The following is a 72,089-nucleotide window of genomic DNA, read 5'->3' on the forward strand; positions in this document are numbered from 1 at the left end:
TGGGAAATGCAGTACATTTACCGACACCATTCTCAGGCTGTTGATGTCAATTTCAGCGAGTTAAAATTAGCCCAACATCTTTAGATACAGGTCAAAGAGCGCAGAGACGTCCAAATTAAAGAGAATTGGGCCAAAATTCTCCAGCTCTTAGGATTCTCTTTTCCCGCAGGCAGCGCACCCCCGCCTGCAGGTTTCCCGGGTGATATGTTCAGTAAGTTGGTTCAACGTTGACTGCAACTGGATGCAGTGAAACTAGAAACAGGCTTCTGACACAGGAGATGGTCCAACACTGTTTTATTGAACTTCCTGATTGCTGTACATAGTCTGCTGTGAGTTGACACTCTATCAATCTAACTGATAACCTCCCACTGGCTTGACCAGACTCTCTACCTCATGGTGATGGTGCTCACTGGCTTGTGCACTCTTACTATCTCAGTAGCTGTGTCTTGTAGAGAGAGGGAGAGTCTTAATGCCCTGTGTGCTTTATAGTGGTGGTGTCCTGTCTGGTGATTGGTTGTTATGTGTCGTGTGTGTTCATTGGTTATCCTGTGTGTCAATCACTGCCTGTCTGCATCTCATTATATACATGAGTGGATATTATGACACTGGGGACGTGGGGTTGTTTCAATGGGAAATCCTATTGACAAGCGGCGGAAAGATAGAATCGTGCCGCCAGCGAATGGTGCGCCGCTGAGAAACCCACAGCTGGGCAATCAGAGAATCACGCCCTGATACATTTGTCAAGTTTTAGATGAGCGTCATTAAAAACTGTTTTGAGGCATTTCAAAATTTGGAAATGTGTGATAATTGTTAAGATCTGATAACAGGACCTTCATTTACTTTCATTTACTTGAACACTATGCGCAATTGTCAGTACAGCATTGGGAACAAGAGGTGGAATTTTCCAAAAAATGGCAGTGTCAGATTCTGGCTGAAAACTGGCATGTTTCTCTGGCTGATCTTTAAAGTGATCAGCACTAAAAATATACTTCGCCCACGTCCATGGAGGATCCCCCCCCCCGCACCCCCCCCCCCCCCCCCCCCAACCACAAGGTTTGGGACAACACCCACCTCCCCTACCACAGAGGTACTCGGAGCACTCTCTGCCCTCTCCCACCCTGCGCGTTCGCCAGCAAGCATCTCTCTCCCACCTCACCACACATAAGGGAAAGCCCCTTCCCCCAATGCAGAAGGGTTTTCCACCTTTCAGTACCCCCCAGCACTGCACTCTGGTTGCTGGGGGCACTGCCAGGGTGCTGGAGCACTGCCTAGTCCCGGCCTTCAACCCTGGCACCTCCTGGCATCTCATGTGTTGTCATCACATCGAAAACCAATAGTACCGGCATGAGGAGCATGTCTAACGCAGCCGGAACAACGGCATTAAGCTGTATAATGATATTAAAATACATTTAAATTAATTGATATCAGGTTCACACCGTTCCTGGGAGTGAACCTGATTACACTGCTGCTGGGAAGATCTCAAACTGAACTCTCGCCACTGCAAACCTCGTTACTGCACTCTCATGAGAGTTTGTGGTCGCGACAAATGGGCCCTGAGAAACGCATCCAACATTTCTCATGCGAGCATCAAGAGATTACAAAAAGTGACACATGCACATTACTACAAGACATTAATGGAACAGTAATGCCTGAAACGTTAACTTGTCTTTGTTGAACAACCTGCTGTGCATTTCCAGTTAATAATAATAATCTTTCTTCGTGTCACAAGTAGACTTACATTACACTGCAATGAAGTTCAATCGACACTTCAAGTTTCCAGCATTTGGGTTCTCATTGGATTCTTTACACAAGAATTGTTTAATCCGTTCATCTTTTTAAGAAGTTGGCAGCAACTATCGACCTACTTCACTGCCTGTATGTTGTTATGCACCTGACCACACTTGTGATCATTTTTATGATCTGATGACTCAATGTAATTTCCTGTTAACTGAGTGACTGATAAACTAAGTCTGACAGATAATAGGAGTAAAACTACTAAAAATATGAAATAAATACAGGAAATGCTGGTAATACTGGAAATCGATGAGTTTGCTTTCGTGAATACTTGTGACAGGCATTAAAAAGTGAGACTATCGTCTGCTGACACCCAAGCCTAGATCTCTCAAAATGGGTAAAGTTTAGATTTGTTTGGCTAAATAAATTTTTAGACTAACTGTTGGCTATTCCAAGATCAGCTAATTCACTTCATTTTCCATAGATCCAGAAGCAGATTTAAGCACTGGTGGTAAAATGGACAATTGCATGTAAAGTGGAATTTTAAAGGGAGATGGTAAGGATGGAATGACAGAAATTCTGACAACATTTGGAAGGTTCTAAAGCATCTCATCCTATGAGCAGTGTTTTCCAAGGGAGTGAGGGAAAGTAAGTAACAAGGGACAAAAAGGAAGGTGACGAAAAATCAAAACCCAGGCATGAGTTTTCAAAAGTGAAGAAATATGGTAAAAGGGCAACAATATTTTGACTTTAATGTTGCTGTTTTTAAAATGAAGACCCCTATACTTACTGCTGCCCAATAAGCCTGCCGCTACCATGTTGACTCCAGCTCTGGTAAGATGGCTCAGTGGCGGGAATGTGATGGGCAGCCAAGCTGGCACGCTAACTTCCTCGTTTCCAAATCCACCTCCGCGAGGTTGTGAAGATTCTGTTATTGGTTCTTTCCGTGTCTGGAGTCACCAAACTAAACATTCAGATTTAAGTTTGCACTGATGGACAACGTGTACATAACCAGCAAGGTAATTCAGATGTCAAGGTGGTAAATATAAAACATTTAATGATAGTTTAATTGCTTTTCCCCTGTGGCATACTATTAGAATGCTGACTAGTTAATATATACTTTTTTTAAAACAGGAAGCAACAAATGTGCTTTCCAATATAAGTATCCCCAAAGGAGTTTCCATAATATTCAATACTAATACATTTCCCATTGCATAAAAAAGTTAGATCAGCCGATACCAGCCAATTATAATCTCTTTTGGTACAATGATGCTTTTATGACTGTATATAATCAAGGTCAATAATTTCCATGGAAAAATGAATTGATTTACAGTTTCCCAAAGCATTGGTACAAACAGCATAAATAAAAATGAAATATGGCTCATTTGTTGTTTTTTTTGTTTGTTTATTGTCACATGTACCGAGGTACAGTGAAAAGTATTTTTCTGCGAGCAGATCAAACAGATCATTTCGTGCATGAAAAGAAAAGAAAATACATAATAGGGTAACACAAGGTACACAATGTAAATACCGAGACACCGACATCGGGTGAAGCATACAGGAGTGTAGTATTAATCAGGTCAGTCCATAAGAGGGTCGTTTAGGAGTCTGGTAACAGCAGGGAAGAAGCGGTTTTTGAACCAGTAGCCCTGCAGAGAATGGTTCAAATGTATAATTAGATCAGCATTCTGTGATTGAAACATATGTAAAATAAGTTGATTAATGTGGTGGGATCTTCCCTGGAGTGGGAAACTTGTTGGTTGGGGAAATTTAATTTAGCGGGCCCAAAAACCATTTCCCCGACAGCGTGATGAAATTTTGCAATTAAATTCTTGGAACTTTAAAGACGACCAGTGTCGGGAAATGCTTTTGCATGTATTTGCATATCATGCATGCTCATTAAAAGGCCAGCTCACCAGAATTAAATACCCTCTCCCAATTGAGTTCTCCATGAGCAAGAAAATTGTGTGTTCAAATTCACGACAAGTGGCGTGCACCTGGAGAGGTTAACTTCTTAATGAAAGCAAAATACTGCGTGTGCCGGAAATCTGAAATAAAAACTGAATATACTGGATAAACTCAGCAGATTTGGCAGCATCTGTGGAGAGAGAAATACAGTAAATGTTTGAAGTCCATATGACCCTTCAACAGAACTGAAAAGGGATAGAAATGTGATGAATTATTCACTTGGCGAGGGTGTGTGGCAGAATGGAGATGAGTGATAGGTTGGAGTTAAGGAGGGATTGCCAAAGGTGTCACAGACATGAGTCAAAGGGGTGTATTAATGGTGCAATTAGGGACTGAAGAGTGTGAATAGTGGCAAAGATAGGATATGTTAACAGGAGAATAGAGGTTAGTGTTCAGTGGGAGCACAACTGAACAACAAGGGAGAGTGGCCATGTGGAGGAATGGTGGGGTTGTGTTGGGATAGCCAGGCAAACTGGATAACAAAACAAAATAGAGGAGTCATGATGGAGTGGAAAGTACATGGTCAACAGTTGTTGATTGCAATGTTGAGTCCAGAAGGCTGTAATGCACGTAATTGGAGGTTGACGTCTTCCTGGACGTTGAAGGGAGTAGCCACTGCTTTGGTTTTCTTGGGGACCACTCATTAATGTCAGTGTCTTGATTGAGATTGGGTTCTAGTATGCCATGCTGCGTGGGGGCTGGTCAAAGGAGGCGATGAGCAGTGATGAGTGGGAGGGTGCCTTAGGGCATGTGAGGAGAGTAAGCATGTCATGCATGCCTTGGTCCTGTTATAGGGGCAGTGAATGGACTTTCTGAACAGCGAGCATCATAACGCGATGGGGCTAAATAGTGGGGTCAGAGTTTGCTCCAAAAGGATTAAATGAGGGTACTGGGAGGAGAGGGTGCTGTGGAACATAGAGGGGGGAGTTTTCAGTTTTCATAGAATTTACAGTGCAGAAGTAGGCCATTCGGCCCATCGAGTCTGCACCGGCTCTTGGAAAGAGCACCCTACCTAAGGTCAACACCTCCACCCTATCCCCATAACCCAGTAACCCCACCCAACATTAAGGGCAATTTTGGACACTAAGGGCAATTTATCATGGCCAATCCACCTAACCTGCACATCTTTGGACTGTGGGAGGAAACCGGAGCACCCGGAGGAAACCCACGCACACACGGGGAGGATGTGCAGACTCCGCACAGACAGTGACCCAAGCCGGAATCGAACCTGGGACCCTGGAGCTGAGAAGCAAATGTGCTATCCACAATGCTACCGTGCTGCCCCTAAAGTTAGATCAGGTGGGGTGGGCATTCTAAAGTCAAGGGTGGGTAGTGGATGGTCTCATGGTGAGGGGGTGCGGAAAGTCAGGGAATAGTTGATCTCAAGAATGGGAGAGGCCAGTTTCCTGAGGTGCAAATGCTAGCCTTGCTAGCGATACCAACTTCCCATGAACGAATAAAGGAAAAAAAGAGGGTCCAGGATAACACTGGGAGATTGAAGGATTACAGGAAGGAGAGGAATGACAAGGCAGTGATTCTGTAGGATCATTTGGGGGGGAGGAGAACTTGATGGGTTCACGGGCCAGGGTAGAAAGTGTTTGATGCACTTGGCAACGTCACATGCACCATGCTGAAGTTACCAAAGTTGTTGCACAGTTCGTAAAACCTTTCAATCATTCAGTACAGGAGGAGACTCTTTTTGGGTGAGTGGATTTAATTCTTAATTTTTTTAATGCTGAGCAAAGGGGTACCATATTAATTATTAGTCCATACCATGGCGACCAGGCTCAGCTGAATTCTCCTTTCGAGGTTCCAATGCCCAGTAAAGCAACATTGGTCCATGATTTTTTTATTTATTCATTCATGGGATGTGGGCATCGCGAGCTGGCCCAGCATTTATTGCCCATCCCTCATTACCTTTAAAAAGGTGGCGGTGAGGTACCTCCTTGAAGCGCTGCTGTCCCTAAGATGTAGGTACACCCACAGTGCTGTTAGGGAGAGAGTTCTAGAATTTTGACCCAGCGACAGTGAAGGAATGGTGAAATATTGCCAAATCAGGATAGTGGGTGGCTTGGACGGGAATTTCCAGGTGGTGGTTTTCCCATGATTCTCTTGTCCTTGTCCTTCTAGATGGCAGTGGTGGGGGTTTGGAAAGTACTGTCAAAGGAGCCTTGGTGAGTTCCTGCAGTGCATCTTGTTACTGGTACATACTGCTGCTACTGTGCATCAGTGATGGTGGGAGTGAGTGTTTGTGATTGGGACACCAATCAAGCTTTACCCTAGATGGTGTCAAGCTTCTTGAATGTTGTTGGAGCTGCACTCTTCCAGGCAAGTGGAGAGTATTCCATCACACTCCTGACTTGTGCCTTGTAGATTGTGGGCAGGCTTTGGAAAGTCAGGAGGTGAGTTAATTGCAGCAGGCAGAGCCTCTAACCTGTTCTTGTAGCCATAGTATTTATATCATAGTATCACTACAATGCAGAAGGAGGGCATTCGGCTCATCAAGTCTCCATTGACCCTTCAGATGGCTAGTCCAGTTCAGGCTACACTATATGACTAGTCCAGATCAATTTCTGGTCAATGGTAACCCCAAGGATGTTGATTATGGGATTTCACTGAATGCAGTGGGGGTAATGGTTAAATTCTCTCATGTTAGAAGTACTCATTGCCTGACACTTCTGTTACTTGCCACTTGTCAGTTCAAGCTTGGATGTCCAGGTCTGGCTGCATATGGATATGGACCACTTCAATATCTGAGGAGTTGCAACCCAGAAGAAAATAACAATTCAGACCAGTATTCTTATTTCCATTTTACTGTTTTTTTTCCTTCTGACTGGTGCTCAACATTGTGCAAACATCAATGAGCATTCCCATTTCTGACCTTAAGATGGAAGGAAGACCATTGAACAAGCAGCTGAAGATGGTTAGGTCTAGGACACTACCCTGAAGAATTCCAGCTGTAATGGCCTGGAGCTGAGATGACTGACCTCCAACAACCACAATGATGTGATAGATTTGCCCCAACCAGTGTTTTCCTTCTGATTTCCACTGACTCAGTTTAGCTAGGGCTCCTTGATGCCACACTCAGTAAGGTGCGGCCTTGAAATCAAGGGCAGTTACTCTCACCTCTAGAGTCCAGCTCTTTTGTCCATGTTTGAACCAAGGCTGTCATGTGGTCAGGAGCTCAGTGGCGCTGGCGGAACCCAAACTGAGTGTCCGTGAGCAGGTTATTGCTGAGTAAGTGATGCTTGACAACACTGTTGATGACCCCTTCCATCACTTTACTGATTAATGAGTGTAGACTGATGGGTCAATAATTGGCCACATTGGATTTGTCCTGTTTCTTGTGTACAGGACATACCTGGGCAATTTTGCACATTGCCGGGCAGATGCCAATGTTGTAGCTTACTGGAACAACTTGGTAATGGGTGGGGTAGGTTCTGGAGCACGAGTCTTGAGTACTATTCTTGGAATATTGTCAGGGTCCATAGCCTTTGCAGTATGCAGTGCCTTCAACTGTTTCTTGATATTCCGCAGCTTCAGGAGCGGCCTCCTCAGATGGTGGTGCTGCCAAGGCTGTTGGTGTAGTGGAGGTTGGCCAGTATCCTCAATTGGGGAGAGGTTCCGGCAGTGGCCTCGTAATTGACTAGATTAACAGCAGAACTGAGAAATGATACCTATGACAAAAGAGTGAACAGGTTGGGACTCTTTTTTCTGCATAAATTCAGCGTCACTAAGTGCCCCTGAAGCACTATTTAAAGGGAACATGGTGCCTTCAGGTTAGTTGCTGATTGGTTTCTCCTGACTATTGTTGAATTAGTTTAAGTTTTTTTGTGGTTTGTACTGCTTTTTAAAGTCTACGTGAAGCGGTGTGGCATGTGAAGAAGGCCTTGGTTTTCACTTCAAGTTTCTGTTCAGACCACTTGTTCATGGTCATGGGTGCTGAAGGTACCATCCCCCCCTTTGGCCAGCAGCATGACAGGGAGAATGAGCAGAGGCACAATAGAGGAAAACAAGTTTTGCCAACATGACCTCCTGTCCCCTTCTCCCGCCTCCCAAGAGGAAAACAAGTTTTCCTCTTGGGAGGCGGGAGAAGGGGACAGGAGGTCATGTCCGCCCCAGAGCCTTCAGGGAATAATTCTCTTACCTCAACCTCAGCGAGGAACAGTCTGCAGATCATCGCTGTTTCACTAAAGGGGTGCTCACAGAAATCTGCCAACTCAGAGCAGGGTGAGGATGGCATTGCCAGTGGCTCTATAGGTGACCATGGCTTTGAACTTCTCATGACAGGCTACTTTCAGACTGGAGAAGGTGACATCTCCAATATCTCACCATTCACTATTGTATAAGGGAAGCCACAGACACTCCTGAGTGCAATAGTGTACAGTGCATTCTCATTTTGAAGAGAGAAGCAGATGGAATGAGCACACGGCTTCACCAGGATAACATAGGCTTCCCATGATGCAGAGTGGCATTGACTGCTTGTATGTCATGCATGCGGGCATAGCAAGTAAACTCAGCGATCTATCCCAATTGCAAACGGTTTCATTTCCTCAATGCCCAGCTGATGTACAACCATACTCAGTTCATCGTGAAGGTCAATGCCTAATATCCTGGCAGCAGTCAAAATGCAGGTATTCTACGGCAACTCCAGGGGCAACACTGTGCCCATATTGCCTATATGACCCTAAAGTTCACCATAACAAGCACCTATGATGGGATCCTTGGTCTCTCTATCAGGAAAATCAGGATTGGTTGACAAAAATGACCAAGGGATATGGGACCCAATCAAGAAGAAGTGCAAAGATTTCGCAGACCGGAAACTCAAGACAAAAGAATAATAATAATAATTTTTATTAGTGTCACAAGTAGGCTTACACTAACACTGCAGTGAAGTTACTGTGAAAATCCCCTAGTCGCCACACTCTGGCGCCTGTTCGGGTACACGGAGGGAGAATTCAGAATGTCAAAATCACCTAGCAGCACGTCTTTCGGGACTTGTGGGAGGAAATTGGAGAACCCGGAGGAAACTCACACAGACACGGGGAGAATGTGCAGGCTCCGCACAGACAGTGGGCTGGATTCTCCAAAAATGGGGCTATGTCCCCACGCCGGCGTAAAAATACAGGCGTTGCACTCCCAAGTTTCCTGGAAAAAAAACAACCCGATTCAATTACCATCAGGGGTCTAGCAGGGTCCCGGAGTGCGTCACGCAGCTTTAGCTGCGGATACGGGCCCCCGCGTTTCCGGTTCCAAGTCCGTGCATGGCAGCGGCTGCGCCGAGTGCCATGGCGGACTCGGACCACGGGCCAACACAAACAAACCCCCCCGATCGGCCGCGCGCCTGTTGATCCGTCCGGCCCGATCGCTGCCCCGGCCACCCATAAGGACACCCCCGGTTCTCGATCCCCCCCGCCCCCCCACCAGGGTGGCCACGGACTGAGTCCGCAGCTCCCACGCGAGAATCCCAACTGGCCATACCATATTTGTTCCACGCCGTCGGGAACTCGGCCGGTTGGGAGCGGAGTATCACTGGGCGGGCCTCTGGCAATGGCGCCACGGCCGCGCGGCGTAATTCGCAAATGCGCGGTTATTCAGGGCCTGGAGAATTGCCAGAGCGGCACCGGGACCGTCGGGAACTTTGATTCTCTGCCCTCGTGCCAAACGCGATTCCAGCGCGGGGCTGCGAAGAATCCAGCCCAGTTACCCAAGCCGCGAATCGAACTCGGGTCCCTGGCGCTGTGAAGCAACAGTGAAGCCAGCAGTGACAGTAAAACCTGTGACATAAACGAAAAATGGCAGTTGGTATTCAAGGCAATCTTTGGTTCAAGCACTCGATGTCCCAACCCACTGAGAGTCCAGCATGGAGGGGAGCTCATCAAGGACAGAGGCACAACCAGTACTCACTGGAGAAAACATTTTGAAGAACTTCTCAAACGAGACCCTGTCTTCAACTTGAACATCCTCAACTCCATTCCTTAATATCCCATCCGTCTCTGTCTCGGTGTTACCCTGACCCAGAGCCAAGTTGAAAAAGCCACTTGACAGCTGAAAAGCAACAAGGCCTTTGGAGCAGATAGAAACCCTGCCAAAATTCTGAAATACAGCAGAGGTACACTCCTGGGATGGCTGCATATATTCAGATCCCTCATCTGGGAAAAGGAGTGCATGTCGGAGCATCTCAGGGATGCTGTGATTATGACAAGATCCAAGTGTAATTATAGTGATTGCAGAGGAGGTTTCCTGCTGACTGCCACAGGGAAGATCATTGCAAGGGTGATCCTCAGTCGCCTCCTCCCAATGGCACAAGATACCTTCCAGAATGGCAGTGTGGTAATTTTCACCAATGGAGCGGAACCACAGAAGATCTTCACTGCACAGCCATTTATCCCCCAATTCTGTAAGCCTGTTAATGCTTTCCTGTAGTCCTTAGCTTTATTAGATATATCTCCAATTTGCCAGTGTGGCCTAGAATTCTGATGATTTTGTACCAGTCTTTCAAGTGCTAAATTGTTCATAACCTTCCAATATGGTAGGAAGGGACACACATTCATTCTGGAAGTGCGTTATCCATCATTTGGAAAGCAATAAAATAGGAGTCCATGGACTACCTCTTAACTAGGGGTTAAGCCTTTTGCATATGCATGCAAGAGTCTTAGTTTAGGTGCCCTGTGCAAACAGGGTTTGCCTGACTCTCAATGACAAGTGAGTTGTTTTCCAGAAAGCCAACCTTACATATGGTATAATGCACAGTCTTCAAAGTGACAACTGCAGACCACAACACAAAGGTAAGATTTATCAAACTTACCTCAATGAAGAGTTGGAAGGTGTAGGCCTGTTCCACCCAGCTCCATTTTAAAACTATAGGCAACCACTCATGCTGGTGTGAAAGGATGTCCAGATGCATAACTCCAACTTCTGTGTTCAAATCATTTATAACATCAACAACAACAACTTGCATTTATATAGCAACTTCTGAAGACTAAAATGTCCCAAGGTGCTTTACAGGTGCGTTACCACATAAAATGTAACTCCGAACACAAAAGGAGATGGACAGATGATCAATCAGGACTTTCTTAAAGGAGAAGTGGAGAGGCAGACACGTGTAGAAAAGGAATTCCGGAATTCAGAGCATTGCGAGCAACTGAAGGTATGGCCAACCTTGGTGGAACGATTAAAATTGGAGATGTACAAGAGGGCAGAATTGGAGGGCTGGCGGATATCTTGGAGGGTTGGCGGAGATTAATGATAAGGAGAGACGGAGCCATGGAAGTATTTGAATATAAGGATGCCAATTTTAAAACTGAGGCATTGCTGGACCAATGCAGATAAGTGAGTAAAGAGGTGATGGGCAAATGAAATTTGGTGTGGCATGGGATGAGCAGAGCATTGGATGTTTATGGAGGGTCAAAGTGGGGAATCCAACTGGAGGAACAATGGGATACTTCCCACTTGCTTTTGATCCGAAAAACCTCTCTGTCCTCTGCCTTGTGGTCATCCTTCAATCCATTCAGTTAATTGATCATCACTCCACACACTTTGATCTTTGTCATGGGTTTCTTATTTGACTTTCTGAAAGTCCACGTAAACCTCAAATTTGCTGGCTTGAGTCAGCAACTAGCACTATGAATAATGGTACAAATGAGGTAACCCAAAAATGTTGAGTGCCGTGAGCACATTACCATTCAGGCCAGATTAATAGCAGTTCTTAACCTCTTGACATGACTTACAGTGGTCACAAATGGTCAGGAAAACTGTCATTAGAGAAAGTGAAGCAAATTGGAATGAATTGGGGTTTCAGGGCTAAAATGGCTGGTATCCCAGGGAACTGCTAATTTTCAGACAAACATGTTCAAGCAACTGTGTATTGCTCAAAGTTGTTTTTATTTTAAAAAAAAATTTAGAGTACTCAATTCATTTTTTCCAATTAAGGGGCAATTAAGCGTGGCCAATCCACCTAGCCTGCACATCTTTGGGTTGTGGGGGTGAAACCCACACAAACACGGGGAGAATGTGCAAACTCCACACGGACAGTGACCCAGAGCTGCGATCGAACCTGGGATCTCGGCGCCATGAGGCAGCAATGTTAACCACTGTGCAACCGTGCTGCCCCCGTATTGCTCAAAATTAAAGTATACTTATGAATGCGACTTGTATAAAATAAAATTGTTTATACAGGAACAAAAATAAGGGGCAAAATTCTCCGGTATCGGCGCGATGTCCGCCGACCGGCGCCAAAAACGGCGCTAATCAGTCCGGCATCGTGCCGCCCCAAAGGTGCGGAATCTTCCGCATCTTGGGGGGCCCAGCCCTAACCTTGAGGGGCTAGGCCCGCGGCGGACTGACTTCCGCCCCACCAGCTGGCGGAAAAGGCCTTTGGTGCCCCGCCAGCTGGCGCGGAAATAACATTTCCGGGCGGCGCATACACGGGAGCGTTAGCGGCTGCTCACAGCATCCCCGCGCATGCGCTATGGAGGGAGTCTCTTCCGCCTCCGCCATGGTGGAGACCGTGGCGAAGGCGGAAGGAAAAGAGTGCCCCCACGGCACAGGCCCCGATTGCGGGCCAGGCCACCGTGGGGGCACCCCCTGGGGCCAGATCGCCCCGCGCCCCCCCCCCCAGGACCCCGGAGCCCGCCCGCGCCGCCTTGTCCCGCCGGTAAGAGAGGTGGTTTAATCCACACTGGCGGGACAGGCATTCTAGCAGCGGGACTTCGGCCCACCCGGGCTGGAGAATCGCGGGGGGGGGGGGGGGCGCCAACTTGCGCGGTGCGATTCCCGCCCCCACCGAATATCCGGTGCCGGAGAATTCGGCAACCGGCGGGGGCGGGATTCACGCCAGCCCCCAGCGATTCTCCGACCCGGTGGGGGGTCGGAGAATCTCGCCCAAGATTACCAGTAAAACATCAAAATTTATTGTGGGCATCATGACTCAAGTTTTGGATTAAATTTAGTGAGTATGTATATACGTATGACATGTACAATACTATCAAGGGTGAGATAAATTAATTTCTTCATTCAAATTTCCTGGTTATGTACAAATTGTATAGAAGCAAAAATATCTTTTGGTAGGAAGCCAACTACTTTGGCAGTGAATCTTCTTTCACATAAGAAATCAGAGCGGGGGATGGGGAAATGGCTTCTTGTGCCTGCTCCGCCATTACTTTGATCATGATTGGCCTTTTACCTCAACTCCACTTCCCTTCCAGCTACCCAGTCCCTTGGTTCCCTAAGAGATCAAAACTCCATCTAACCCAGCCTTAAATATGCACAATAATGGAGCATCCACCACCCTCTGGGGTACAGAATTCCAAAGGTATAGAATCCTTTGAATTAAAACTTTAGGCCCTAAAATTTCAACGTATGACCATTTCATGCAGTCATCTGAATTTACTCTCACTTCAATGTTAATGGATGTGCTAACCCCTCAAACCGCTTTGTGTCATATGCTGGAGAGAAACTTTCAATGAGCGTTGCGCTCTCCCTTGTATGCTACCCGTCCATGGTGTTCTTGCGGCGGGCGGGAACATCCAGCCTTAAGTGTGGGCTAAACCGGTGAGAAACTCTCCAGGGCCTATAAAAGTGACTAAGTGTCATTGAATAGCGGTGGGGAACTTGCCGACAGAGCCGGCAGGAAACTCTCCGAAAAACCCACCACAAATTAACTTAGAAATGTTTTGGGAGAATCGCGCCCCATAATGTTGTCCACATAGCCAATGAGGGGGTAAAAGGCAAAGCTTTCAAAATAAATGCACCATTTCACAATGTTATCTGTTCACGAAAAGACTTGTTGAATTGTGCAACAAATCATCTTTTGATTTGACTTTGCCCATGTGTGTTTAAAATGAAGATGTGTCCCAGGTCTCAGCTGTGTGACTGCTGGGTGCTAAAAAACGTGCTGCATTTGATTTGTGGAGAGCACAAACTCAGATTCCCTGAAAAATATGCAAATGTAAAAAAAAAAGTCTACATGTCTTTAAAATACATTCATTCAGGTGATGCTATAGATTAAGCTTAAGCTAAGCAGAATCCACGGGCGGGACAATAAACTTGCAAAGTGTTTGTCCTTGCCCTTGGTCACACAAGGTCACAGCAGCATCATATAGGTCACAATATGGTCCAACGTCTGATAGTGTCCTCAGGATTCTTCAGGTTGCAGAAAATGAATCAAACACATCCAAACAATTATCAGTGTATCCTAACCTTCCATAATAAAATAACACTTTCAAATTTCAGTGCTAAAGCCGTCTATGAGACTTCACTTTGACCATCACGTGGTAAACAGCTGGTAAGTATACCAGGATGAGGTCTAGGTGTTGCGACAAAGTTCATGGCACAGTGTATCAACGGACATATGCGTTCATGATCCTTCAGTGCTTCTGATAAATGTTTCACTTCTTCACTAAGTTTCCTTATTTCCCTTTTTAGAGCAGTGTTTTCCTGTTCCAGCTTTTCATATTCCTGTGAAGAAAAAAGTCTTGAAATAAGGGGAACTCCAAAAAAAATGAGTAAGCTAAAATAATTAAAATCAGTTTCAACAAGGCTGCCTGAGAGCTCTTAACATCACAATGCCCGAGTCCCAAATGAGAGAACTTTGGCTTCAAAGCCCAATCCGGAATGCGACCAAACCATCTGCCTTCAGTGCGTGACTTTTACAAGAGAAATGCTAAACGTGTGTGTAGTATTCGGTGAAAATTAGGGAAAGAGAAAATTTAGAAGGATAGCAACCTTCAGCTAATTATAAATTTTTATCCATGCAATCACAGGAGAAAGAAGAAATGGGAGAGATAACAATGTGGGGGGGGGTGGGGGAGGGGGGGGTCGTGGTTGCTGGGGAGGTTGAGGGGGGGAGGGGAGGGGACAGCTAATCTAAAAGGGGAACAGATAAAAATAGTGGAATAAGCAGTTTCACAGAAACATTCTCCAATTTCTGAGTGAATACATATTTAGAACCAGGCCGACTGGCTTATTTAGAGTCTGATTTCTGCGGCCTTTAACTTGATCCCCCCCCCCCCCAGACACTTTAATTCTGATGGAAATCCTTTGGAACCATTCAGAAAACGGCAGGAGTTGCATATTGGAGGCGACAGAGCTAGAATTCCCCACGTTAGGAATCCTAGCTTCCTTGGCCCATAATGTACCAGGCATAAGATTTAAAACCAGGATGTTAAGTCATATGATGCATCCCTCCCTTTAGCAGGGTGTCATTATAGATATAGATATAGATATCGATATAGAATTTACAGTGCAGGAGGAGGCCATTCGGCCCATCGAGTCTGCACCGGCTCTTGGAAAGAGCACCCTACCCAAGGTCAGCACCTCCACCCTATCCCCATAACCCAGTAACCCCACCCAACACTAAGGGCTAATTTGGACACTAAGGGCAATTTATCATGGCCAATCCACCTAACCTGCACATCTTTGGACTGTGGGAGGAAACCGGAGCACCCGGAGGAAACCCACGCACACACGGGGAGGATGTGCAGACTCTGCACAGACAGTGACCCAAGCCGGAATCGAACCTGGGACCCTGGAGCTGTAAAGCAATTGTGCTAACCACAATGTTACCGTGCTGCCCATTCTGAGTGGGAAAACAACCTGATCCCTGCATGATGATTATTTCCTTTTTAAAAGTCGAACGTGAGAACAGCATTGGCCCCCTTTAACAGGGAGTTTTAAATTATGTTTTGGGATTGAGTCCGAGAGTGCCTCTCTCCACATATGATGCCAGACCTGACTTTTTCTAGTACGTTCAGTTTTCATTAGGGTAAATGGGGCCTTGGTTTACTGATTCATCTGAAAGATGGCACCTCTGACAGTGCAGCACTCTCTCAGTCGTCAGTACTGGAGTATCAGCCTGGAATTTGCTCAAGTCTCAACACCGAGGAAAATCCCTTGCAGATTAATCTTGTCAACTTCTCTTTAAAGACAAAGGAACATGAACAGACAAGAGCTTAGTGTCAATATTGAAATATAATGAAAGCGTGTTAGAATATGCATGCACAATTTCGAATGATGTTTGTTGGGAAAGTACTGTAGTCTTCTGCATAAAACAGATAAAAGGCTGCTATGCATATTCTGGGCGAACAGCAGGGCAACATTTCAAAGTTGAATACACTGTGTGTTCAGAGGGATCCAAAAATTAAGTGTTTCTGTAGCTTTATACTGGATGTTATTTTCTGTGCATACATCTCTTACTATTTAAGGGTTTTGTCTGCTTCAGTTTTAGGCCAGGATATAATCAATCACCAGGGGCGTCATTCTCCGCCCCCCCCAGAGGGTCGGAGAATGGCCGTTGGCCGCCGTGAATCCCGCCCCCGCCCCCGCCGAAGTCTCCGAAGGGAGAAAAGTCGGCGGGGCGTTAATGGCGCCGCTGCCGCGGAGAATGTCATGGGTCTGCGCAAGGCAGCCGATTTTCGGCCTGCCGATATTCTCCCTTCCGGATGGGCCGAAGTCCCGTCGACGTGATGACCGTTCACGTCGACGTGAATCAAACCTCCTTTTCATCGGCGTGACCCGGTGCTCCAGGCTCACGCCGACCAGCGTGGAGGTGAGTGACGGCCTGGGGGGTTGGCTCTGGGCAGGCAATGGCGTGGCCACAGTCTGATTGCCTGAGGAGAGGTGTGTCTCGGGTTGTGTGTGTGTGTGTGCGGCGGGGGGGGTGGTTAGAGTAGGCTGGGCTCCGGGGGAGTGCCGGGAGGGGGTCCGTGCCGGGGTGGAGGTTGGGGGTTGGGGGGGGGTCCGTGCTGGGGTGGAGGTTGGGGGGGGTCCGTGCTGGGGTGGAGGTTGGGGGGGGGGGTCCGTGCCGTGCCGGGGTGGAGGTTGGGGGTGGGTCCGTGCTGGGGTGGAGGTTGGGGGGGGTCCGTGCCGGGCCGGGGTGGAGGTTGGGGGTTGGGGGGGGGGTCCGTGCTGGGGTGGAGGTTGGGGGGGGTCTGTGCCGTGCCGGGGTGGAGGTTGGGGGGGGGGTCCGTGCTGGGGTGGAGGTTGGGGGGGGTCCGTGCCATGCCAGGGTGGAGGTTGGGGGTTGGGGGGGGGGTCCGTGCTGGGGTGGAGGTTGGGGGGGGGGGTCCGTGCTGTGCTGGAGGTTGGGGGGGTCCGTGCCGTGCCGGGGTGGAGGTTGGGGGTTGGGGGGGGGGGTCCGTGCTGGGGTGGAGGTTGGGGGGGGGGGGTCCGTGCTGGGGTGGAGGTTGGGGGGGGGTCCGTGCCGTGCCGGGGTGGAGGTTGGGGGGGGGAGTCCGTGCTGGGGTGGAGGTTGGGGGGGGGTCCGTGCTGGGGTGGAGGTTGGGGGGGGTCCGTGCTGGGGTGGAGGTTGGGGGGGGTCCGTGCCGGGGTGGAGGTTGGGGGGGGGTCCGTGCTGGGGTGGAGGTTGTGGGGGGGGGGTCCGTGCCGTGCCGGGGTGGAGGTTGGGGGTTGGGGGGGGGGGGGTCCGTGCTGGGGTGGAGGTTGGGGGGGGGGGTCCGTGCTGGGGTGGAGGTTGGGGGGGGTCTGTGCCGTGCCGGGGTGGAGGTTGGGGGGTTGGGGGGGGTTCTGTGCTGGGGTGGAGTTTGGGGGGGGTCCGTGCTGGGGTGGAGTTTGGGGGGGGTCCGTGCTGGGGTGGACGTTGGGGGGGTCCGTGCCGTGCCGGGGTGGAGGTTGGGGGTTGGGGGGGGGGGTCCGTGCTGGGGTGGAGGTTGGGGGGGGGTCCGTGCTGGGGTGGAGTTTGGGGGGGGTCCGTGCTGGGGTGGACGTTGGGGGGGTCCGTGCCGTGCCGGGGTGGAGGTTGGGGGTTGGGGGGGGGGGCCCGTGCTGGGGTGGAGGTTGGAGGGGGGGGCCCCCGTGCCGAGGAGGGGGATGGGAGGGCAAGTGAGTTGGTCCACCTGGCCACGTGCCGCCTCCAACAGTTGGACCCATGCGGTCCATGCCACCTGGCTGGGGGGAGGAGGGGATATGGGCAATGATGACATGTCGTCGTTCCCCTCCCCCCCACCAGGCCGTCATGTTTTCAGATCATCCAGCGATGTTGGCCGCCGTGGTGGCAGCCGCTCATGTCTATGTTGCCCTGGATGAGGAGGAGGAGGAGCGTGCCAGAGAGGCGGCGCAGGCTGCCGCAGAGGGGCAGGCGGCAGCCGCCCAGGCTGGAGGGACACCTGACCGACAGGACGAGGAGGGGGAGGAGGACGTCGCGGCCCCATGGCAACGGAGGCACCCGAGGGCGCCCCGTGTGTACTGGCCCCGGCAGTCATACCAGGACCTCACGGACCGGGAATGCAGGAGGAGACGCCGGGAAACCGTGGCACACATCTGCCACCTGCTGGCACACCTGTCACTGCGTGGCACTGGCGGGGGGACACCCTCTCCCCGTGTCCGTCAAGGTTGCGGTGGCCCTGAACTTTTATGCAACGGGGTCATTCCAGGCACCGAGTGGGGACCTGTCCGGCATATCGCAGACATCGGTGCATCGGTGCATCCGGGCAGTGACAGATGCCCTATATGCCATGGCGCACCGCTACATCCGCTTCCCCGTGGACCGGGCCAGCCAAGATGCCCGGGCCGTGGGCTTCTCTGCCGTTGCCGGGTTCCCCATGGTCCAGGGCGCGATCGATGGGATGCACGTCGCCGTGCGGCCACCTGCAGATAACAGGGCCGTGTTCACTAATAGGAAGGGGACCTAGTCGATGAACGTACAGGTGGTCTGCGACCACCGCATGATGATCCTGCACGTCTGCGCCCGTCACCCAGGCAGTGTACACGACTCATTCGTGTTGTCGCGGTCATCCATCCCCGGCATGTACGAGGGACGCCATCCCCGGCTGAGGGGCTGGTTGCTGGGCGACAGGGGCTACCCATTGCGATCGTGGCTGATGACGCCTATACGGAGGCCACGCAATGAGGCGGAGAACCGCTACAATGATGCCCATGTAGCGACAAGGGGAGTGATCGAGAGGTGCTTTGGCGTGCTGAAGATGCGTTTCAGGTGCCTGGACCTCTCTGGGGGCGCCCTCCAGTATCGGTCAGATAGGGTCGGCCGCATCATTGTGGTGTGCTGCGTCCTGCACAACATAGCCCAGCAGAGGAGCGATGTGCCGCAGGCAGAGGAGGGCGGAGTGGAGGAGCAGAAGGAAGAGGCCCAGTCCTCCCCAGATGAGGAGGATGGGGGCAATGGTCAGGGCAGACGGGGTAGACACAGGCGGGTGGCTGTCCACCGTTACCGGCTGGCCCAGCGGGCACGGGACAGACTGATAGACGCCCGCTTCACTGACTAGATGGGCGTGGGAATCGGGTAGTATGGCCACAGACCGCACACCATGGCAACAGCCGACCACCCACACCCCCCACCATCCACCCACCCAGCACCCTCACCCCCCTCCCCAACCCCACCGACCCCACCCGCATGCACACCACCCCCCACCCTCCCACCCCCATTGCCGATTCACCTGCGGCACAACGGGCCGGGCTCACACAGTTGCGGGTGGACGCGTGTCTATCGCAGGCCATGGAGGATGATGACAACCCGCCCTGCGATGAGCTCCTGGCTCTACATCGTTGGACTATGTCTGACCCATGGCCACAGTACCACCATCCACCCGGACCATCCCTGCATGCGGCTGTGACACTGCAGCGCACGGTCCCCGTCCTCTGCCCGGGGGATGTTGATGGCGGCCCAGGGGGAAGGGGGCAGACTCACCTGGGGCTGAGGTAAGACCACCCCTCACACACACACTTGCGCTCAACGTACATGACACCCCCGCACACTTTGGACAGAGCACAAAGGCAGCTTCTGTAGATGTAACATTGACTTTAATAACCAAAGGAGTTCATGCACGTGCCCCTAGCCCCTAAAACTCATCTGTGCCCTGCACCCGTGCCAACTTACTCAGTGTCTAATTGTTTGGCCTTACGGGCCCTTTGACTACGTCTACGTGGTTCCCCAGACGGTACAGCAGAACTGGAGGTGGACTCCTGTGATTCCTGCCCTCTGACACTGGATCCCTTTGGCGGCCGTTTCCTGGGGCGTCCTGGCCTAGATGGGCCAGGCTGCGGCCCGGGCGACTGGGATGGCGAGCTGCCAGCCTGTCCTGCCCGTTGCCCACCCGATGCACCTGGGACGGAAGGGGGGGGAGTCCGAGGTGTCGCGGTGTACCGGGACCTCCCTACAGAGGGAGCCGGGACGGACCACACCACCTCCTCCTTCCTCGGGGTGCCCGATGGCCCCCAGGCCTCTACATGGGTGGGGGATGCGAACGGACTGGCCATCCGACGCCCCCCCGACATCTGGCGCTGCCAGTCCTGGAGGCTCGTGCTGGTATCGACAGGGGTCTGCAGGTTTGCAGCCATGGAGCCCAGGGGGTTGGCAAACCCTGTCTGTGACAGTGCGACGCCGGCTCGCACATGGCCACTGGCGCTGATGCCCTCAGCGATGGCCTGCTGAGACTGGGCCATGGCCTGCTGAGACTGGGGCCATGGCCTGCAGAGACTGGACTATGGCGTTGAGCGCCTCAGCCATCTGGCGCTGGCACAGGCTCATGGCCTCCTGTGAGAGGGCAGCCATTTCCTGGGCCACAGACGCCGCCTGCACGGAAGGCCCCAGGCCTCGCAAACCGTTCCCCATGTCTGACACCGTCGCACCCATTGCCTCCACCGCGGACGCCACCCGTGCGGTGTCAGCCTGGGTGGCACGCATGACCGGCACCACTCCCAGCTCCTGGATGCGGGTGGACTCCTCCACCTGCGACCGCAGCCGCCGCAAGCCGCCCGTCACCCTCTTCGCTCGTCTCCGGGTCGGTGGTTGCATCGGATCTATGTGTGGGGTGTGGTAACTGCAGGAACCCAGGATCCATCTGGGCGGCAGATGTTCGCTTGGGCTGGGCTGCCCTCCGACCGCCCAGTCCCTCTGCTGCTCCTACCTCCCCCTGCTGTACCGGGACGGCTGTGTTGGTGCGCACCAGTGAGTGTACCAGACGCCTCATCACTAAAGTGCCCAACCGTGGTGAGTGTTTCTGCGATGGTGGAGGGTGTTGGTGACAGCAGTGGCGTTGTGTCGTGCTCTTCATCCCACTCTGAGTCCATGGCACTTTGGGGTGGGGGTTCGTCTCCACCCATCCACTCTGAGTCACTGTCCGGTATTTCGTCTTCCTGGGTAGTGCTTTCCCGGGTAGGGGTGTCCTGGGTAGTGCTGTCCCGGGTAGGGGTGTCCTGGGTAGTGGTGTCCTGGGCAGTGGTGTCCTGGGTAGTGGTGTCCTGGGTAGTGGTGTCCTGGGGTAGTGGTGTCCCTGGGTCGGATGTGACGGGGGCCTGTGGCTGCCCCCCTCATCGCTGGGTGGTCGCTCCCGCACGTGACGGGGGTGTCGTCTCCCTGTTGCTCCAGGTCTCTCCGTCTCCCGTGGTGTGCGAGGGGCATCCTGCGGGCGTCGCATGCTGGAGGGTCCGGGTCTCTCCGTCTCCCGTGGTCTCCGAGGGGCATCCTGCGGGCGTCGCATGCTGGAGGGTGCGGGTCTCTCCGTCTCCTGTGGTCTCCGAGGGGCATCCTGCGGGCGTCGCATGCTGGAGGGTGCGGGTCTCTCCGTCTCCCGTGGGCGGTCTGCATCTGCGGGGATGGGTGCCTGGACGTTTGGTCCTGCGATACACAATGAAGCATGCATGGTTAGACATCAGGCAGTGATCAGGTGATACGGGGGAGGGGGAGGGGGATATAGGGGAGGGGGGATATGGGGACGGGCTGTCGGTGGCTCACTCGCTAGTACGCCCCCGACCTCTGCATCAGCAACCTCCCGGTCCTCAGGTCCGCCAGCCAGTTCCAGGGCCCTTTCCTCGTGTACGGTCAGTGGCCTCTCATCAGCGGGCCCTCCTCCAGTCCTCACATGCTCCCTATTGTTGTGTGCGTGCTTCTCCTGTGGGGGGGGGGGCAGGGGTAAAAGGCAACAGTGTTAGGCAGGTATATGAATGCACGCCATCGGTTGCGCGTGCATTGCAGAGGTTAAGGTTAGGGCTGGATTCACTTGGGGATATGGGGGAGGGGGGATATGGGGGAGGGGGGAGGGGGGATATGGGGGATATGGGGGAGGGGGGGATATGGGGGAGGGGGGGATATGGGGGAGGGGGGATATGGGGGAGGGGGGATATGGGGGATATGGGGGAGGGGGGATATGGGGGAGGGGGGATATGGGGGGATATGGGGAGGGGGGATATGGGGGAGGGGGGTCATGGGGGAGGGGGGGATATGGGGGATATGGAGGAGGGGGGATATGGGGAGGGGGATATGGGGAGGGGGATATGGGGGAGGGGGGATATGGGGAGGGGGATATGGGGGAGGGGGGATATGGGGGATATGGGGGATATGGGGAGGGGGATATGGGGGAGGGGGGTATGGGGGATATGGGGGAGGGGGGATATGGGGGGGATATGGGGGAAGGGGGGATATGGGGGAGGGGGGATATGGGGAAGGGGGGATATGGGGAGGGGGGATATGGGGAGGGGGGGATATGGGGGATATGGGGGAGGGGGGATATGGGGGAGGGGGGATATGGGGGAGGGGGGATATGGGGGATATGGGGGATATGGGGAGGGGGATGTGGGGGAGGGGGGTATGGGGGATATGGGGGAGGGGGGATATGGGGGGGATATGGGGGAAGGGGGATATGGGGGAGGGGGGATATGGGGAAGGGGGGATATGGGGAGGGGGGATATGGGGAGGGGGGGATATGGGGGATATGGGGGAGGGGGGATATGGGGGAGGGGGGATATGGGGATATGAGGGAGGGGGGATATGGGGGATATGGGGGGGATATGGGGGAGGGGGGATATGGGGGAGGGGGCATACGGGGGAGGGGGGATATGGGGAGGGGGGATATGGGGGAGGGGGGATATGGGGGAGGGGGGATATGGGGGAGGGCGGATATGGGGGATATGGGGGGGATATGGGGGATATGGGGGAGGGAGGGATATGGGGAGGGGGATATGGGGGAGGGGGATATGGGGGATATGGGGGAGGGGGGATATGGGGGAGGGGGGATATGGGGGAGGGGGGATATGGGGAGGGGGGATATGGGGGATATGGGGGAGGGGGGATATGGGGGATATGGGGAGGGGGGATATGGGGGAGGGGGGTATGGGGGATATGGGGGATATGGGGGAGGGGGGATATGGGGGAGGGGGGATAGGGGGGATATGGGGGAGGGGGGATATGGGGAGATGGGGATATGGGGGAGGGATATGGGGAGGGGGGATATGGGGGATATGGGGGGAGGGTGGATATGGGGGAGGGGGATATGGGGGAGGGGGGATATGGGGGAGGGGGATATGGGGGAGGGGGATATGGGGAGGGGGGATATGGGGAGATGGGGATATGGGGGAGGGATATGGGGAGGGGGGATATGGGGGATATGGGGGAGGGGGGATATGGGGGAGGGGGGGATATGGGGGAGGGGGGATATGGGGGAGGGGGGATATGGGGGAGGGGGATATGGGGGAGGGGGGATATGGGGGACGGGGGATATGGGGGATATGGGGGAGGGGGGATATGGGGGATATGGGGGAGGGGGGATATGGGGGGAGGGGGGGGATATGGGGGATATGGGGAGGGGGGATATGGGGGAGGGGGGGATATGGGGGATATGAGGTAGGCTCACCCTGCCTGCTCTGACGAGGTCGTTCACCTTCTTGTGGCACTGGGTGCCTGTCCGTGGTGTCAGGGCCACAGCGGTGACGGCCTCTGCCACTTCCCTCCACAGACGCCGGCTGTGGCGTGGGGCAACTCTGCGGCCGTGCCCGGGATACACAGGGCGTCCCTCCTCTGCTCCACCGCGTCCAGGAGCGCCCTCCACATCGCGTGACTCGAACCTCGGGGCTGAGCGACGGCCAGCCATCCAGTCGGGTGTTGCGGTCGGGTGTTCCGGGTCGGGTGGGGGGGGAGCAGCGCGGCCTTATGAGCCGTCACGCCGTGCGGCGCATATGACGCTGCACGGCGCGAACCACTGCGCAAGCGCGGATCCCGTTACGTCGCTGCTAGCCCATTTCGGGCCGGAGACTATCGACCCATTTTTCCGACGTGACGCAAGTCGGATTTGCGCCGTTTTTTGCACCGATCGGCGGACTTTCCGCCGATAACGGAGAATTTCGCCCCAGGAATCAGACTAGGAAGTGGGAGGGGGAGGGGGGGGGGCAGTAGAATCATGGGAAGCCATGTTGGATGCATGGCAGAACTGGATGTGGAGAGACTGCCAACTCCAAGGAAGTGGACAGTTGATTTCTATAATTAAAGGTCCAATTATCGGCTATTTTACGTTGCCATCAGACAAGGACGGCCGTTAGCTAAATCGATGCAGATTCCCAATGGTAGCACAGGAGGGAAAGTTCTATGGATCAAAATGGGGGGGCCTCGGGCAGGAAAGGCCCAAAGCCCCTGTGGTTTCCCGGGAGGTGTTTCTCCTTTAACACTGGGTCCCCTGGATTTTTTGCATCTTTTCATTACCTGCTGTAGGCAACAGGCCTCCTGCATATTCAGCAACAACCAACTCCCCTGCTGGCACCACAGGATCAGAGCTGCTGATCCACTGATTAGACTGGCAGCATCAGGAGCCCACCCTATGGCCTTAATTGGATGGTGGGCCCGCTGTTGGCCAATTCGGGGACCGTCTGATATAAAATTGCTGAGCTGGTCCCACTCACAGTAAATGCAGGTTTGGGACTTGCATTTTCCCCTGACATTGGAGTACTGTCTTTAAAAGCCCTTAGTTGCTTCAAATTTTAAATTGTGAATCTCAATGGGGATTATTTCATCTGGATGCTCCAGCACTTTCTTTAGCTGTGATTCCTGTTTGATGCACCAACAAACAGTAGGGCGGAATTCTGCCCCCCCCCCCCCCCCCCCCACGCCAGGTGGGAGAATCGGCAGGGGTGCTGCGCGTGTCCCGCCACGCCGCCCCGACGCCCGCACGCGATTCTCCCACCCCCCCCAAACCGGCGCGGCGAGAATCACGGCTGGCCGCTGGTAGAATCGCCGCACGCCGTTTGCAACGGGCAAGTGGTGATTCTCCGGCCCGGATGGGCCGAGCGGGCCTGCCCAATACGACGGGATCCCACCGGCACCGTCCACACCTGGTCGCTGCCGGTGGGAACAGCCCGGGAACGCTGGCGGGGCGGCCTGTGGGGGCGGGGGGGGGAGGGGGGGTTCCTGCACCGAGGAGGGCCTCGAATGGGGTCTGGCCCGCGATCGGTACCCACCGATCGGCGGGCCGGCCTCTCTGAAGGAGGACATCCTTTCCTCTGCCGCCCCGCAAAATCCATCCGACATCTTCTTGCAGGGCGGCTTTGGGGGAGGACGGCAACCGCGCATGCGCAGGTGACATCATTTACATGGCGCCGCTTTTACGCGGTGCCAAGGCCCGGTGCGCGTAAATGACGCAACGCCGCTCCTAGCCCCCTGGAGGCGGGAGAATAAGGGTCTGGGAGCGGGCTCCGACGCCGGAGTGAAACATTCCGGTTTTCACTCCAGCGTCGGCACTTAAGACTCCAGATGGGAGAATTGCACCCGTAGCTCCCAGAGCTGGAAAGCTAAAAATGGACATAATCGCTTGCCCCCATTCAGTCCCCCCTCCGCCCATTATGCTGATGGCTATAGTCCAATCTGGGTTTGTTCTCGAAAGACATTGATAAAGGAATAGAAAAGAGAATGGGCAGGATTCTCCGGTGCCCCCGCCGCGTGTTTCTCGGCCGCATGCCATTTGCTGGCAGTGGGCTTCTATCTTCCTGCCACTGGTCACTGGGATTTCCCATTGTGACCACCCGCAAAACCCACTGGCGGGGGTACACTCCCAGCGGGAAAAGTGAATCGCAACGACCGGAGAATTCCGGCCAGTTTGAGTATTAACTATCAAGAGACATAAAAACAGCCAGTAAAAGTTTCTGTAGGTACGGAAACAGGAAGAGTATACTGAAAGCAAGTGTATGCCCTTGAGAGGCAGAAGTAGAAGAATTCAAAATGGAGAATAAGTAAATGGTGAATCCATTTTTAAAAACATTTAGAAAACCCAATTCTTTTTTTCCAATTAAGAGAAATTTAACATGGCCAATCCATTTAACTTGCACACCTTTTTGGGTTGTGGGGGTGGGACCCACACAGACACAGGGTCTGAGGCAGCAGTGCTAACCACTGCACCACTGTGCCGCTCAAACTACGAATACATTTGACAAATACCTGGCTTCTTTCTTAATAGCAGAAAACATAAACACATTCTGAAATAATTTAAGACCAAGGATCTAACGTGAATGAAGAACTTAGAAATTAGTCTTAATCATAAAAAGAGTACTGGAAAATGAGTGGATTAAAAGCTGATAAAGCTCTGGGACCTGATGGCCTATGCCCTAGAGTTTCAAAAGATGCAACTACAAAAATAATGGATGCACTGAATTTGATCTTCCAGTATTACCTAGGCCCCGTGCATTGGAAGATAGCAAATATAAACCCATTATTTAAAAAAAGAGGGAAAGGGAGCAGCTAGCCTGGCATTGGTAGCAAGGAATAGACTAGATTATATTAGCCAGGACATGGTAACAGAGCATTCAGAAAAGCATAACCTGATTGAGCAGAATCAAAACAGACTTATCAATGTGTAATTACGTCTGACAAACCTGCTAAGGGTTTTTTGAGATTGGAACTGCAGGATAGATAATGAGGAACAGTGGAGGTATTCGATTTTCAAAATAGCATTCAATAAGGCGCCACACAAGAGGTTATTGCACAATATTTTGGCTCATTGGATTGAGGTAATATATTAGCATGGAGAGGCAGAAAACAGAGAATAGGAATAAATAGGATATTTCTGGTTGGCAGCATGTAACTGGTCGGGTTAGAACAAGGATCAGGGCTTAAGCATCACTGATTTACAATCCAGGACTTAGATGAGAGTACTAAGTACAATGCATACAAGTTTACTTCAGATGGAAGTGTGAGCTGTGAGGAGGGTACAAAGAGGCTGCAAAGGGATATAGACAGGTTAAATAAGTGGGCAAGGACATGGCAAGAGGGTAATGTGGGGAAGTGGATATTCTGCAGGTACTTGGAATCCTTGCATATGAACAACAAGACATTAACACAAAGCTGCCGTAATCACTTAGGAAAGAAAATGGTAAGTTACAAAAGGATTCCAATATAAAAAGTAAAGAAGTCCTTGCTATCCACTTTAAAGATATGGAAACAGTTCAGACAGCATTTTAAGCTTGGGTCTTTGCCAAAGTCGGCCCCTATTTGTTCCAATCACCTGTATATGAGCTGGCGAGGTTGGACGCCATGTTTGGGGTATGGGGAGGGAAGGGGTTAGAGAGAATAGGAAGCAATTGGAGGGGCGATTTGCCAGCACAGCTTGAGGAATTGACGGTGAAGTATTGGCTCTCAGGATCAAACTCATTTAGATATCTCCAGGTTCGGAATTTAGCACTGAAGACTTTCCCGACTTTTCCAGTGGTGCCGCTGGCATCATTAATGGACAGGATCCTTTTACCTGCAGTGGGGAGAGGGGGCATCCCTGTCTCGTCCTCCAGTGCAGTCTAAAATAGTCCGATGTTGTCCTATTCGTCCGTACACTTGCCACAGGAGCTTGATACAGTAACCTGTCCCAGTCAATAAAGCCCTGCCCAAATCCGAATCGTCCCAGTATCTCCCACAGATAGTCCCATTCTACCGATCAAAAGCCTTTTCTGCATCCATTGCGATCACTACCTCCTCCTCCCTACCTTCCGGGGGCATCATGATCACATTTAACAGCGTTCTTACATTGGCCATCAACTGCCTGTCCTTAACAAACCCCGTCTGGCCCTCCGCAATAACGTCCGGAATACAATCCTCGATCCTGGAGGACAAGATTTTGGCCAGCAACTTTGCATCTACATTCAATAGGGAGATCGGCCTGTAGGACCCACACAGCTCCGGGTTCTTGTCCCGCATAAGAATCAGCGAAATCGTTTTCTGTGACATCGTCGGGGGCAACACCCCTCTTTCTCTTGCCTCATTGAACATCCTCAACAACACCGGCCCCAATGTCCCCCGAGAACGTTTTATAAAACTTCACTGGGTACCCATCCGGATCCGGGGCCTTACCCGCCTGCATGGCCTTCAAGCCCTCCACTATCTCTTCCAGCCCGATTGGGGCCCCCAGCCCTTCTACCCGCTCCCCGTCCACCTTTGGGAAATTCAGCCCCCTCCAAGAGGTGCTTCATCCCCTCCGGCCCCGTAGGGGGTTCCGACCTGTACAGCCAGCTGCAGAAATCCCTAATCCCTAAATCACCAGCCAGGTTCCCATCTCCGTCCTTTACTTTCCCTATCTCCCTAGCTGCCTCCCTCTTCCTAAGCTGCAGTGCAAGCATTCTGCTGGCCTTCTCTCCATGTTCATAGATCGCCCACCTCGCCTTTCTCAGCTGCCCCACCGCCCTCCCTGTGGTCAGCAAGCTAATCTCCGCCTGTAACCTCCGTCGTTCCCTTAAAAGCCCTGCCTCTGGGATCTCCGCATACCTCCTTTCAATCTGTAGTATCTCCTTTACCAGTCGGTCCGTCTCTGCCCTGTCCACCTTCTCCCTATGGGCCCAGATCGAGATCAGCTCTCCCATGACCACCGCCTTCAGTGCTTCCCACACCACCGCTGCTGAAATTTCCCCGTGTCATTGACCTGCAGGTAGCTCTGAATACATTTCCTCAGCCGCTCGCACACCCTTCATCCGCCAAAAAATCCCACATCCAACCTCCAGTGCAGGCGCTGGTTACTGTCTTTACTAACCTGCAGGTCAACCCAGTGTGGAGCATGGTCTGAGATTGTGATCGGCGAGTACCCCATGTCCACCACCCCAGCCAGCAAGGCCCTGCTCAAAATAAAGAAATCAATCCGGGAATACACTTTATACACGTGTGAGTAGAAGGGGATCTCCTTCACCCTTGGCTGCCCAAATCTCCATGGATCCACCCCCCCCATCATCGCCATGAACCCTCTTAGTTCCTTTGCCATTGCTGGCACCCTGCCCGTTTTCGAGCTTGACCGGTCCAAGCCAGGGTCCATAACTGTGTTGAAGTCCCCTCCCATGACCAACCTGTGCGAGTTCAGGTCCGGTATCTTCCCCAGCATCCTCTTTATAAACTCCACATCGTCCCAATTTGGTGCATACACATTTACTAATACCACCTGCACCCCCTCTATCTTCCCACTGACCATAATGTACTGACCTCCCACGTCCGAGACTATTCTACCCGCCTCAACACCATCCACTTATTGATCAGGATCGCGACCCCTCTAGTCTTTGAATCTAGTCCCGCGTGAAAAACCTGACTGACCCAGCCTTTCCTCAGTCTAACCTGATCCGTTATTCTAAGGTGCGTCTCCTGCAACATTACCACGTCCACCTTCAATCCCCTAAGATGCGCGAACACACGTTCCCGTTTGAACCGGCCCATTTAACCCTCGAACATTCCAGGCGATCAGCCTAGTTGGGGGCACATTGCCCCCCCCCCCTCCACCAATCAGCCATCCCCTTTTTTATGCCCGCCTCCAGCCCGTGCTACGCGCCTCCACCGGTCCATCCCCAGGCAGCCCCCGCCCCCAACCTCCTCTCTGTCCCTCAGCCCAAGTCCCTCCCTCATCAGCAGAACATTCACCTCCCCTCCCCCCCTAGTAACAACACCCTGTAACCCAACCCCTTTACTAAACCAAACATATGCACACCCCCCACTGCGCTTCCGAGAGCTAGCTCGTCCAGCTAGCTTGGTGGCCCCCAACCCCGGCGCCAGATAGTCTTCCACCTATTGTCCCCCCCCCCCCCCCCGCTCATACAAACAAATTCCAATATCAAACAATCCCCACACAATTGCCCAACAGAAAAACACCAAGATCAAAACAAGCACACCTGCATCCCCCAACAGTGCAAATGAAAACCTTAACTTACTCAGCTCTACCGCTGGTTCCAAATCAATGCAAATGGCATCACAAACATATTTTATGAAACGCAAAATGAGAAACGTTTTTACAAAAAACAGAGAAACAAAAAGAAAAAACAAAAACATGAATGTTGCAGCCAAGTTCAAAAGTTCTCAATCCATCACCAGCCCTTTCTTTTTCGCAAAGTCCAATGCATCCTCAGGCGACTCGAAGTCGAAGCGCTGATCCTCATGCGTGACCCAGAGACGGGCTGGGAATAACAGTCCAAACTTCACCTTTTTCTTAAAAAGGATCGACCTGATCTGGTTGAAGCCTGCTCTCCTTCTGGCCACCTCTACACTCAGGTCCTGGTAAACCCGCAGGATGCTATTGTCCCATTTACAGTTCCGTGTCTGCTTGGCCCACTGTAGAATGCGCTCCTTATCGAGAACCTGTGGAATCTCACCGCCATAGCCCTCAGGGGTCTCCCATTCGCGGCTTCCTCGCGAGTGCTCTGTGAGCCCTATCCACCTCCAAGGGCCGGGAGAATGACCCATCCCTCAGCAGCTTCACAAACATGCCTGCGATGTATGCCCCAGCGTCCGTTCCTTCGGACCCCTCCGGGAGCCCGACAATTCTTAGGTTCTGCTGGCGGGGCCTATTTTCTAGGTCCTCCACCTTCTCCAGGAGCTTCTTCTGCTGGTCCCTCAGCATCCCCACCTCCAGCTCCACTGCAGTTTGATGTTCCTCCTGCTCAGCCAGCGCCTTCTCCACCTTCTGGATCGCCCGATCCTGGGCGTCCAATCTATGCTCCAACCGCTCAATCGACTCTTTTATCGGGTCCAAGCAGTCCCGTTTCTGCGTAGCAAAGCCTTCCTGAATGACTTGCACAGCTGCTCCATAGACGCCTGGGTTGACAAGCCAGAGGTCCGAACCTCCGCCATGCTGCAGCCCGAGTCTCTTCTATCTTTTTGTTTCTGCCCTTATGAACACTTCTAGTCCTTCTCTCCATGCACCGAAGTGGGAATTCAGTAAACAATTGCCACTAACATCCGTTTTACAACTCAAGTCCGGTAGAAAAACGGGGGAAAGGTCCAAAAGTCCGACCAGAGCGGGAGCCACCAAATGTGCAATTTACTCCTTCATAACCGCCACCAGAAGTCGCGGCGGGACTTTTTCATCGTAAGACTCAAATTCGGAGAATCCAGCCCTAAATGTTGATGCCGGCGCAGAATTCGTGGACTTTCATGACAACAATACTGGCGCCGAACCTGGACCGATTCAGTGACAGTGGAGGGGCTAGCACTGGTGCCAGGTGGAACACAAGAGTTTCCAATGAAAAATGGTGCAGAGTACGCCAGGTCCATGATTGACACAGGAGGGTGACAAGCTGAAGTCGCTCATACATATTACAATCCCCACACACACTCATCCCAGCAAACAAGATAGCACTGGTTGTGCTGGAGCACGCCCATACAGCTGATGGGTCGGCTGGGGTCAGGTGACACCTAGGGGCGAGCCCTGGGGGGTCACTCATACGACCCGTGGCCCTAAGTTCACAGTGGGCTGTTAGCGGTGTGTGCAACTGCATGCCTGCCTTTCCGGCTGCAGCAATGGTGTTCCATGCTTGCCCACCCCAACCCCACAGCCCACCTCCTGCCCCCCCCCCACCCCCACTACTCCCCCCTGTCCTCGCAGAAGCCCCCCCTTCCTGCTCCACAACTTCACAACAGCAAACTATGGCGATGTTGGACACTTTCCGTGCCCCCTCTCCCTCCTTCAGTAGCCACGATGTCGGTTTCACAATTTTTAAAAGCGCAAGTGCACCACGCCGTCAGGAACTCGGCCCATCGGAGGCGGAGAACCACGGAGGCCCCGGAGAATACCGGGTGTGGCCCGCTAATGATATGCAGAGGGTGTTTACTGTACGTGCATTCCAGACCAATTGATGCCGCTGTTGCGGTGACAAAGAATTGCGGTTTGGTGTCAAATCGGCGCCCGCTGTGATTTTGGAGTTGGAACCCGTTCTCCGCCCTGTCACGTTTCCCAATTTCGGCATCAGCCAACGGAGAACTCTGTCCAATTTTCTCAGAATAAGGGATCGGCCATTTTGGACTGAGATGAGGTGAAATGTCTTCACTCAAAGGGTTGTGAATGTTTGGAAATTTCTACCACAGGGAGCTGCTTTTCTTTGCTGCAGAGTTTATTCAAAACAGAGATCAATAGGTTTTTGGATGCTAAGCGAATCAAGGGATTCATAGAATTCTCGCAGTGCGGAGGGAGGCCATTTGGCCCATCAAGTCTGTACCAACCATCTGTAAGAGCAACCCCCCCCTCCCAGGCCCATTCCCCCGCCCTTTCCCACCTCACCTGCAAATCTTTGGACTGTGGGAGGAGCACCCTGAGTAAACCCACAGAGACATGGGGGAACAGGCAAACTCCGCAGTCACCCGAGGCTGGAATTAAACCCGGGTTCCTGCCGCTATGAGGCAGGAGTGCTAACCACTGGGCCACCGTGCCGTCCGAGCAGCATATGGATATGGAGATATGGAGATAGTATAGCTGATGTAGAATATCAGTCATGATATTACTGAGTAGTAGAGCAGACTTGAAAGACCAAATGGCTTACTGCTGTTCCCATTTCGTATGTTTGTATGTTCACCATGAACAGCGGTTGAGGTCAACTTCAGAGGATTCTGTGAGATGGACCCAGTGCAAGTGTTAAACTCACTGTTCTATATTCTCACTGCTTTAGTCCTTTGATATACATTCAAGTTTTTTTTAACCAGAGCATAGAGAGTTTGGAAACAGAATAAATGTACCCCGTACAGCCTATTATTAATGCTATCATAATCCACCAGGGATTACTGGTTAAAATATCATAATTGTCAAATGGTTGAAAATATTCAATATGACTGGAGAAAGAAACAGAAACATTTTATGTCTGTGACCTTTCATCAGAAGCTTCTCTGGCCTGAAATATTGGCCGGTTTTTAATGCAGGTGGTGGCGTCTCACCTGGGTAGGAAGGGGGAATCGGTAGCAAGGGGGTGTCTATCAGTGGCCAAACCCCCTCCTCCCAGCCCCACCTTCCTGATCCTTGATCCTTTGAATAGGCACTGGGTGCCTTAGAAGGAGTGATTCCCCTTTGGCTTCTTGCATGGCCAAGGTCCTGCCTCTCCGCTGACTACCACTGGCAGCGGGATGAGGCCCTTAAGTGGCCATTAATTGCCCACTTAAGGGCCTCGATTGGTCGAGGAGCAGGAAGGCAGTCCACGAGCCGTCTTGATCAGACTTAGCGGATAGAGGCAGGAAGGTGGCAGGACCCCCACCTGCTATTCTCCTGCCCCATTAAATGTGCCCCCCTCATCCTAACTTACCGCGGGGTGGGCATTAGATTCTGCCCATGAACTCTGTTTCACTTTCCGCGGGTGCGCTGTCAGACATGCTAAGTATTTGCAAACATTCTCTGTTCTTATTGCAGATTTCCAGTAACTGCAGTATTTAGCACTGTTGAATAGTTGCTTTCTACACCACCAATTGGAGGACTGTAAATTGTTAATCTGTGTTTCTGTTGCAAGATTAACATAATTTCCCTGAAAAGCTTCACTTTCAAATTGAGGGAAGCCAGTAATAAAGAACTTTCGTAATTAGATTACCTCATCTTCTCCGATGGTGTAGAACCTCACTCATTAGCAGAGCATTTTGGAAAAACACAGGCAGCACTGACAAAGGGTGTGATTTCCTGCTGAGAGCAGAAAATTTCCTGTACATGTCAAAACCTATCAATTATATACCAACAAGGATCTCAAAAGCAGAAGAGCATTGGACCTGTACTAGTCTACTTTGTACATCATCTATTTTACAGTCTTAAGTTTTCATCATTTTTTTTTACTAACAACAACATTTTGTGCTTCTGACTTACCTTTGGTACAAATAAAGTTTGATCTGTTCACTAATTTCATTCAGCGCCCCTGTTAATGTCAGAGAAATATTTTACTCCATGCTGTCTGAACTGGAGTGGCACAGTGGTACAGTGGTTAGCACTGCTGCCTCACAGTGCCAGGGACCTGGGTTGAATTCTGGTCTCGGGTGACTGTCTGTGTGGAGTTTGTACTTTCTCCTCATGGCTGCGTGGGTTTCCTCCGGGTGCTCTGGTTTCCTTCCACAGTCCAAAGATGTGCAGGTTAGGTGGACTGGCCATGCCAAATTGCCCCTTAGTGTCCAAAAGGTTAGGTGGAGTCACGGGGATAGGCTGGAGGCCTGGGCTTAAGTAGGGTGCTCTTTCCAAGGGCCGGTGCAGACTCGATGGGCTAAATGGCTCCCTCCTGCAATGTAAATTCTATGATTCCATGAAGACACTGATAACAGAACCATTGGCAGCAGGAGCAAAAGAATTGTTTTAAAAAACATTCAGAGTACCCAATTGATTTTTTCCACTTAAGGGGCAATTTAGCGTGGCCAATCCACCTACCCTGCACATCTTTGGGTTGTGGGGCGAAACCCACATAAACACTGGGAGAATGTGCAAACTCCACACGGACAGTGACCCAGAGCTGGGATCGAACCTGGGACCTTGGTGCTGTGAGGCAGCAGTGCTAACCACTGCGCCACTATCTATTTCTTTCTGGCAATAAAGTGAAATGTATTCATCCCTCTTGGAATACAGAGCCCAGGTAAACACCCTTTTGCAGCCGCTGGCAATTCCATCCTCTCCCTGCTCTGAGGTTGCACTTGTGGCTGCTGAGGTGATGGCATCCTTATTGAAGAGCAGATGGCTAGCATGTTGCTCATCACTAGTAGAAACATTACTCCGTAAACACTCTGGGTGAATATGGCCTCTTGCTACGAGACCTGCTAACTCTTCTCCTCTTCCCTCTCCCTGCAGTCTTTCTGTGTGTTGCTTCTGCTCATTCTCCCTGTCATGCTAAAGTCCAAGAGGGATGCAAACTATTGTACCAAAGTCTGGGAGAATGTGGTTTGTGCAGAATCCTTCATGTTAGGACAAAGTTCCTTAACATATGCTGCACCATTTCCTGTAGACTTTAGTAACTCTTAAATCATACAGCACCTCTACAAACTGAGAAATAGACAATAGAAATCAATCAGCAACTAACCTGAAAGTAGTTGATAATCCTTTCAAGCACTATAAACACTATAAAAGACACATTCATGCTGAATGTTGGTGGGGGCGAGCTTCCTGCTTCTGAATGTGAGTTCAACTGTGCAAGATTAAATCAGGCTTACCTGGAGGATTGAGTTTCGAAATAGCAGTGTTGGCATCAAAAACTGATGTCACAATCTGCTTACTCAACATATCTCTGGCAGACATTTTCTTCATACGGGCTATTGCTCCCGCAAAAATGGTGCCTGGCATGGCAAGCCCCAGAGGCATGCACGTGTACTACGGAGAGAGAAAATAGCAATGGTGCTGCTAGAAAACTGAGCGCAATGGAGCTGAAGTTCATGGATCTCAAAGATCTTTAGTCTTTAGTTCTTGTTAATCTACATAATGAATGATAGAATGAATCCCATCTATGGTATAGAGATACATAAGAAGGGAGGATCTTATGAGGTGGGATACATTGCACTTAATGTTGTCGGGGAGGGTCCAAATGGTGAAAATGAATATTCTGCCGAGGTTCTTGTTTATCTTTCAGGCTCTCCCGATCTTTATACCAAAGGCCTTTTTTCGGAAAGTGGACACGATCATCTCGGACTTTATATGGGCTGGGAAGGTGACAAGGGTGGGGAGGATCCTGTTACAGAGGCAGAGGCAGCAGGGGGTTGGCGTTGCCGAACTTGCTTCATTATTATTGGGCGGCGAATGTGGACAAAGTGCGGCGGTGGTAGGAAGCAGAGGTAGAGTGGGTTAGGATGGAGGAGGAATCTTGTAAGGGGTCTAGTTTGAGGGCTATCAGCTCCTACCATTGACCAGAAACTTAGCTGGATTAGCCACAGAAGTACTGTTGCTACCAGAGCAGATCAGAGGCTGGGTCTTCTGTGCGAATAACCCACCTTCTCGTTTCCCAAAGCTTGTCCACCATCTACAAGGAACATGGGCAGTGTGTTGGATTATTTGACATGACTGCTGGATGAATGCAGTGCCAATGATGCTTGAGATCATTCAGAACAAAGCAGTCCACTTCACAGAATCATAAAATCACAGAACCAGAATCATAGAATAATATAGCATAGAAGAGGCTCTTCAGCCCATCGAGTCTGCACCGATGCATGAAGAACACCCGATCTGCCTACCTAATCCCATATGCCAGCCCATAGCCTTGAATATTATGGTGTGCCAAATGCTCATCCAGGTACATTTTAAAAGATGTGAGGCAATCTGCCTCCCCCTCCTTCCCAGGCAGTGCATTCCAGACCGTCACCACCCTCTGGGTAAAAATGTTTTTCCTCAAATCCCCCCTAAACCTCCTGCCCCTGATCTTGAAATTGTGTCCCCTCGTAACTGACTCTTCAACTATGGGGAAGAGCAGCTCCCTATTCACCCTGTCCACACCCTTCATAATCTTATACACCTCGATCAGGTCACCCCGCAATCTTCTCTGCTCCAGTGAAAACAACCAAAGTCTATCCAACCTCTCTCCATAACTTAAATGTTCCATCCCAGGCAACACCCTGGTGAATCGCCTCTGCACCCGCTCCAGTGGAATCACATTCTTCCTATAGTGTGGCGACCAGAATTGTACACAGTATTCCAGCTGTGGCCTCACCAAAGTTTCTATACAACTCCATCATGGAGTTGCTTTTGTAATCTATGCCTCAATTGATAAAGGCAAGTGTCCCATGTGCCTTTTTCACCATCCTATTAACCTGCCCTTCTGCCTTCAGAGATCTATGGACAAACACACTACGGTCCCTTTGTTCCTCGGAACTTCCCAGTGTCATGCGATTCATTGAATACTTCCCTGTCAATAACTCCTTCCAAAGTTTATCACTTCACACTTTTCAGACTTAAATTCCATCAGCCACTTTTCTGCACGTTTGACCATCTCGTCTATATCTTCTTGCAACTCAAGACACAACCTCACTGTTAACCACCCAGCCAATCAATGTGTCATCTACATACTTACTGATCCTACCCCCACCTAGTCATCTATGTCATTTATATAAATAACAAACAATAAGGGACCCAGTACAGATCCCTGTGGTATGTCACTGGACACTGGCTTCCAGTCATTAAAACAGCCATCTGTCATCACTCTCTTTCTCCTACAGCTGAGCCAATTTTGAATCCACCTTATCAAGTTACCTTGTAGCCCATGTGCATTTATCTTCTTTTTAAGTCTCCCATGAGGGACCTTGTCAAAGGCTTCTCTGAAATCCATGTAAACTACATCAACTACACTACTCTCATCTACACACCTGGTCACATACTCAAAAAATTCAAACAAATTTATTAGGCATGACCTCCCTCTGACAAAGCCATGCTGACTATTCCTAATCAAACCTTGCCTCTCCAAATGGAGATAGATTCTCTCCTTCAGAATTTTCTCTCATAGTTTCCCTACCCCTGATGTGAAACTCACTGGTCTGTAGTTCCCTGACTTATCTCTACAACCTTTCTTAAATAGTGGGACCACATTAGTTGTTCTCCAGACCTTGAGGCCAGAGAGGAATTAAAAATTTGGGTCGGAGCCCCTGCAATCTCCTCCCTTGCTTCCCATAGTATCCTGGGACATAATTCTTCCGGACCTGGGAATTTATCAACATTTAAGCCTGCCAACACCTCCAATACCTTGTCACTCCTTATGACAATTTACTCAAGAACCTCACAGTCTCTCTCCCCAAGTTCCATATCTACCTTCTCATTCTCTTGGGTAAAGACAGGTGTGAAATATTCGTTCAACACACTACCAATATTTTCTGGCTCCACCCACATATTTCCCTGTTGGTCTCTAATGGGCCCTACGCTTTCCCTGATTATCCTCTTCTCATTGATATACTTATAGAATATCTTGGGATTTTTCCTACTTTTACCTGCCAGAGCTTTCTCATATCCCCCCTTTGCTCTCCTAATGGCTTTTTTAAACTCCATCCTGCACTTTCTGTACTCCACTAATGCCTCTGTTGATTTTCTCCCCTTGTACTTGCTAAAAATCCTCTCTTTTCCTTTTTATCGTATCCTGAATGTCTCTGGTCATCCATGGTTCTCTCGGCTTGTTACACCTTCCTATTACCCTAGAGGGAACATGTTGGGCCTGTACCATTCCCATTTCCTTTTTGAAAGCCGTCCCCCGATGCTCTTCTGTAGATTTTCTCACAAGTAACTCTTTCCAGTTTACCTTGGCCAGATCCTGCCTTATTTTACTAAAATTTGCTCTCCCCCAATCCCAAACCTTCTTTTGCAACTTGTCCATTTCTTTGTCCATAACAAACTTAAATTGCACCATGTTGTGGTCACTATCACCAAACTGCTCCCTCACATCACATCAACCACCTGTCCGGCTTCATTCCCCAGAATTGGGTAAAGCAGCACTGCACCATCCCCTGTCGAACCCTCTACATATTTAGCTAAAATGTTCTCCTGTATACATTTTAAGAACTCCACTTCATCTAAGCCCTTAACACAATGACTATCCCAATTAATGTTGGGAAAGTTGAAAGCACGTAATATAATTACCCTTTTATTATTGTTACACACCTTTTATGAATTGCGCGCATATTTGCTCCTCTTTCCAGCTGACTATCTGGGGGTCTATAATAAACACCTGGCTGTCCTTTTTTTGTTCCTAAGCTCTACCCACAAAGTTTAATTTGATGTCCCCTCCAAGATATCATCTCTCCTTACAGCAATAACCGGCACCTTAACTAATAATGCAATGCCTCCTCCTGTTTTACCCCTCCTCTGAGGAGATTTGCCTGAAGATTCTATATCCCGGGATGTGGAGCTGGCAATCCTGCCTCAACCATGTCTCCTTGATGGCTACAATATCACAATTCCACATGTCAATCCTCGCCCTTAACATCGGTTTTACCTGTAATAGTCCTGGCATTAAAGTAGAAACCATCCATAAATGAATTAGGAAAAATGATATTTCTTTATGGAGCTTCAGAATTCCCATGTTCATGCCTACAAAATCGATAAAGCTCTCTGAGGGTATTCCACCCTGACTTTCCTTAGGTCATGTTACATCTTTTAAGGTGTCAAAATTCAAAGCATCATGAATCCTCAAGACAAAAATAATTAATAAACTGAAATGAGGTCTAATTTCTTAAATAATCAAATATTAAATTGAATTAAAATGAACAGCAGAAATAAAAACAAAACTTGCTGGAGATACTCAGCAGGTCAAGCAGCACCTGTGGAGAGAAATTTCCATCGGATCAAATAAAATGCAGTTTAATTCAGTCAGTAAGTGACAATGAGGTAGGAGTAAGTAGCAAAACAGTAAGCAGATTTTTACTGATGGATGGGAATTTAGCAACAGGAGTATCTTTGAACACCAGGACTGCCTTAGAAGTGTGGTCTAACTGGCACCTCCAACTTGCAAAGAAGTAAATCCAATCTCCCTTAAATTGACAAGGCATGAGAGTTCAGAAAATCAGGAAAGAGAGATAAAGGGTGTTACGGAGGGTGGGTGGGGCGGGGGTGCTCTTTTGTCCAGAAAAGAGATGGCTGAGGGGTAACCTGATAGCAGTCTTTAAAATTATGAAAGGTTTTGATAGGGTAGATGTTTTCAATTACATAGAACATACAGTGCAGAAAGAGACCATTCGGCCCATCGAGTCTGCACTGACCCACTTAAGCCCTCACTTCCACCCTATCCCCGTAACCCAATAACCCCTCCTAACCTTTTTTGGACACTATTGGCAATTTAGCATGGCCAATCCACCTAACCTGCATGTCTTTGGACTGTGGGAGGAAACCAGAGCACCCGGAGGAAACCCACGCAGACACGGGGAGAATGTGAGGATATAAGAGCGTCAATATAAATCCAATCAGGAATTCAGGAGAAACTTTTATACTCAAAGGGTGGTGAGAATGTGGAACTCGCCGCCACATGAGCTGCTGAGTTGAATAGGAAAGATGCTTTTAAGGGAAAGCTGGACATGTGCACGAGGAAGAATTACAAGTTGATAGGCTAATGTGGAGAGGGGTGGGAGGAAGCTCAGGTGAAGCATAGTTGATCGAATCTGTGTTGTAAATTTGATGGGACTGCTATGTGAGAATGTCCTACTCTGATTGACATTCAGCATTCCTGGTTAATTCATTTGATTCATTGACTGCCAGTTAGCATTGCCACGTGGTTTAATTCTTCCCATAGCAGCTGCACCAGGTGTACATCTCTTTGATGAGATCAGTGTTCACGAACATTGGGATTTCACCACTTAGGCATTGAAGCGTGAAGGGTTATCAATGGATCAAAGTTGCAGATGGTTTGTACAAGCTGTCAGTCACAGACCATTACTCGAAAGCTATGAATGACTTGCAGCTAGTGGATCTGTGGGAACCAGATGAAGACACAGCTGCTCTCCTTTCAGGAATGGACATGTGGAGCTACTAGGTAAGAATATCCAGCTATAATTCTTCCCACTTTCCCTGTCTGGACAGCTCTCTAGCTTCTAGACATGGATCCCTTTTCTGGGGGGGCAGGGGAGGCTACAATCCAGGGATCATAAAACTGGTGCAATGCAGCTCCGGCGGGAGAACATGGGGCTGAATTCTCCGCCCTCAGGATTCTCCGTTTTGCCGGCAGCCCGGGGATTTCCTGATAGCGTGGGGTGCCCCACGATGCGAAACCCCATTGAACAGCCGCCGAAACGGAGAATCCAGACGGTATGTTGCACCAGAAATCTGGTGCGGCGGGACAGAGAAACCCGTCCATAGTCTCCCAAATGGAGAATCCAGCCGAATGGCCTTTATTATGCAGTCAGTGATAAACCTTTGTTGCATTCCATCCAAGGCACTGCTTCCTAACCCTTTTCTCAGTGTGACCCCATTTTAATGCCTCAGACTTGGTATGACCCCAAAATTTGGGGTGATGGTACGAGAACTATTGTGGGGGAGACTCCAGTTGTTGAGCAGGTGGAAGGAGGAAGCTTCAATTGTTTAATGGGGGGGGGGGGGGGATTTAGTTCTTGACTTGTGGGAACCAGAATAGCAGGTGGGGAATAGCAACTGGTCATGGGGAATTGATTGGAAGGCAGGTTGCCCGAACCTTGGAAAGAGTACCCTACCTAGGTCCATAACCCCTCCCATTCCCTGTAACCTAGTAACCCCACCTAACCTTTTGGACACTAAGGGGCAAATTTAGCATGGCCAATCCACCTGAACTGTGGGAGGAAACCCACGCATACATGGGGAGAAAGTGAAAACTCCACACAGACAGTCACCTGAGGCTGTAATTGAACCCTGGTCCCTGGTGCTGTGAGGTAACAGCGCTAACCACTGTGCTACTGTGCCGCTTCCACAAAGGGTAAACATACCATTTGCTTTCCCAATCCCTTGTTTGTTAACAAGGCAGCGGTGTAGTGGTATTGTTTCTGGACTAATATTCCAGAGACCCAAGATAATGATCTGGGGAGCCGGGATCAAATCCCACAACTGTAGGTGGTGAAATTTAGACTCAATAAAAATATCTGGAATTTGATGACCATGAAACAATTGTCGCAAAAATCCATCTGGTTCACTACTGTCCTTTGGAAAGGAAATCTGCCATCCTTACCTAACTGACCTGGCCTGGTCCACATGTGACTCCAGATCTTAACCTTTGACTCTTAAATGCCCTCTGAAATGACACAGCAAGCCACTCAGTTGTATTCAATTGCTACTAAAACACAAAAAAAGAATGTAACCAGACGGACCACCCGGCATCGAACCAGGCACAGGAAACGACAACGCAAACCCAACCCTGTTGGCCTGCAAAGTCCTCCTTACTAACATATGGGGGCTTGTGCCAAATTTGGGAGAGCTATCTCACAGACTGGTCAAGCAACAGGCTATTATAATCATACTCACAGGCTCATACAGAAAATGTCCCAGACACCACTATCACCATTTCTGGGTATGTTCTGTCTCACCGGCAGGTCAGACCCAGCAGAGGTGGTAGCACAGTGGGATACAGTCGGGAAGGAGTTGGCCTGGGAGTCCTCAACATCGACTCTGAACCCCATGAAGTCTCATGGCTTCAGGTTAAACATGGGCAAGGAAACATCCTGCTGATTACCACATACTGGCCACCATCAGCTGATGAATCAGTACTCCTCCATATTAATCACCACTTGGAGGAAGCATTGAGGGTGGCAAGAGCGCAGAATATGCTCTGGGTGGGGGAGTTCAGTGACCATCACCAAGAGTGGCTCGGTAGTACCACCACAGACCAAGCTGGCCGAGTCCAAAAGGACATAGCTGCTAGACTGTGACTGAAGCAGGTGGTGAGGGAACCAACGAGGGAAAAACATACTTGACGCCATCCTCACCAACCTGCCTGCTGCAGATGCATCTGACATGACAGTATCGGTATAAGTGACACCGCACAGTTCTTGTGGAGACAAAGTCCCGTCTTCACATTGGAGATATTCTCCATCGTGTTGTGTGGCACTACCACCGTGCTAAATGGGATAGACTTCAAACAGATCTAGCAACTCAAGACTGGACATCCAGGAGGCGCTGTGGGCCATCAACAGCAGCAGTATTGTATTCAACTACAATTTGCTCATGGCCTGGCTTATCCCCCACTCTACCACTGCCACCATGTCAGCAGATCAACACAGGAGGTTCAATGAAGAGTGCAGGAGAGCATGCCAGGAGCAACATCAGGCATACCGAAAAATGAGGTGTCGACCTGGACATCTACAACACAGGACTACATGTGTGCCAAACAGCATAAGCAGCAAGTAATACAGCTAAGCGATTCCACAATGAACACATCTGGGGCAGGATTCTGCGGGAATCGGCGGGGAAGCAACTCCGGCGCGAAGCAGTGGCGTGAACCAGCCAGCCCCGCCAAATCCCCTGTGCCGGAGAATTCAGCAGCCGGCGGGGGCGGGATTCTCACCGCCCCCCCCCCACCCCCCGGCGATTCTCCGACCCAGCGGGTGGTCGGAGAATCCCGCCCCAGATTTATGCTCTGCAGTCCTGCCACATCCAGCCATGAATGATGGTGGACAATTAAACAACTCACTGGAGGAGGAAGCTCCACAAATATCCTCATCCTCAATGATGGAGGAAACCAGCACATACGTGCAGAAGACAAAGTTGAATCTTTCGCAACAATCTTCAGCCAGAAATGCCAAGTGGATGCAGTGGCATAATGGTGTTGTCACTGGACTGGTAAACCAGAGACCCACGGTATTGCTTTGGGACCCAGGTTCAAATCATGCCACTGCAGATGGTGAAATTTGAATTCAATAAAAATTTGGAATTTAAAAAATAGTCTAATGATGACCATGACGCTACTGTTGATTGTCATAAAAATCCATCTTGTTCACTAATGTCCTTTAGGGAAATAAAGTCCTTACCTTGTCTGGCCTACATGTGACTCCAGACACACAGCAATGTGGTTGACTCTTAACTGCCCCTTGAAGGGCAATAGGGATGGGCAATAAATGCTGGATGAGCCCACGACGCCATGTCCCTTAAAATATATATTTTTAAAATATCTATCTCGGTCTTCTCTGGAGGTCCCCAGCATCACAGATGTCAGTCTTCAGCCAATACGATTCATTCCACGGGATATGAAGAAATGGCTGAAGGCACTGGATACTGCAAAGGCTATGGACCCTGACAATATTCCGGCAATAGTACTGTGCTCCAGAACTTGCCGCACCCCTAGCCAAGCTGTTCGAGTACAGCTACAACACTGGCATCTATCCGACAATATGGAGAATTGTCCAGGTGTGTCCTGTACACAAGAAACAGGACAAATCCAACCCAATCAATTATCTCCGTAATCAATAAACTGATGGAAGGAGTCATTAGCAATGCTATCAAGTGGCACTTACTCAGCAATAACCTGCTGACGGATGCTCAGTTTGGGTTTCGCCAGGGTCACTCAGCTCCTGACCTCAATTACAGCCTTGGTTCAAATATGGAAAAAAGAGCTGAATGCCAGAGGTGAGGTAAGCGTGACTGCCCTTGACATCAAGGCAGCATTTGACCGAGTATGGCATCAAGAAGCCCTAGCTAAACTGGAATCAATGGGAATCTGGGGAAAACTCTCCGCTGGTTGGAGTCACACCGGGCACAAAGGAAGATGGTTGTGGTGATTGGAAGTCATCTCAGCTCCGGGACATCACTGCAAGAGTTCCTCAGAGTAGTGTCCTAGGCCCAAATATCTTCAGCTGCTTCATCAATGACCTCCCTTCCATCATAAGGTCAGATATGGAGATGTTCACAGATGACTGTTAAATGTTCAGCACCATTCGTGAATCCTCAGATCATGGAGCAGTCCATGTCCTAATGCAGCAAGACCTGGACAATATCCACGCTTGGGCTGACAAGTTGCAAGTTACATTCACGCCATACAAGTGTCAGGCAATGACCATCTCCTACAAGAGATGATCTAACCACCGCCCCTTGACATTAAATGGCATTACCATTGCTGAATCCCCCACAATCAACACCCTGGGGGACTGAGCAGAAACAGAACTGGACTAGTTGTATTAGTACTGTGGCTACTAGGGCAGGTCAAAGGCTAGGAATCCTACGGCGAGTAACTCACCTCCTGACCCCCCCAAAGCTTGTCCACCATCTACAAGGCACAAGTCGGGAGTGTAATGGAATACTCTCCACTTGCCTGGATGAGTGCAGCTCCAACAACACTCAAGAAACTCAACACCATCCAGGACAAAGCAGCCCGCTTGATTGCTCCCCCTTCCACAGACATTCAAACCCTCTACTGACGAACAGCGGCAGCCGTGTGTACCATCTACGAGGTGCACTGTAGTAACTGACCTTAGACAGCACCTTCCTAACCCATGACAACTACCACCTAGAAAGACAAGAGCAGCAGATACCTGGGAACCCCACCACCTGGAGGTTCCTCTCTAAATCACTCACCGCCCTGACTTGGAAATATATCGCCATTCCTTCACTGTCACTGGGGCAAAATGATGAAACTCCCTCCCTAATAGCACTGTGGGTGTACTTACACCTCAGGGATTACAGCGGTTCAAGAAAGCAACTCACCACCATCTTCTGAAGGGCAACGAGTGATGGACAATAAATGCTGGCCTAACCAGTGACACCCGCATCCCGTAAATGAATTTTAAAAACTTCCTGTGATTCATGCTCACGGATGGTCAGCAGGAGTAATAAAGGATGTCACAAAGGGCAGATAATGTGGAACTACACATTGCATCTAACCTTATCTAGAAATGATTAATATGGGTATAATATGCAAAAAGGATAAAAGATCCCCTCGCCACTGAAAGTATCAATCACTTTGGTGAGCACACAATTCTAAGAAATTGTATTTTTCAATATCTCAAAAGGAGACAGGCCAATTCGAAATGGTTGTACACCACATGTCATCACAACACCAATTAACTTGTTAACAATATATTGTCAAGCAGCGTGCTTAACTTTAGCAGGGTTTATAATTTAGGATAGATACTTTCAGCCGGATAAAGGAATCAGAAAAGTCAAGACCTGAACACAAGGGTCACAGAAGGTGTAAAGAATTCATGGCATTTTAACTGACTTGTGCTCCTAGTAACTATGCTGTGTAGGAATGCGAGAGTTATAACATTTTACCTTAAAAGGGCCACATCTCTCTCGAGTTGGGTAGGTTAATGTCAACTAAATCACACAGATGTAGCAATCCCAGGCTTTGTTACTCAGCCTCATAGCTCGATTTGCATTTAATTCCCCATTACTTCATTTGCAAATATACAGCCTATGCTGCAAATCAAATGTAAGACTTTTCAAAGTGTTTTGGTTCCTTTCTCAGAGTTACAGTCAATAGGCAGCGTGCACAGGGCAAGCCCCCAATTCACCCCCTTGTTTGCTCGAAAAATCATTCAAATTGAAATTGAATCCAATTCAAAAGACACATACTGAGATTCAAGAACAGACATTCCACCTGACCTCACGCCACCTCAGCCGAGGGACATAAGAAAATTCCCACATGGCAGAAGGAAATGTTTCAGCGATTCCCAGTTTTGTCACTGGAATATAAGTTAATGTGAACTGCTACAGACATTTAATTTGGAGCAGGGCTTCAGCATTTCAATTCGGATGGGACATTCTGGAGTAATGAACGAACGGCCAGAAATCCCGCAGAATAGTGAATTTCATTTTAATTCTAGGCTATTTACCTCACAGGAGGAGCAAAAAAGAGAAATGAATTCCTTGGTAGCACAATATATGTTATACTATGTCTGAGCATGCCGTATTCGACATTACATTTTATTTTGGTTGCAAATCATTATTGGCCGAAATAATGTTGGAAAGGAGTTAAAATTCAAATCCCTCTCTGGACTTTTTACCTCGTGCAGTTTGTCTGCCTTCTGTGTCTGTTTCTTCCGACTTCTCTGCGCGGCAATTCTGTTTTTTTCTCTTCTCCGATGTTTCTTATTGTCGCCTCCATGATCCTGAAAGTTGAAAGGGGAGATTTGCAAACTGGCTGCAACGGTGCGCAGAGGTGGGCGCAAATGTCCAAATGACCATGAAGAGAGATTGAAACATGTCCACTGACCTGCGACTCTCGGTCGGTGCAGCTGTCGTCCGTTGGACTATATACGATTAACTTTGAAGAATTTAGGTCAGACATGACATACACAAATCACATGTATGTACACAAACATACAGACACACAACAGTAAATGACTGCCAAAGGAAACGAACTCGCTGTCAAAAGCCCGGATCTCCCATTGTGAGCTGCTGGAGGAAAGGATTGAGGCAGATGTTTAACATTGCTGGCTGCCGCCAGCCTTTGATCTCAGGGTAGTCTGTTTCTGATGCAATTGTCAAACGAAAAGCAGTTCTGAGAGTTTCACTTTGTCAGAAAAGTATTTTCTTCTTGGAATGCGCTTGCCACATTATCAGTAAGTCACGTGCCGTGGCTTGTAACTTGGGTAAGAAGGAATCTCAAGAGATCCAGTCTGGAAACTCCACTGTGGCCAGCCCAATGATCCATGAGCCGGTCTTGACCATTTTAAACTGGCTGTCCTGGAAATTAACAAAGGCACAGAGCTCCTAAGGTTATTTATTGCCCTAACTCGCCGCCCTGCCAATATTAAGCCTGCCTAGAACAGGCGCTGACCGCTGCTCAAATACACCATCGCTGTATTTCTGATTAAAATTCCAGCTAACCTCGGCGCCTCGGTCAAGGGGAGACAACGATCGAGCACTGACTGATTGTTCTTTCAGATTCTCAGAGAATTTTACACAACTACTCCCTCGGAAAGTGTAAAAATCAACACTCAAGAGAGCCAATACCGCCAGCAATGCAGATTAAACTTGCCCCAATAGCGCCCCTTTCAACATGACAGTAGCATCACTTTCACTGTAGCTGACTTCAGCTCAAACTAGTCAGAAACGCCCCTGGTGGGTTTATTTATATTTGATGAATCGTCCGTAACATGATTTTGTATGTGTTGTCATTTGTTGTGTCAATGGAAAGCTATGTTACAGTGATGAAGTTTACATTTAAAAAATCAACTTACCACATAGAAATATATGTCTATATATACTCATTTACTATCTGACACTTGCTGTATAGCGGTAAGATATTAAACCCACGGCAGGGGCCAGGGCCACAAGGCCATCCAGCTGAAATGAAGCGACTCAGTGAGAAGCGGACTGGAAGTTCATTGGGAAAATGAAAACTGACAGCGTCAACCTTTTATCTCAATGTTTGACATTGGAAGCCTTACTCGGCTTACTCGACCGAATATCAACTTGAGAAGACCAAAAAGTGCTTGCACCAATCCAAATTGTATAGAACAATGTTTTTCAAACTTTTTTTCCCGGGATCCATTTTTACCAACCGGCCGATCTTTGCGACCCACGCCAGCTGATCTTCAGACCCACTATTTTCACTTACCTTTAATGCGACAGGTGAACCTGCTTGGTCCTCACATCGCCATTCAATGTTACATTTTTTGTATTAGTTCATGGGATGTGGTGTCACTGGATGGGCCAGCATTTATTGCTATGGTTCTGGAGTCACATGTAGGCCAGACTAGGTAAAGATGACAGATTTCCTTCCCTAAAGCACATTAGTGAATCAGATGTTTTTTTTTAACTACAATGGACAATGTTTTCATGGTCAGCATTAGATTTTTAATTCCAGATCTTTATTGAATTCAAATTTCACCATCTGCCATGGTGGGATTTGAACCCAGGTCCCCAGAGCATGACCTTGGGTCTCTGGATTACTAGTCCAGCAACAATACCACCACTACGCCATTGCCTCCCTATTTCTGCTAAGGACTTCAGCTGATGATTTAAGTTCTCACTGCATCCTTTGAAGAAAATTAAGAGGTTTATCCTTGAACTTGCCATGCTTAATATTCAAATGCCTTTGAGGTTCTGAGGGTTTTCATCTCTCAGTTGCCAGTATTTCCCTGCATATTATCCACATGGGCTGTGCATCTTGATTTACATTGGCACAATTATCAAAGCCGTACCTCAAGAAATCATCTTTATACAGCGTTGTTCCCAATATCAGCTTTTTCTTTGTTGGCTGTTCACCAGAGACACTGGAGATCTGTACAGAGCTGACACTAGTTAGCACTGCTATGTCCTGCCGTGGACACTCCTGTGCAGCTCTCTCCAGCAGGTTCAGTTGTGAGATCCTGGCCTGTTTGTGTCTCTGACAGTCTCTTCCTTATAACAAAATGATCCACCTTCAGTACTTCACAGTCCTGTTGCCTTGCTGGCTCGCAGCTAGAAAATGGAGGAATCTCTGCTCTGTGATGTCACGTGAAAAACATGGACCCTGGGCGTGTGACATCAGCGTACGTGTCGGGTACATGGCCTGCTCTCTGCTGCCACTTCGCATCAGAAGACTGCATCATTCAATGTAAAAGCAGGTCATGGCCATTGGCCACTTCTCCTGTAATCTGGAACTCTGCAACCAATTGCTCCCCAATGCTCCCGACACCCACCTGTGACCCACCCGCAGCTCATGACCTGCAGTTTGAAAAACCCTGATCTCGAATATGCAAGCCAGAAACAGGGCAGTGTGCACTGGCGTTTGTACTCCACAGAAAGCTCCTTCTATTCCACCTGCCTCATCACAGCCATTCAGCATTTCACCGAATGTAGAATGAGGCCATCTGGCCCATCATGTCTGTGCTGACCGTCTGAAGGAACAATTCACCTAGTGCCACACCCCTATAGTCCCTGATTTTTTTTTCCTTTTCCGATCATGTTCTAATTCCCTTTTGAAAGCCTCCATTGACTGATAAAAGGTTGACGCTGTCAGTTTTCATTTTCCCAATGAACTCCCAGTCCGCTTCTCACTGAGTCGCCTCATTTCAGCTGGATGGTCCCTCACACTGTCAGACATTGTAATTCAGATCCTAACCACCGGCTGGGTGAAAAGGCCCTTCCCCATGTGGCCATTGCATTTTTTTGCCAGTTGCCATAAATCTGTGCCCTCTGGTTCTTGATCCTTCCACTAATGGGAACAACTTCTCCCTATCTATCCTGTCGAGACCCCTTCTGATTTTAAATCTCCTTTCTCCAAAGCAATCAGTCCTAACTTTTTCAATATTTCCACGTAACTGAAGCGTTTGTCACTGGGACCATTCTGGTGAATCATTTCTGCACCCTCTCAAGTGCCTTCACATCCTTCCCAGAAGGTGGTGCTGAGAACTGGATACAAACAGTGGCCGTATCACTGTTTTATACAAGTTTACCATAACCTCCTTGCTTTTGTACTCTGTTCCCTATTGATAAAGCCCAGGATGCAGTATGCTTTATTAATTGTTCTCTCCCAACCTGTCTTGCATCTTCAATGATTTACGTATATATAAATCAAGGTTCCTCTGCTCCTGCACCCCCTTTAGATTTATAGCTTTAATTTTAAATTGTTTGTCTGCATTCTCCCTATCAGAATGAATCGTGGGGCCGGGTCTGTAAAACGCGAGAAGCCCGTTCGTAAGTCCATTTTTTTTGGTGGGACTGTAAAATCATGAAATGAGGCATGAAATTCCCGCCATAATTTTAAGCACTTCTAATCAACTATGACTATTTCTTCTCGTACCTAAATCAAACAACCCAATCTCTTCAATCTCTCCCAAGAAGTGTAATCTTTCAGTTCTGCTGGCATCTTTGTCAATCTGTCTTTGCACTCTCTCCAATTTGTTTATGTCTTTTTCATCACACTGAAAACAGAACTGTGCACAATAAGTACTCTATCGGAAACCTGATTAGGGCCCCATGCACATTTGTTTTGATTATTTCATCTTTATGCTCCGTGGCCAAGAATTTCTCCTTTGGGTGCAATTGATGAACTGGGTGAAAATTGTGTTCAAAATTGTGTTTGTTTACAGATGCATTCATTGATTACATAGCAGTTAGTTTCTTAGTAAATCAAGAAAAAAATAAAAAACTTTTAAAATGTGTCAATTACCATCCTCACTCCTGAGAGAAACAGTTTAATTTTAAGAGGCTTCTCAAAGGCCCATGAAACAGGTAAAATCACCAGAAACTTACAATAATAATTAATTTTATCTGGCGTATGTCCTAGTGGATGCTTCTAAAACTAGTGGAAAATCTTGTTGAATCTCTGTTGGAGCTCGAAATTAAAGAAGGGAGAGGGCAGCTAAAGAACAAATGAGATACATTCATAGGTAATGACATAGATTGCAGGAGAACGGAATAACTGCTTTGTCTCAGTTTTTTCTAAAGAAGGTATCAAAACAGATACTTAACAAGAGAGGATGAACTTGTAAACAATAACAACACAGTGGTATGAAATGGAAGACTGTAATTGATCAACTAACAAAACTGGAAGAGGATAAAACCCAGGTCCTGATGGTTCAAGGATGAACTGGGTATATTGCGTGGTACCACTGTGAAGTTGTATGCAGATCTTCAGGCTATTCCTCGCCTTTTCATGCCCAGGACAGAGCCCTATGTAATGAGAAGGAAAGTGGAGAAAGAGTTGGAAGAGCTGCAAAGGCTTGGCATCATTGAGCCTATTCAGCTTTCTCGTTGGGCAGCTTCAATCGTTCCTATCCTTAAAAATTATGGTACAGTGTGCAAATGTGGTGACTACAAGCTCACCATTAACCAGGTTTCCAAGTTAGATGCTTATCCATTATCCAGGGTGGAAAATTTGTTTGCAACTCTTGCGGGAGGCAAAACATTTTCACAACTGGACATGAACCAGGCATATCAAGGAGAGGAAGGTTTGAAGCAGTAAGTGACCATCAACCGCATGAAGGTTTGTTCAAGTACAATCGTTCAGTCTTTGGCCTATCCTCCAGTCTGGCGATCTTTCGAAGGACAATGCACAACCTGTTGCAAGGCATTCCTCAGGCTGTAGTCTACTTGGTTGACATCTTCATTACAGGGAAGGCCGGGGAGGAGCACCTCAGCAATCTGGAAGTGATTCCTGTGTTTCCAGGTTTGCCAGGTGACTCTGCTGGGGGAGTGGAAGAGGAACATTCATGTTCAGGTTTTCAATCTACCTCTTCACCTATGATTCCAGAACAACCATTACAAGATTCACCAGCGGTGTAATTCACAGACTTTTGTATAGTAGAGGCATTACTTTTATTGTATTTCTGGCCTGATGGAGGATTGATATTTAAGGGGAGGGGGGGAGGGGAGTGCTACAGAATGTCATTTTGTATATTTATTTATACAAAGACGATCCCTTTTTTAAACAGTCCACCTGACTACATTCTTTGTAGTCTCAAGTTACCACAGCAACTAATCATTGCAGGATATAACACATTTAGAAATGGAAGGAAGCAGGGGAGGTTTAGTAGTTTTATGGGTTAAATATAACATAATGGCAGTAGAATAAAAGGATGTAATCTGCTGTAAGATAAATACAAAACCCAGATGGATTGAGTTAAAAGATAAGAAGGAATCCATCACCTAAATAGGCCACCAAACAGTGGGAGGAAATTGAAGGAAGAAATAGAAAGGTAGATCTTTGAGGTGAGTGCGGGGCATAGAATAGTAATCCCGGGAGATTTCAACTACCCCAAATAAACTACAAAAAGAAGTAGCAAAAGAAAAAGACAAACAGCGATCATACACTCTATACAGGACTCCTTTCTCACTCAGTGCTTACACTTAGCTGTACGAATAAACTCTGACTGGGTTCTGCTGCTCCTCTTTATGTCTTCATTATGATGACACTTCCTGTTCCCTTGGGTATGATTGCTTATTTATTTACTGTTGCCCCTTGTTTTAAATTACTGAGCATCTCTACCTCACTCTGCACCTAATTCCAACTGTCACCTACTGCCCATTGTCAGTCTATTCAGCAGGCCACCCCATCTATCAGATCCTCCCAGCTCTGTGCGCACAGCTCACTCCTGACAGCTGATTTGCTGTTAACTGTTAACTGCCACTGACATGCACTTTGCAAGCAAGACAATTTCAGGTTGATAGGTACACACCATCTGTAGTATTTCTCACCACTGACTTGCCAAATTCCCATTGTCATTCTGTTTAGCAAACCCGCTCTGTACACTGAGTGATCAGATGAGAATGCGATTATACGGCTATATAGGAGGGCCTGTGGCGGGAGCGCTGGAGTCATCCCCAGGATCTTGGGCAGAGCACAAATACTGTCTGTAGCTGTTGAGCTTAGTAATGAACTATCTTTGTTGGGAATCCTTGGTGTCGGTGATTTGAGGAAGCCACAACATTCTACCCACTGTTTAGAGTATTCTCCCAGTTCTGTCCACACAGACCTCTGAATTTAGCTGAGATGAAGATGATACTAATGGGTTCAGCAACCATAAAGCTGTTTATAGGTCTGTAACTGTGAAACTTTATCATCCAGGAGTGAATGAATAGGTAATTATACAAAGCATTTTGGCAATTTCAATGTTGTTCTGTTTTGGCAATGACAGAAGATATGCAGACAACAATAAACCACACACAAGCACCCCCAAGAGTCAAAGTTTCAAGTGCAATGTGACTCTTCACCTGAATCGCTGAGTTCTGATGAAGAATCATCTTGGATTCGAAACGTTAACTCTGTTTCAGGCAGCACAGTTGCTGCCAGGCCGGCTGTGACTTTGCAGCACTTTCTGTTTTTATTTCAGATCTGCAGCATCCACAGTATTTTACTTTTTCCTCCAACGGTCAATTTTGGATCGATAGGATTCATGTTTTCTGCAAAGAAGGATATAAACTAGAATTGAAGCTTGCCTTTTTATTTTCAGACACTGTCTGTTTGGTAGTAGAGGTATTACGGTACCTGATAGGCTGGAGCACCATTGGCGGAAACTGTATGCTTTCTATTGGTTAAGATGAATGGTAGCTCCGCCCTGCTAGGCGGGGTATAAGAACCCGTGCTGCCCAAGCATCCTTCATTCTGTACCTGAGCTGCTGGTGGAAACATCTAGCTTATTAAAGCCTTCAGTTGGACTACAACCTCGCTTTAGTGGTCATTGATCGTGCATCAATTTAATAAGCTAGTTTTTTTTTAAAAAAGGATGGAGCTCCGAATCAAGCCGGAGTGTCTGCAACTCAGCCCCCATGCGGCGAACTCAGCGGCAATCTTCAAGCACTGGCTGGCGTGCTTTAAAGGGTATCTCGGGACGGCTGAAAACACACCCACGGGAGAGCAGAAAATGCAAGTCCTGTACTCAAGGGCGAGCCCGGAGATTTACACCCTCATCGAGGAAGCGGAAGACTTCGACGCAGCAATAGAGCTGCTAAAAGGACATTAGATTCGCCCGGTAAACCAGGTCTACGCCCGGCACCTTCTAACAGCAAGGCGACAAACCCCTGGGGAATCGCTGGAAGATTTCTACCGTGTACTCCTGGTGTTGGGGAGAAACTGCAGCTGCCCGCAAGTTTCGGCGAGCGAACACACTGAACTCTTGGTCCGGGACGCTTTCGTGGCAGGTATGCTATCCTCACAAATCCGCCAGCGAATGCTCAAAAAAGACACTCTGGGTCTCAAGGAGGCACAGGCCCTTGCAGGCTCCCTGGGTGTGGCCTCCAGGAACGCCCACGCTTATGTTCCCGACCGCGCGGCAGCCCCCTGGGCAGCGTTGAAGCCCTCCACAGCCGACCCCGAGACATCCCCCATCCCCCCCAAAGCCTGCACTGCAAGGAGGCCTGGCATCCCGGGGGGCCCCGTTGCTACTTTTGCGGGCAGGCCAAACACCCCCGCCCGCGCATCCACCTGCAAGCGATGCGGCAAAAAGGGCCATTTCGTGGGGGTATGTCAGGCCCGTGTGGTTGCCGCGGTCTCTGGTGGCGAATGCGGACCGCCACCACAAACCTCTCCACGGTCCCCGTGCGGCCAGCGGTCGCTGCCAACTTCCTACTCCAGGGCCACGTGCGGACCCTGGGCGCCGCCATCTTGTCCTGCGGACGCCACGTTAGAGGGATAGCGCCGCCATTTTGTGCACCCCCAGCCATGTGCGACTAATGGGAGCCACCATCTTGGATGAAGCCCCAGGACCCCAGCTCGGCTGACCACGCACTGCCCGAAGAGAACTCTCAACTGTTGCGATTAGCCTCGGTGACTCTGGATCAGTCCCGGCCTCGACCACTCTCAATTGCTACAACAACTGTATTCATCAACGGGCACGAGACGTCCTGCCTAATCGACTCTGGGAGCACGAAGAGCTTCATACACCCTGACACGGTAAGGCGCTGTTCTCTCCTCATCCACCCCGTTAATCAAAAAATCTCCCTGGCCTCTGGTTTACACTCAGTGGAGATAAAGGGGTTTTGTGTAGCAAACCTCAGTCCAGGGAAGGGAGTTCAAAAATTTCCGTCTCGACGTCCTTCCCCACCTCTGCGCGGTCACACTACTGGGTTTAGACTTCCAGTGTAACCTCCAAAGTCTAACCTTCAAATTCGGCGGCCCTATACCCCCCTTACTGTCTGCGGCCTTGTGGCCCTTAAGGTCGACCCGCCTTCCCTATTTGCGAACTTCACCCCGGATTGCAAACCTGTCGCCACCAGGAGCAGATGCTACAGTGCCCAGGACCGGATCTTTATTAGGTCAGAGGTCCAAAGGCTACTGAGGGAAGGGGTCATTGAAGCCAGTAACAGCCCCTGGAGAGCTCAAGTAGTGGTGGTAAAGACCAGGGAGAAGCATAGGATGGTCATCGACTACAGTCAGACCATCAACAGGTTTACACAGCTGGACGTGTACCCTCTCCCCCGCATATCCGACCTGGTAAACAGGATCGCGCATTATAAGTTCTTCTCCACGGTGGATCTCAAGTCCGCCTACCACCAGCTCCCCATCCGCACTAGTGACCGCAAATACACTGCCTTCGAGGAAGGTGGGCGGCTCTACCACTTCTTAAGGGTTCCCTTCGGTGTCACCAGCGGGGTCTCGGTCTTCCAGCGCGAGATGGACCGAATGGTTGACCGGTACGGTTTACGGGCAACATTCCCGTATCTCGATAATGTCACCATCTGTGGCCACGACCAGCAGGACCACGACACCAACCTCCGAAAATTCCTCCAGACCGCAAAAATCCTTAACCTTACATACAACAAGGATTTCGCACCGACCGCCTAGCCATCCTTGGCTACGTAGTGCGAAATGGAGTTATCGGCCCCGACCCTGAACGCATGCGCCCCCTTCTGGAGTTCCCCCTCCCCCACTGCTCCAAGGCGAGAAGCGCAGCGTAGGGTTTTTCAGTTACTACGCCCAGTGGGTCCCCAACTATGTAGACAAGGCACGTCACCTGATCCAATCCACAGCTTTTCCCCTATCGATAGAGGCCCGCCAGGCCTTCAGCCGCATCAAAGCAGACATTGCAAAGGCCACGATGCACGCCATCGACGAGTCCCTCCCCTTCCAGGTCGAGAGCGATGCGTCTGACGTAGCTCTGGCGGCCACCCTCAACCAAGCGGGCAGACCAGTGGCCTTCTCACGTGCCCTCCATGCTTCCGAAATCCGCCACTCCTCAGTCGAAAAGGAGGCCCAGGCCATAGTAGAAGCTGTGCGACATTGGAGGCATTACCTGGCTGGCAGGAGATTCACTCTCCTCACTGACCAACAGTCGGTTGCTTTCATGTTTGATAATGCACAGCGGGGCAAGATAAAAAAGGACAAGATCTTGCGGTGGAGGATTGAACTCTCCACCTACAACTATGAGATCTTGTATCGTCCCGGGAAGCTAAATGAGCCTCCTGACGCCCTGTCCCGCGGCACATTTGCCACCGCACAAGTGGACTGCCTCCGAGCCTTCCATGAGGACCTCTGCCACTCGGGGGTCACTCGCTTTTCCCATTTTGTCAAGACCCGCAACCTGCCCTACTCCATCGAGCCGGTCAGGACAGCCACCAGGGACACCCAAATCTGCGCAGAGTGCTAACTGCACTTCTACCGGCCAGAGAAAGCGCACCTGATAAAGGCTTCCCGTTCCTTTTAACGCCTCGGCATGGACTTCAAAGGCCCCCTCCCCTCCACCGACCGCAGCACGTACTTCCTGAACGTGAGTGATGAGTACTCCCGGTTCCCATTCGCCATCCTCTGCCCCGACATGACCGCAACCACCGTCATCAAGACCCTCCATAGCATCTTTGCACTGTTCGGGTTCCCCGCTTACATACATAGTGATAGGGGGTCCTCGTTTATGAGCGACGAACTGCGTCAATTCCTGCTCAGCGTGGGCATCGCCTCGAGCAGGACGACCAGTTACAACCCCCGGGGAACAGACAGGTAGAGAGGAAGAACGGAACGGTCTGGAAGACCGTCCTACTGGCCCTACGGTCCAGGAACCTCCCAGTCTCCCGCTGGCAGAAGTCCTCCCGGATGCCCTCCACTCCATCCGGTCATTGCTTTGTACCACAACCAACCAGACACCTCACGAACGACTCCTTGTCTTCCCCAGGAAGTCCTCCTCTGGGACCTCGCTCCCGACCTGGCTGGCAGCACCCGGACCCATCCTGCTCCGAAAACATGTGCGGGCACACAAGTCGGACCCGTTGGTCAAGAGGGTCCATCTGCTCCATGCTAACCCCCAGTACGCCTACGTGGCGTACCCCGACGGCCGACAAGATACGGTCTCCCTACGAGACCTGGCACCCGCCGGAGCCCCATGCACACCCCAGCCACCAGTCCCACCCTCTCCTCCACCATGGTACCTTACAGGAGGATCGGTCCTTCCGTCGGCCCCATCTATACCCCCCCACCCACCGACGCACCCCGCAGGCGCTCCCTTCCCAGGTCAACCGTTTTCGCCACCAGCGCCGTCTAGGGGTGCCGAAGCTGCCATGGAGATCGAAGCCGCGCTCCCGGAGTCACAGACGCCCGAGCCTCCACCGGAGTCACCACCGAAGCTCCGACAATCACAGAGGACGACCAGGCCTCCCGATCGACTGATTGCTTCATTTTAAATTGTAAATTGTAAACTGTAAATTTAAATCATCGATTGTAAATAGCTATCAGAATTGTAAATAGTTGACTTCCGGTTGCTATGCGGAGCTAAGCCGCACATTCGGCGGCTCCCGCTAAAACGGACTTTTGGGCTCTCTTGAGGAGACCCAACGGCAATTTTTTCGACAACCTCTAATGTGGGAAGGTGAGCAAGGTCCACCCTCCATAGTATATGGATTGGACCAGGAGTGGAGCGGTCAAAAAAGCGTTTTTGGAACAGCGAAAAGTGCGAGGGAGAAAAAACAAGATGGCGGCGGGTGTAGATCAAGCGGCATGGGTGCAGGAGCAGCAGGAGTTTCTCAGGCGCTGCTTTGAGGAGCTGAAGAAAGAGGTGCTGGTGCCAATGCTGACGGCAATCTAGGGGTTAGTGGAGACCCAGAAGGCCCAAGGGGCGGCGATCCAGGAGGTGCGGGAGAAAACCGCGGAGAATGAGGATGCGATCTTGGGCCTGGCGGTGAAGGTGGAGGCGCACGAGGCGTTGCACAGGAGGTGGGCGGAAAGATTCGAAGACCTGGAGAACAGGTCGAGGAGGAAGAATCTTCGGATTCTGGGTCTCCCTGAAGGAGTGGAGGGGGCCGATGCTGGAGCATATGTGAGCACGATGCTCAATTCGCTGATGGGAGCGGGGGCCTTTCCGCCCTGGAGCTGGATGGGGCTCACCAGGTCCTGGCGAGGAGATCCAAGGCCAACGAGCCGCCACGGGTGGTGGTGGTGAGGTTTCACCGTCTTGTGGATAGAGAGTGTGTTTTGAGATGGGCCAAGAAGGAGCGGAGCAGCAGGTGGGAGAATACGGAGATCCGAATCTACCAGGACTGGAGTGCGGAGGTGGCAAAGAAGAGAGCAGCTTTTAATCGGGCCAAGGCGGTGCTCCATCGGAAGGGGGTGAGGTTCGGAATGCTGCAGCCAGCGCGATTGTGGGTCACGATTCAGGATCAACACCATTACTTTGAAACTGAAAAGTTGGACTCAAACTGAGGGTCTGTGGTTGTGGGGGGGATGTCGGTTGTATACAGGGTTTTAACTATGGTCGGGAATGTTCCACGGGTTGGATGATGGATGGGGATGGGGGAAGAGATCTGATGGGGAGACTGTGAGAGAATGTGGGCGTCGGTGCTGGAGGAAGGGGAGGCCCGGGGATGGGGGAATTGGGATAAGGCCGCAAAAGGAGCTGCGCCAGAGGGGGCGGGGCCGGCTTAGGAAAGCGCGGGCTTTTTCCCGCGTTAGGGAAAGACGGAGGGTGGGGGGGGGAGGAGCGTTCACTGACTGCTGGGTAGGAGGGTGAGGGGGGATTCCCACACGGGGGGGGGGGGGGTCAATGGGATGGCAGAGGAGGCCGGGGGCAGCAGGAGTCAGCTGACTTACGGGAGTGTTATGGGGGGAGCAAAAGAGCTAGATATGGATCTAGCGGGGGGAGGGGGGGGGGTGGTGGATATAGGGTTGCTGCTGCATTGGCTGATGGGGAACTGGAAACAGAAGAGGCGGTCGGGACGGGGGTCCCCAGCCTAGGGGACTGGAGGGTGTGGGAGGCGCGGGTACGGGACTGGCCCAGAGAAGGAGATGGCTAGTCGGCAGGGGGAGGGGGGGTGGGAAGCCTCCCAATCCGGCTGGTGGGAGCCCCCCAATCCGGCTGATAACTTGGAATGTGAGGGGCCTGAATGGGCCGGTTTAGAGGGCCCGAGTGTTCGCGCACTTAAAGGGACTGAAGGCAGACCTGGTCATGCTTCAGGAGACACATTTGAAGGTGGCAGATCAGGTCAGGTTACGAAAGGGATGGGTAGGACAGGTATTCCATTCGGGGCTGGATGCAAAGAACAGAGGTGTAGCAAATACTGGTGGGGAAGCGGGTGTCGTTTGAGGCCATGAATATTGTAGTGGATAATGGAGATCGATACGTGATGGTGAGCGGTAGGCTACAGGGGGTGTGGGAGGTATTGGTGAACATCTACGCCCCGAACTGGGATGATGCTGGATTTATGAAGCGCATGTTGGGGTGGATTCTGGAAGGGTTCTGGAGGGGTTTCGCGAGGACTATGTCCAAGGTGGTGAAAGTCCAGGTCAAACCAAGTTGGGGGCTAGCATTATTTGGGGTGGCGGACGAGCCGGGAGTGCAGGAGGCGAAAGAGGCCGGCATTCTGGCCTTTGCGTCCCTGGTAGCCCGGCGGAGGGTCTTGCTATTATAGAAGGACGTGAAGCCCCCCAGTGTGGAAGCTTGGATAAATGACATGGCAGGGTTCATTAAACTAGAGAGGATAAAGTTTGCCTTGAGAGGGTCTGCGCAGGGGTTCTTCAGACGGTGGCAACCGTTCCTTGACTATCTCGCGGAGCGCTAGAAGGAGCGCGGTCAGCAGCAGCAGCAACCCAGGGAGGGGGAGGGGGGAGGGGAGGGGATGGGGGTATTTCTTTCGGGGGGGAGGATATTTGGGTGGGTGGGGGAGGGTTTTTTTTCCCAGGTAGTATTTGTACAAACATATGGGAGGGTTAATATGTGCGGGAGAAACCCATTGTATAAGTTCTGTACTATGTTTGCTTGATATGTTTATGTTTTGTTTTGCTCTTTTGTCTTTTTCTTTTCTGTTACGGGTTGGGGGGGGGGGGGTTTAACTGGTTGAAAATTTTAGTTGGAAAAACTTTGAATAAACATATTTAAAAAAAAAAGAATTGTAAATAGTTAATTTTTTAACAGGGGGTGAATGTGGTAGTAGAGGTAGAACGGTACCTGATAGGCTGGAGCACCATTGGCGGAAACTGTATGCTTTCTATTGGTTAAGGTGAATGGTAGCTCCGCCCTGCTGGGCGGGGTATAAGAGCCTGTGCCGCACCAGCAGCCTTCATTCTGTATCTGAGCTGCTGGGGGAAACATCTAGCTTATTAAAGCCTTCAGTTGGATTACAACCTCGCTTTAGTGGTCATTGATCGTGAATCAGTCTGGTAATCTCTGTTCCCTTCTCTTCTGGATTGATTGCAATGCAACTCATCCAAAGTAAGATTGATTTAAAAAACATGTCAACAGCCTTTCTTTATCTTTCTAATATTAATGAAGTCTTATTGCTCATGTTAAAAGTTCTACTAACATTTGATACTGGACAGTCCTGTTTCCAACTGATCTATTCCCTATTTGGTACCAGGTGCCTTATTGAGGTCAGTAGCAATACAAATGTTTGAATAGGATTGTCCTTGTGCCTCACACTGTCACCACTCTGCCCAGATCCTGACCAAACTGCCCAGGTCCTGACCAATCTGCTCAGGTCCTGACCAATCTGCCCAGATCCTGACCAATCTGCCCAGATCCTGACTACTCTGCCCAGATCCTGACCAATCTGCCCAGACCCTGACTACTTTGCCCAGATCCTGACCACTCTTCCCAGATCCTGACCACTCTGCCCAGATCCTGACCACTCTGCCCAGATCCTGACCAATCAGCCCAGATCCTGACCATTCTGCACAGATCCTGACAGCACTGCCCAGATCCTGACCAATCAGCCCAGACCCTGACCATTCTGCCCATATCCGGACCAATCTGCCCAGGTCCTGACCACTCTGCCCAGATCCTGACCAATCTGCCCAGATCCTGACCAATCTGCCCAGATCCTGACCAATCTGCCCAGATCCTGACCAATCTGCCCAGATCCTGACCAATCTGCCCAGATCCTGACCAATCTGCCGAGATCCTGACCAATCTGCCCAGGTCCTGACCACTCTGCCCAGGTCCTGACCAATCTGCCCAGATCCTGACCACTCTGCCCAGATCCTGACTACTCTGCCCAGACACTGACCAATCAGCCCAGATCCTGACCAATCTGCCCAGACCCTGACTACTTTACCCAGATCCTGACCACTCTTCCCAGACCCTGACCAATCAGCCCAGATCCTGACCAATCTGCCCAGACCCTGACTACTTTGCCCAGATCCTGACCACTCTTCCCAGATCCTGACCACACTGCCCAGATCCTGACCACTCTGCCCAGATCCTGACCAATCAGCCCAGATCCTGACCACTCTGCCCAGATCCTGACCAATCAGCCCAGATCCTGACCACTCTGCCCAGATCCTGACCAATCTGTCCCAGATCCTAACCACTCTTCCCAGGTCCTGACCAATCTGCCCAGATCCTGACCAATCTGTCCCAGATCCTAAACAATCTGCCCAGGTCCTGACCAATCTGCCCAGATCCTGACCAATCTGCCCAGATCCTGACCAATCAGCCCATGTCCTGACCACTGTCCACATTCTCACCACTCTGCCCACATTCTGACCACTCTGCCCAGATCCCGACCAATCTGCCCAGATCCTGACCACTCTGCCCAGGTCCTGACCAATCTGCCCAGATCCTGACCAATCTGTCCCAGATCCTAACCACTCTGCCCAGGTACTGACAATCTGCCCAGATCCTGACCAATCTGCCCAGATCCTACCAATCTGCCCAGATCCTAACCACTCTGCCCAGGTACTGACCAATCTGCCCAGAACATGACCACTCTGCCCAGATCCTGACCAATCAGCCCAGACTCTGACCATTCTGCCCAGATCCTGACCATTCTGCCCAGATCCGGACCAATCTGCCCAGGTCCTGACCACTCTGCCCAGATCCTGACCAATCTGCCCAGATCCTGACCACTCTGCCAAGATCCTGTCCAATCAGCCCAGACCCTGACCATTCTGCCCAGATCCGGACCAATCTGCCCAGATCCTGACCAATCTGCCCAGATCCTGACCACTCTGCCCAGGTCCTGACCAATCTGCCCAGATCCTGACCAATCTGCCCAGATCCTGACCAATCTGCCCAGATCATGACCAATCTGCCCAGATCCTGACCAATCAGCCCATGTCCTGACCACTGTCCACATTCTGACCACATTCTGACCACTCTGCCCACATTCTGACCACTCTGCCCAGATCTTGACCAATCTGCCGAGATCCTGACCACTGTCCACATTCTGACCATTCTGCCCAGCTCTTAACCAATCAGCCCATGTCCTGACCACACTGCTTAGATCCTGACCAATCTGCCCAGATCCTGACCAATCTGCCCCGATCCTGACCTCTGTCCACATTCTGACCACTCTGTCCACATTCTGACCACTCTGACCACATTCTGCCCACTCTGCCCACATTCTGACCACTCTGCCCAGATCCTGACCACTCTGCCCAGATCCTGACCAATCTAACTAGATCCTGACCAATCTGCCCAGATCCTGACCACTCTGCTCAGATCCTGACCAATCTGCCTAGATCCTGACCAATCTGCCCTGATCCTGACCACTCAGCCCAGGTCCTGACCACTCTGCCCAGATCCTGACCAATCTGCCCAGATCCTGACCAATCTGCCCAGATCCTGACCAATCTGCCCAGATCCTGACCAATCTGCCCAGATCCTGACCACTCTACCCAGATCCTGACCACTCTGCCCACATCCTGACCAATCTGACCAGGTCCTGACCACTGTCCACATTCTGACCACTCTGCCCAGATCCTGACCAATCTGACCAGATCCTGACCAATCTGCCCAGGTCCTGACCACTGTCCACATTCTGACCACTCTGCCCAGATCGTGACCACTCTGACCACATTCTGACCACTCTGCCCAGATCCTGACCAATCTGCCTAGGTCCTGACCACTGTTCACATTCTGACCACTATGCCCACATTCTGACCACTCTGCCCAGATCCTGACCGATCTTCCCAGGTCCTGACCACTGTCCACATTCTGACCACTCTGCCCACATTCTGACCATTCTGCCAGATCCTGACCAATCTGCCCAGGTCCTGACCACTCTGCCCAGATCCTGTCCACTCTGCCCAGATCCTGACCAATCTAACTAGATCCTGACCAATCTGCCCAGATCCTGACCACTCTGCTCAGATCCTGACCAATCTGCCTAGATCCTGACCAATCTGCCCTGATCCTGACCACTCTGCCCAGGTCCTGACCACTCTGCCCAGATCATGACCAATCTGCCCAGATCCTGACCAATCTGCCCATATCCTGACCAATCTGCCCAGATCCTGACCAATCTGCCCAGATCCTGACCAGTCTGCCCAGATCCTAACCACTCTGCCCAGATCTTGACCAATCAGCCCAGATCCTGACCAATCTGCCTAGATCCTGACCAATCTGCCCTGATCCTGACCACTCTGCCCAGGTCCTGACCACTCTGCCCAGATCCTGACCAATCTGCCCAGATCCTGACCAATCTGCCCAGATCCTGACCAATCTGCCCATATCCTGACCAATCTGCCCAGATCCTGCCCAGTCTGCCCAGATGCTAACCAATCTGCCCAGATGCTGACTACTCTGCCCAGATCCTGACCACTCTGCCCAGGTCCTGACCAATCTGCCCAGATCCTGACCACTCTGTCCAGATCCTGACCAATCTGCCCAGATCCTGACTAATCTGCCCAGATCCTGACCAATCTGCCTAGGTCCTGACCACTCTGCCTAGATTCTGACCACTCTGCCCAGATCCTGATCAATCTGCCTAGGTCCTGACCACTGTTCACATTCTGACCACTATGCCCACATTCTGACCACTCTGCCCAGATCCTGACCGATCTTCCCAGGTCCTGACCACTGTCCACATTCTGACCACTCTGCCCACATTCTGACCATTCTGCCAGATCCTGACCAATCTGCCCAGGTCCTGACCACTCTGCCCAGATCCTGTCCACTCTGCCCAGATCCTGACCAATCTAACTAGATCCTGACCAATCTGCCCAGATCCTGACCACTCTGCTCAGATCCTGACCAATCTGCCTAGATCCTGACCAATCTGCCCTGATCCTGACCACTCTGCCCAGGTCCTGACCACTCTGCCCAGATCATGACCAATCTGCCCAGATCCTGACCAATCTGCCCATATCCTGACCAATCTGCCCAGATCCTGACCAATCTGCCCAGATCCTGACCAGTCTGCCCAGATCCTAACCACTCTGCCCAGATCTTGACCAATCAGCCCAGATCCTGACCAATCTGCCTAGATCCTGACCAATCTGCCCTGATCCTGACCACTCTGCCCAGGTCCTGACCACTCTGCCCAGATCCTGACCAATCTGCCCAGATCCTGACCAATCTGCCCAGATCCTGACCAATCTGCCCATATCCTGACCAATCTGCCCAGATCCTGCCCAGTCTGCCCAGATGCTAACCAATCTGCCCAGATGCTGACTACTCTGCCCAGATCCTGACCACTCTGCCCAGGTCCTGACCAATCTGCCCAGATCCTGACCACTCTGTCCAGATCCTGACCAATCTGCCCAGATCCTGACTAATCTGCCCAGATCCTGACCAATCTGCCTAGGTCCTGACCACTCTGCCTAGATTCTGACCACTCTGCCCAGATCCTGATCAATCTGCCCCGATCCTGACCACTGTCCACATTCTGACCACTCTGTCCACATTCTGACCACTCTGTCCACATTCTGCCCACTCTGCCCACATTCTGACCTCTCTGCCCATATCCTGACCACTCTTCCCAGATCCTGACCACTGTCCACATTCTGACCACTCTGTCCACATTCTGACCACTCAGCCCAGATCCTGACCACTCTACCCAGATCCTGACCAATCTGCCCAGACCCTGACCAATCTGCCCAGGTCCTGACCACTGTCCACATTCTGACCACTCAGCCCAGATCCTGACCAATCTGCCCATATCCTGACCAATCTGCACAGGTCCTGACCACTGTCCACATTCTGACCACTCTGCCCAGATCGTGACCACTCTGACCACTCTGCCCACATGCTGACCACTCTGCCCAGAACCTGACCAATCTGCCTAGGTTCTGACCACTGTTCACATTCTGACTACTATGCCCACATTCTGACCACTCTGCCCAGATCCAGACCAATCTGCCCAGGTCCTGACCACTCTGCCCAGATTGTGTCAAATCTGCCCAGATCTTGACCACTCTGCCCAGATCCTGACCACTCTGCCCAGATCCTGACCAATCTGCCCAGATCCTGACCACTCTGCTCAGATCCTGACCAATCTGCCTAGATCCTGACCAATCTGCCCAGATCCTGACCAATCTAACCAGATTCTGACCAATCTGACCAGTTCCTGACCACTCTGCTCAGATCCCGACCACTCTGCTCAGATCCTGACCAATCTGCCCAGATCCTGACCAATCTGCCCATATCCTGACCAATCTGCCCAGATCATGACCACTCTGCCCAGGTCCTGACCACTCTGCCCAGATCCTGACCAATCTGACCATATCCTGACCAATCTGCCCAGATCCTGACCAATCTGCCCAGATCCTGACCACTCTGCCCAGATCCTGACCAGTCTGCCCAGATCCTAACTAATATGCCCAGATCCTGACCACTCTGCCCAGATCCTGACCACTCTGCCCAGGTCCTGACCAATCTGACCAGATCCTGACCACTCTGTCTAGATCCTGACCAAACTAACCAGATCCTGACCAATCTGCCAAGATCCTGACCACTCTGCCCAGATCCTGACCAATCTGCCCAGATCCTGACCAATCTGCCCAGATCCTGACCACTCTGCCCAGATCCTGACCAATCTGCCCAGATCCAGACCAATCTGCCCAGATCCTGACCACTCTGCCCAGATCCTGACCAATCTGCCCAGATCCTGACCAATCTGCCCAGATCCTGACCAATCTGCCCAGATCCTGACCAGTCTGCCCAGATCCTAACTAATCTGCCCAGATCCTGACCACTCTGCCCAGATCCTGACCATTCTGCCCAGGTCCTGACCAATCTGCCCAGATCCTGACCACTCTGTCCAGATCCTGACCAATCTGCCCAGATCCTGACCACTCTGCCCAGGTCCTGACCACTCTGCCCAGATCATGACCACTCTTCCCAGATCCTGACCACGCTGCCCAGATCCTGACCACTATCCACATTCTGACCACTCTGTCCACATTCTGACCACTCTGAGCACATTCTGACCACTCTGTCCACATTCTGACCACTCTGACCACATTCTGACCACTCTGCCCAGATCATGGCCACTCTGCCCAGACCCTGACCAATCTGCCCAGATCCTGACCACTCTGTCCAGATCCTGACCACTCTGACCAGATCCTGACCAATCAGACATGATCCTGACCAATCTGCCTAGGTCCTGACCAATCTGCCCAGGACCTGACCAATCTGCCCAGATCCTGACCAATCTGCCCAGGTCCTGACCAATCTGCCCAGATCCTGGCCACTCTGCCCAGATCGTGACCACTCTGACCACGTTCTGACCACTCTGCCCAGATCCTGACCAATCTGCCTAGGTCCTGACCACTGTTCACATTCTGACCACTATGCCCACATTCTGACCACTCTGCCCAGATCCTGACCGATCTTCCCAGGTCCTGACCACTGTCCACATTCTGACCACTCCGCCCACATTCTGACCATTCTGCCAGATCCTGACCAATCTGCCCAGGTCCTGACCACTCTGTCCAGATTGTGACCAATCTGCCCAGATCTTGACCACTCTGCCCAGATCCTGACCACTCTGCCCAGATCCTGACCAATCTAACTAGATCCTGACTAATCTGCCCAGATCCTGACCACTCTGCTCAGATCCTGACTAATCTGCCGAGATCCTGACCAATCTGCCCTGATCCTGACCACTCTGCCCATGTCCTGACCACTCTGCCCAGATCCTGACCAATCTGCCCAGATCATGACCAATCTGCCCAGATCCTGACCAATCTGCCCAGATCCTGACCAATCTGCCCATATCCTGACCAGTCTGCCCAGATCCTAACCACTCTGCCCAGGTCTTGACCAATCTGCCCAGATCCTGACCAATCTGCCTGGATCCTGACCAATCTGCCCTGATCCTGACCACTCTGCACAGGCCCTGACCACTCTGCCCAGATCCTGACCAATCTGCCCAGATCCTGACCAATCTGCCCAGATCCTGACCAATCTGCCCAGATCCTGACCAATCTGCCCAGATCCTAACTAATCTGCCCAGATGCTGACTACTCTGCCCAGATCCTGACCACTCTGCCCAGGTCCTGACCAATCTGCCCAGATCCTGACCACTCTGTCCAGATCCTGACCAATCTGCCCAGATCCTGACTAATCTGCCCAGATCCTGACCAATCTGCCTAGGTCCTGGCCACTCTGCCTAGATTCTGACCACTCTGCCCAGATCCTGACCAATCTGCCCCGATCCTGACCACTGTCCACATTCTGACCACTCTGTCCACATTCTGACCACTCTGTCCACATTCTGCCCACTCTGCCCACATTCTGACCTCTCTGCCCATATCCTGACCTCTCTTCCCAGATCCTGACCACTGTCCACATTCTGACCACTCTGCCCACATTCTGACCACTCAGCCCAGATCCTGACCACTCTACCCAGATCCTGACCAATCTGCCCAGACCCTGGCCAATCTGCCCAGGTCCTGACCACTGTCCACATTCTGACCACTCAGCCCAGACCCTGACCAATCTGCCCAGATCCTGACCAATCTGCACAGGTCCTGACCACTGTCCACATTCTGACCACTCTGGCCAGATCGTGACCACTCTGACCACATTCTGACCACTCTGCCCACATGCTGACCACTCTGCCCAGAACCTGACCAATCTGCCTAGGTTCTGACCACTGTTCACATTCTGACTACTATGCCCACATTCTGACCACTCTGCCCAGATCCAGACCAATCTGCCCAGGTCCTGACCACTCTGCCCAGATTGTGACAAATCTGCCCAGATCTTGACCACTCTGCCCAGATCCTGACCACTCTGCCCAGATCCTGACCAATCTAACCAGATCCTGACCAATCTGCCCAGATCCTGACCACTCTGCTCAGATCCTGACCAATCTGCCTAGATCCTGACCAATCTGCCCAGATCCTGACCAATCTAACAAGATCCTGACCAATCTGACCAGTTCCTGACCACTCTGCTCAGATCCCGACCACTCTGCCCAGATCCTGACCAATCTGCCCAGATCCTGACCAATCTGCCCATATCCTGACCAATCTGCCCAGATCATGACCACTCTGCCCAGGTCCTGACCACTCTGCCCAGATCCTGACCAATCTGCCCAGATCCTGACCAATCTGCCCAGATCCTGACCAATCTGCCCAGATCCTGACCACTCTGCCCAGATCCTGACCAGTCTGCCCAGATCCTAACTAATATGCCCAGATCCTGACCACTCTGCCCAGATCCTGACCACTCTGCCCAGGTCCTGACCAATCTGCCCAGATCCTGACCACTCTGTCTAGATCCTGACCAAACTAACCAGATCCTGACCAATCTGCCAAGACCCTGACCACTCTGCCCAGATCCTGACCAATCTGCCCAGATCCTGACCACTCTGCACAGATCCTGACCAATCTGCCCAGATCCTGACCAATCTGCCCAGATCCTGACCACTCTGCCCAGATCCTGACCAATCTGCCCAGATCCTGACCAATCTGCCCAGATCCTGACCAATCTGCCCAGATCCTGACCAGTCTGCCCAGATCCTAACTAATCTGCCCAGATCCTGACCACTCTGCCCAGATCCTGACCATTCTGCCCAGGTCCTGACCAATCTGCCCAGATCCTGACCACTCTGTCCAGATCCTGACCAATCTGCCCAGATCCTGACCACTCTGCCCAGATCCTGACCAATCTGCCCATATCCTGACCAATCTGCACAGGTCGTGACCACTGTCCACATTCTGACCACTCTGCCCAGATCGTGACCACTCTGACCACATTCTGACCACTCTGCCCACATGCTGACCACTCTGCCCAGAACCTGACCAATCTGCCTAGGTTCTGACCACTGTTCACATTCTGACTACTATGCCCACATTCTGACCACTCTGCCCAGATCCAGACCAATCTGCCCAGGTCCTGACCACTCTGCCCAGATTGTGTCAAATCTGCCCAGATCTTGACCACTCTGCCCAGATCCTGACCACTCTGCCCAGATCCTGACCAATCTGCCCAGATCCTGACCACTCTGCTCAGATCCTGACCAATCTGCCTAGATCCTGACCAATCTGCCCAGATCCTGACCAATCTAACCAGATTCTGACCAATCTGACCAGTTCCTGACCACTCTGCTCAGATCCCGACCACTCTGCTCAGATCCTGACCAATCTGCCCAGATCCTGACCAATCTGCCCATATCCTGACCAATCTGCCCAGATCATGACCACTCTGCCCAGGTCCTGACCACTCTGCCCAGATCCTGACCAATCTGACCATATCCTGACCAATCTGCCCAGATCCTGACCAATCTGCCCAGATCCTGACCACTCTGCCCAGATCCTGACCAGTCTGCCCAGATCCTAACTAATATGCCCAGATCCTGACCACTCTGCCCAGATCCTGACCACTCTGCCCAGGTCCTGACCAATCTGACCAGATCCTGACCACTCTGTCTAGATCCTGACCAAACTAACCAGATCCTGACCAATCTGCCAAGATCCTGACCACTCTGCCCAGATCCTGACCAATCTGCCCAGATCCTGACCAATCTGCCCAGATCCTGACCACTCTGCCCAGATCCTGACCAATCTGCCCAGATCCTGACCAATCTGCCCAGATCCTGACCACTCTGCCCAGATCCTGACCAATCTGCCCAGATCCTGACCAATCTGCCCAGATCCTGACCAATCTGCCCAGATCCTGACCAGTCTGCCCAGATCCTAACTAATCTGCCCAGATCCTGACCACTCTGCCCAGATCCTGACCATTCTGCCCAGGTCCTGACCAATCTGCCCAGATCCTGACCACTCTGTCCAGATCCTGACCAATCTGCCCAGATCCTGACCACTCAGCCCAGGTCCTGACCACTATGCCCAGATCATGACCACTCTTCCCAGATCCTGACCACGCTGCCCAGATCCTGACCACTATCCACATTCTGACCACTCTGTCCACATTCTGACCACTCTGACCACATTCTGACCACTCTGTCCACATTCTGACCACTCTGACCACATTCTGACCACTCTGCCCAGATCATGGCCACTCTGCCCAGACCCTGACCAATCTGCCCAGATCCTGACCACTCTGTCCAGATCCTGACCACTCTGACCAGATCCTGACCAATCAGACATGATCCTGACCAATCTGCCTAGGTCCTGACCAATCTGCCCAGGACCTGACCAATCTGCCCAGATCCTGACCAATCTGCCCAGGTCCTGACCAATCTGCCCAGATCCTGGCCACTCTGCCCAGATCGTGACCACTCTGACCACGTTCTGACCACTCTGCCCAGATCCTGACCAATCTGCCTAGGTCCTGACCACTGTTCACATTCTGACCACTATGCCCACATTCTGACCACTCTGCCCAGATCCTGACCGATCTTCCCAGGTCCTGACCACTGTCCACATTCTGACCACTCCGCCCACATTCTGACCATTCTGCCAGATCCTGACCAATCTGCCCAGGTCCTGACCACTCTGTCCAGATTGTGACCAATCTGCCCAGATCTTGACCAATCTGACCAGTTCCTGACCACTCTGCTCAGATCCCGACCAATCTAACCAGATCCTGACCAATCTGACCAGTTCCTGACCACTCTGCTCAGATCCCGACCACTCTGCCCAGATCCTGACCAATCTGCCCAGGTCCTGACCACTCTGCCCAGATCCTGACCAATATGCCCAGATCCTGACCAATCTGCCCAGATCCTGACCAATCTGCCCAGATCCTGACCACTCTGCCCAGATCCTGACCAGTCTGCCCAGATCCTAACTAATCTGCCCAGATCCTGACCACTCTGCCCAGATCCTGACCACTCTGCCCAGGTCCTGACCAATCTGCACAGATCCTGACCACTCTGTCGACATCCTGACCAAACTAACCAGATTCTGACCAATCTGCCAAGATCCTGACCACTCTGCCCATATCCTGACCACTCTGCCGAGGTCCTGACCAATCTGCACAGATCCTGACCACTCTGTCTACATCCTGACCAAACTAACCAGATTCTGACCAATCTGCCAAGATCCTGACCACTCTGCCCATATCCTGACCAATCTGCCCAGATCCTGACCAGTCTGCCCAGATCCTAACTAATCTGCCCAGATCCTGACCACTCTGCCCAGATCCTGACCATTCTGCCCAGGTCCTGACCAATCTGCCCAGATCCTGACCACTCTGTCCAGATCCTGACCAATCTGCCCAGATCCTGACCACTCTGCCCAGATCCTGACCACTCTGCCCAGATCCTGACCAATCTGCCCAGGTCCTGACCAATCTGCCCAGATCCTGACCACTCTACCCAGAACCTGACCAATCTGCCGAGATCCTGACCAATCTGCCCAGATACTGACAAATCAGCCCAGGTCCTGGCCACCGTCCACATTCTGACCACATTCTGACCACTCTGCCCACATTCTGACCACTCTGCGCAGATCCTGACCAATCTGCCAAGATCCTGACCACTGTCCACATTCTGACCACTCTGCCCAGATCCTAACCAATCTGCCCAGGTCCTGACCACTCTGCTTATATCCTGACCAATCTGCCCAGATCCTGACCAATCTGCCCCGATCCTGACCACTGTCCACATTCTGACCACTCTGTCCACATTCTGCCCACTCTGCCCACATTCTGACCTCTCTGCCCATATCCTGACCACTCTTCCCAGATCCTGACCACTGTCCACATTCTGACCACTCTGTCCACATTCTGACCACTCAGCCCAGATCCTGACCACTCTACCCAGATCCTGACCAATCTGCCCAGACCCTGACCAATCTGCCCAGGTCCTGACCACTTTCCACATTCTGACCACTCTGCCCAGATCCTGACCAATCTGCCCAGATCCTGACCAATCTGCCCAGGTCCTGACCACTGTCCACATTCTGACCACTCTGCCCAGATCGTGACCACTCTGACCACATTCTGACCACTCTGCCCACATTCTGACCACTCTGCCCAGATCCTGACCAGTCTGCCTAGGTTCTGACCACTGTTCACATTCTGACTACTATGCCCACATTCTGACCACTCTGCCCAGATCCAGACCAATTTGTCCAGGTCCTGACCA

At 50.9% G+C, this 72,089-nt stretch overlaps 1 protein-coding gene across 1 annotated transcript; it reads right to left on the minus strand.

Moving 5' to 3' along the window:
• Positions 1-12,330: 12,330 nt before the first annotated feature.
• On the minus strand, positions 12,331-46,927 carry batf3 (basic leucine zipper transcription factor, ATF-like 3). The gene is made up of 3 exons (XM_072508782.1): positions 46,231-46,927; positions 46,022-46,126; positions 12,331-14,160 (listed from the first exon to the last, which is right to left on the minus strand). Exons 1-3 carry the CDS (start codon positions 46,303-46,305, stop codon positions 13,948-13,950), a joined length of 393 nt encoding a protein of 130 aa, XP_072364883.1. The 5' UTR covers positions 46,306-46,927; the 3' UTR covers positions 12,331-13,947.
• Positions 46,928-72,089: the final 25,162 nt, after the last annotated feature.

The sequence above is a fragment of the Scyliorhinus torazame genome, chromosome 1, assembly GCF_047496885.1.
Source record: "Scyliorhinus torazame isolate Kashiwa2021f chromosome 1, sScyTor2.1, whole genome shotgun sequence".
Lineage (NCBI taxonomy): Eukaryota > Metazoa > Chordata > Chondrichthyes > Carcharhiniformes > Scyliorhinidae > Scyliorhinus > Scyliorhinus torazame.

Excerpts from the sequence above, each read along its gene's own strand:
- batf3 (XM_072508782.1), bottom strand. The coding sequence starts at position 46,305 with ATGTCTGACCTAAATTCTTCAAAGTTAATCGTATATAGTCCAACGGAC. Across the intron at positions 46,127-46,230 it reads GCACCGACCGAGAGTCGCAG|GATCATGGAGGCGACAATAA; the intron begins GTCAGTGGACAT and ends TTCAACTTTCAG. Across the intron at positions 14,161-46,021 it reads AGGCAGACAAACTGCACGAG|GAATATGAAAAGCTGGAACA; the intron begins GTAAAAAGTCCA and ends TTTTCTTCACAG.